At 38.4% G+C, this 69,617-nt stretch overlaps 9 protein-coding genes across 10 annotated transcripts in view; 1 reads left to right on the top strand and 8 right to left on the bottom strand.

Annotated features, from left to right (window-relative positions):
- Positions 1–527: 527 nt before the first annotated feature.
- Positions 528–4,092, top strand: LOC131021870 (elongator complex protein 4). The gene is made up of 9 exons (XM_057951193.1): positions 528–839; positions 998–1,165; positions 1,251–1,477; positions 1,570–1,639; positions 2,307–2,463; positions 2,670–2,745; positions 3,037–3,196; positions 3,286–3,377; positions 3,560–4,092. The coding sequence occupies exons 2-9, from the start codon at positions 1,021–1,023 to the stop codon at positions 3,725–3,727; spliced, it is 1,095 nt and encodes a 364-aa protein (XP_057807176.1). The 5' UTR covers positions 528–839; positions 998–1,020; the 3' UTR covers positions 3,728–4,092.
- Positions 4,093–4,504: 412 nt separating this feature from the next.
- On the bottom strand, positions 4,505–6,268 carry LOC131021871 (8-hydroxygeraniol dehydrogenase-like). Its single transcript, XM_057951194.1, has 4 exons — positions 5,941–6,268; positions 5,741–5,854; positions 5,141–5,654; positions 4,505–5,053 (listed from the first exon to the last, which is right to left on the bottom strand). Exons 1-4 carry the CDS (start codon positions 6,036–6,038, stop codon positions 4,697–4,699), a joined length of 1,083 nt encoding a protein of 360 aa, XP_057807177.1. The 5' UTR covers positions 6,039–6,268; the 3' UTR covers positions 4,505–4,696.
- Positions 6,269–15,069: 8,801 nt separating this feature from the next.
- LOC131021873 (proteasome subunit beta type-1-like) lies at positions 15,070–16,092 on the bottom strand. The gene is made up of 4 exons (XM_057951197.1): positions 15,942–16,092; positions 15,709–15,851; positions 15,543–15,629; positions 15,070–15,295 (listed from the first exon to the last, which is right to left on the bottom strand). The coding sequence occupies exons 1-4, from the start codon at positions 16,042–16,044 to the stop codon at positions 15,221–15,223; spliced, it is 408 nt and encodes a 135-aa protein (XP_057807180.1). The 5' UTR covers positions 16,045–16,092; the 3' UTR covers positions 15,070–15,220.
- A 6,277-nt stretch (positions 16,093–22,369) lies between these two features.
- Positions 22,370–24,295, bottom strand: LOC131021872 (8-hydroxygeraniol dehydrogenase-like). Its single transcript, XM_057951195.1, has 4 exons — positions 23,933–24,295; positions 23,621–23,734; positions 23,018–23,531; positions 22,370–22,930 (listed from the first exon to the last, which is right to left on the bottom strand). Exons 1-4 carry the CDS (start codon positions 24,028–24,030, stop codon positions 22,574–22,576), a joined length of 1,083 nt encoding a protein of 360 aa, XP_057807178.1. The 5' UTR covers positions 24,031–24,295; the 3' UTR covers positions 22,370–22,573.
- Positions 24,296–27,781: 3,486 nt separating this feature from the next.
- On the bottom strand, positions 27,782–29,684 carry LOC131021875 (probable mannitol dehydrogenase). Its single transcript, XM_057951199.1, has 5 exons — positions 29,494–29,684; positions 29,136–29,249; positions 28,457–28,970; positions 28,220–28,373; positions 27,782–28,131 (listed from the first exon to the last, which is right to left on the bottom strand). The coding sequence occupies exons 1-5, from the start codon at positions 29,589–29,591 to the stop codon at positions 27,929–27,931; spliced, it is 1,083 nt and encodes a 360-aa protein (XP_057807182.1). The 5' UTR covers positions 29,592–29,684; the 3' UTR covers positions 27,782–27,928.
- Positions 29,685–37,449: 7,765 nt separating this feature from the next.
- LOC131021874 (8-hydroxygeraniol dehydrogenase-like) lies at positions 37,450–39,226 on the bottom strand. Its single transcript, XM_057951198.1, has 4 exons — positions 38,839–39,226; positions 38,639–38,752; positions 38,039–38,552; positions 37,450–37,950 (listed from the first exon to the last, which is right to left on the bottom strand). Exons 1-4 carry the CDS (start codon positions 38,934–38,936, stop codon positions 37,594–37,596), a joined length of 1,083 nt encoding a protein of 360 aa, XP_057807181.1. The 5' UTR covers positions 38,937–39,226; the 3' UTR covers positions 37,450–37,593.
- Positions 39,227–53,750: 14,524 nt separating this feature from the next.
- On the bottom strand, positions 53,751–55,427 carry LOC131021878 (8-hydroxygeraniol dehydrogenase-like). Its single transcript, XM_057951203.1, has 4 exons — positions 55,254–55,427; positions 55,054–55,167; positions 54,454–54,967; positions 53,751–54,366 (listed from the first exon to the last, which is right to left on the bottom strand). Exons 1-4 carry the CDS (start codon positions 55,349–55,351, stop codon positions 54,010–54,012), a joined length of 1,083 nt encoding a protein of 360 aa, XP_057807186.1. The 5' UTR covers positions 55,352–55,427; the 3' UTR covers positions 53,751–54,009.
- A 9,926-nt stretch (positions 55,428–65,353) lies between these two features.
- LOC131021877 (8-hydroxygeraniol dehydrogenase-like) lies at positions 65,354–67,010 on the bottom strand. Its single transcript, XM_057951202.1, has 4 exons — positions 66,793–67,010; positions 66,548–66,661; positions 65,945–66,458; positions 65,354–65,856 (listed from the first exon to the last, which is right to left on the bottom strand). The coding sequence occupies exons 1-4, from the start codon at positions 66,888–66,890 to the stop codon at positions 65,500–65,502; spliced, it is 1,083 nt and encodes a 360-aa protein (XP_057807185.1). The 5' UTR covers positions 66,891–67,010; the 3' UTR covers positions 65,354–65,499.
- A 1,628-nt stretch (positions 67,011–68,638) lies between these two features.
- The window catches only part of LOC131021876 (mannan endo-1,4-beta-mannosidase 4-like), a 3,597-nt gene continuing 2,618 nt past the window's right edge, over positions 68,639–69,617 (bottom strand). For both annotated transcript variants that reach the window (XM_057951200.1, XM_057951201.1), the window contains 2 exons: positions 69,340–69,536; positions 68,639–69,269 (listed from right to left, as the gene is read on the bottom strand). In XM_057951200.1, the coding sequence (XP_057807183.1) occupies positions 68,906–69,269; positions 69,340–69,536 (561 nt within the window). In that variant the 3' untranslated portion in view covers positions 68,639–68,905. The remainder of the gene's footprint in view (positions 69,270–69,339; positions 69,537–69,617) is intronic.

Consider the following 69,617-nt stretch of genomic DNA (forward strand, 5'->3'; position numbering starts at 1 on the left):
CAAATGAATACTAAAGACGGATAGAGTATTTTTCCTCACTTTTTCATAAAAAAGAATGCACATATGAGACAAACAAATTGTTTGTCGGGTTAATAGTGTTTTATGTCACGAACTTTTATTTTCTCCCAAAAAACCCTTAACTTTCAATTTTTTTCATAAAATGTCTCACTATACAAAATTTGATGACAAAAAGATGAATTATCTCGCTGAAAGAAATATTTTAGGGACCACTATTGTTGGAAAACCATACTGAGAACCACCATTGTTGGAAAATGGTGAAAGTTTGGGGTTTTGTTTATCATCTTTCCGTCATTGAATTTTGTATAGCAGAACATTTTATGGGAAAAATTAAAAATTTAGAATTTTTTAGGATAAAATAATAATTGAGGACATTTGTGGAAAATGATGAAAGTTTGGGACATAAAATACTATTAACCCTACTTTGTCAATGTCAACCCCCCCCCCCTCAAAAAAAAAAAAAAAAAAAAAGAAGTGGGCTGCCCAGAATGAAAACAATAGATTGCTGCCCACGGTTAGAATACATAGCTCAGCCCAGTACCATAAGCGTTGGCTCTTGTTCTTCTCAAAAACTCTGAATATGATTTTCATATTTTAACGAATGATTTCAGTTTAACTGTTCGCACACTCTTGTTCTTGTAAGGCTGAAACTAGATTAAAATATCATTGGATGATTTTTGGACTCTCAATTCTTTTTATTCCTTATACGTTTGTGTTTGAGCGCGACCTAACGAGGTTAACCAAACTTCAATTCCAAAGTTGCTTAAACACCTGTGTCGCGAACTGAAGTGGGAATCGCAGGACTCATTACAGATTGAAAGGTTTTCTTCGATTCTCAAAATATTCTCTGTTTTGATTAAACCCGACTCTGCAGTATAGATGCACAGCATGTGTTCGAAGAAATACCCAAGGCTTTCTGCTTCTGGAAATTGACTTGGTTCAATTCATTTGATTTGATTTTAGATTCTTTCTGTTGTAGTTGTGGTGGTATCAGTTTCAGTTATGGCAATGACTGCTAATAAACCTCGGAGCACCAGTTTCTCACGGAATTTCGGTGCAGCATCAAGTTCTGTTCCCAGCATTCCTGGGCTTAAGCATGGTCCAAACGGGACCATGTTACTTTCATCTGGCATTCCTGACCTCGATAGTAATTCCAAATAACCTTTTGCTCACCTATGTTTGTTTTTTATGAGATTTTCGATATAAACTATTTGAGATTTTGATCATGACAGAGATTCTGGGAGGTGGGCTTGCATTGGGAAGTCTAGTGATGGTGATGGAAGATCCGGAGGCGCCGCATCATATGTTATTGTTGAGAAATTTTATGTCTCAGGGCTTGGTTCATCATCAACCTCTAATATATGCAAGTCCTGCAAGTGATCCCAGAGGGTTTCTTGGCACCTTGCCTAGTCCCATGGTGTCCAAGGATGAGAAATCGCGTGTCCATGAGACGGAGCAGGTACCTTTCTAGTTACTGAACGCGAGTGCATTCTGTAGTTTTTCACTTAGCGTTTGTGGATTTTGAAAGAATGAGTATATTCTGAATTACAGGAGAAAGGGCTGAGAATCGCATGGCAATACAAGAAGTATTTTGGGGAGCATAGTTCAGAGTCTCATAGAGGTGAAGTTACTAATGCTTGTCCGTTTTACGACTTTGTTACTGCTTTTCTTTCTTGTTTGCAACTGCTGTAATCATCAGTTGGTAAAGATGGATGTCCACTACTTGCATTAGGGAAGCACTTTGAAGCAGTATTAGATAGAGATTGTATTGTGGATCTATATAAACTGGCTCAAGAGACATTTCCTTCAAGCAAGAAGAATTGTTGGCAACACTTTTTTTTATTTTTTTTATTTGTGGTAAAAGGTCTTGTTAGAAGTAACTTATGAAAATGTTTTCTGAGAAAGGAAGTAAAATCTTGATATATGCAAATAAAACAATCTGATTATTGTTTTACACTTTTACTTGCATAATTGACTTTCCTTGTATAACAATAATGTGACAAAACATAAAACGAGATTAAGGATGTGCGTGAAGTCGAGTCACACATAGATGTCAATGCTTGTGAGATCAGGTGGGAGATTCTTATCACTCATTATTTCGTGATGCAATAGCAAAATTATTGCTTCCTATAAATGTGACTTATTTGTGCACTAGATTTTTCCTATCCCTCACATTTGCTCTTCCAATTGACCCTAGCCTGGCATGTTTCACCCGTTTCTTGTTTCTTGCTAGCAGTTACATCTTAATATTTCCTGTCTGAAAATGGTATCATGTGCTTGATAAACAGATGGGAAGTCTGAGTATTGCAATGACTTTGATTTGCGGAAGCCCCTGGAGAGGCACTTCTTTAGTGGAAAACAGATCGATTGTGTTAGCCTAAAAGAATCTGCTGATCTTGGAGCATTTCATGAACGTTGTTTGAGCTTCTTATCACAATCAAATCAGTAATTCATCTTGCATTCATGCCTTCAACTAAAGCCCTAGCCCAAAAAAATTCTTATGTATGAGTATATTAGTAGGTCAAGATTCGAGATATATTACTAAATAATTAACATGATGTTTGATCGAGTCATGACGACGTATGCAAATGAGCCAATAATTTGTTCGTTCCTAAAAATTGTATAATCTAATTTGTCCTATCTGTTTTTAGGAACAATGGAAACATAACAGGGGGTCGTATTGCTATTCAGTCACTGTGTTCGCCGCAGTGTGAATATTCCAACAGAGTAAGTATCTATTTCATTTTAAATCTCTTATTTTAGCATTTTTTTAATCCTTTACTATTGCTAATTTTTAAGATGGTGTTTGGCTGAGCTTATAAGCTCCTTATAACAATCTATAAGCTGTTTAAGAACTTATTTTGCCCAACACTTCTCAAGAGCTTATAAGCTCTTAAACAACTTATAACTTGTTTTCAGAAGCTTATAAGCTCAGCCAAACAAACACCCTCTTAAGTCTAGCTGGTCTATTTTTTAATTGTGAAATATAACTGCTGATTGATCCCTACACTTGTGTAGGAATGGGAAATGCTTTCTTTTGTTAGATCCTTGAAAAGTGTTGTAAGATTGTCAAATGCAGTAGCTGTAGTGACATTTTCACCTTCTCTCGTTTCAACAACCTTCTCAATAAGGCTGCAACATTTGGCTGACACCTTAGTTTCTGTGAAAGCTATTCCAGGTGTTTACTGTTCTTTTCTGCTTTCATGCATCATGCCCACACACAATGCTTATGAAGAAACGCAACTTATAATTTTACGCTTCAATTAGATGAAGACAAGGAACTGGCTAAGCTTCTCACAGGATACCAGGATATGGTTGGACTTCTTAGTGTGCACAAAGTTGCACGTTTTAACACACAGGTACGTGTGGTTTGCTACTATAGCTTGATGCTGTTTGTTATGTTTTCTTTATATGAACACTACCGTGTAAAACTTGAATTGACATATTTGAGCTCCACCTAGTGAATTCCATGTCACATTCACCCCTCGACACCTCAAAAAGAAAAGAAAGGTGCATCATATACTAAGCTTTTGAAAAACAGGTCCCTGCAATTCTGGAGGCAACCACATTCTCAATGAAACTGCAGAAGCGAAGATCCTTAATTTTGGAATGTATAAACCAAGCTCCTGTAGATGGTGCAACTGGAAGTTCTTATGCCTCTTCTGGTAGTTGTTCTGGGTCTTCTAAAACAGGTTCTCTCGACTTTTAGTTGAATGTAGCTGTTTGAAGCACTTAAGCTCGTTGAATGTCTGGTGTCAGCTGATCTCTTGGAAAGGCTTTGCTAGAGCACCGGCTTTTACTTTGGTGCTTTTGGTCACTGTAACTGTGAAGCTTTGTTGTGGCTGTTGCCAGCAAGCATTCTTGATACCGGATTCCATTTTTGCAACGTCTGATTGTATTTATCAATTGTGTTGCGACGACTGATTATGGTTTTGTAAATTTTCTCTTTTGTGGTAGATGTCAAGTCAAGATAGCTCGCGCCATTAACATTTTCGTACGTGCCAATATGTTGGAAGGCTACATCTTTTAACTTCATTATTCTTTTCCCCTTGTTAGGAATGTTTGTTTCTGTCCTGTTTATTGGTTCAGTTATCTAATGTTGTGTTTGGTTCTTTGATTTTTGTAAAGGAAATGTCCTTCACAACTGTGCAGCTCCTCTATCTCTCTCCACCATTATTTTTTGTTATTTATTCTAACGTGATAAACTTTTGTTACAATAGAGTATTATACATAAATACTGCACGACAAAAACATATAAAGGTATCATTAAATAATACGTGAATTTGTTAGATGAATTAAAAAGTAAGCAAAGACTGAAAAATACTTGTCACGAGTGCTTTGCGAAGTATGCGTTTCAACTAACAATAATATGTATTTCAACTGACAATAGTATTAGTATGTATTTTATAGTAATGTGTATACTATACATGTTTATAAAATTTGAAGACAAGCAACACCAGTCAAAATCTGAACGAAGGAGCTACGCGAAGGTGGCTTATATTTGTAAAATATAAATTAAGTGGATATTTAACAAGTGACGTGCATCACTTATTGAAAATAAAAGCAGATTACACTCTTCCATCCAAAACCACAGCTTAAGACAAACCAACTGTAAGTTTATGTAAACTTAAATAAACTGGACAACAGAAGAACACACTCTTCCATCCAAAAGCTCAAGTTAAGATTGCTGGAGGGTGTTGGCTACGTCTATCACGAAGCGGTACTTCACATCTGCTTTAGCCAGACGCTCTAGCGCAGTGTTAACGTAATCTGCTGAAATTAATTCAATATCTGCCTTTATATTGTGCTTGGCCGCGAAATCAATCATTTCCTGCGTCTCTTTCATTCCTCCAATCCCACTCCCAGATATCATCTTTCTCCCTGCAAGTAGAGGAAACACTGGTAGCTCAAGAGGCTTGTCCGGGGCACCAAGCATCACCAGCTTTCCATGAGCTTTCAATAGCCCAATGAGTGGCATCAAAGGGTGATAAGCTGATACTGTATCAATAATACCATCCATTGTTCCCATAGCAGCCTATGAGTAATAAAGTCAACATTAATTAATTTAGTGCTGATGAATTGATAATGGTAATGAAACAGAGCTGAGGATGAAGAATTTTACCTGCATTTCATCTGCATCTTTACTGATCAAGAATGAATCTGCGCCCAAATTTGACAGTGCTTCATCCTTCTTGTTAGGGGAGGTGCTAATAACTGTGACCTTAGAACCAAAAGCCTTGGCAAATTTAACGGCAACGTGGCCTAGTCCGCCCAAACCCACAACTCCGATGTGCATGCCGGGTTTGTCTAATCCAAAGTATCTCATGGGGCTGTAGGTGGTGATGCCTGCACATAGAAGAGGAGCAGCAGAATCCAAGGGCATGTTGTCGGGGATACGCACGATGAAATGCTCTTCGGCAACCATGATGTCAGAGTAACCACCATATGTGATGCTTCCATCATGGTAATTGGCACTGTAAGTGGGGATGATCTTGGGGCAGTAATTCTCAAGATCCTCTTTGCAGCTCTCACATGATCCACATGAGCCCACCATGCATCCCACACCAACTTTGTCTCCAACTTTCACCTTCTTCACCTTCTTTCCCACCTCTGTTACCACTCCCACAATCTCATGCCTGCATTAGCATTGCAGATCAATTATTGTAATTAATTTTGTTGGTTTGTAAAATGATAAACAAGTAGAAAGCAGAAAGAAACGCACCCTGGAACCAGAGGATACTGAGAGATGCCCCATTCGTTCTTGAGGTAATGAAGATCCGAGTGGCAGATCCCACAATACAACACTTTCAGCTGCACGTCTTCATCACCAGTAGCCCTGCATGCACATATAAATTTTAGTATTTGTTTATAAATTTAAGTTCTTTGATAGCATTATATACAATAATGAGAGTGGAAAAACACCTTCTTGAAAATTTGAATGGGGAGAGATGACCAGATGTGTCAGTGGCAGCCAATCCGTAGGCCTTGACAGGGTGCTCTGTTTCCGGTGATTTCGCCATTTAACAAAATGTATATATTATTTGGTAATTAGAAATATGTAAGCAAGCAATATAGAAAATGTAGAGAATGCAAATGAAAGAGTGATGATTTGGGAGAATGTTAAAGTGTGGTATTTATAGGAAAGAGTCTATCAAATATGTGTTGGTGATGGTATTTTCATAGCGCTGACCTCCACGCCGCCGGTGTGTGAATACCCATTAACCAATGCGATAAGCGCAGTCAACTTTTTAGTATATTAAGAAATAGTTGAAGAAGATGGGCTGTCTATTATTGGCATTCTTCGGAACTCTCTCGAAGTCTTCAACTTATTCTCATTTTCTTTTCTTTTAGCTTTCAGAAAAGATTCTTCACTTTTTTCATCAACAAAGGTTGCTGTTTTAAATGTCACATTTCTACATCCTATTCATAATTGACTTGTTTATTTTATTTTCTTTTTCTAGACACATTTGAAGTTTGAATTTATATGCCACTTGAAGTATAAAATTCCCTAAGACTTTTTCGCGCATAACTAAGTTGAAAGACATGAAAGCTCTACAATGTTATTGTATTCATAATGAAGCATGTTTGAAAGTTATCATACAAGGTCTCCTTCCTCCTTTTCAAGAAAAAGTTATCACACAACAATAGTTTCTACTAGATCCCAGCTCTATGACATAATTAGGTGGAAGACATTTCTAAGATAGTATTCGGTCGGTCCACAAACAATAATCCATTTTTATCATTTTGGGACGTGTACAAAAATTAATCAGTTTTTATTTTTGGACATTTCTATTAAATGGTGGACTCATTTCTCCACTCACAATATAATTAATTATGAATATTAACTCTATCTTTTAAATTAGACTCTTTCTCCACTAACAATATATTCAACTATTTTATTAAAACTCATGTCGTCCCTTTTTAAGATTATTTTTTGTGAATGGAGATAATGTCTATTACCAATTCTATATCATAGATTAATCAATAATAGATGGATGTATAAATTTGAAGGGATGAGACTATGTCCTTTTTTATTAACTTGTTAATCATCTTTTAATAACCGATGGGTAATTAAGCAATTTATTTAACTGTAAATTTATAGTCGAACCTCTCCTATTTTATAGGGATAATGAAATTCTTAGTAATTAAGGTTATTTTTTATAAAACAATAAAGAAAGTTAATTAATACCCTTCGTTCGTCAAAAGTATAATACATTAGTCATTTTTAGTGTCCGATTAAAATACAACACTTTCCTTTTGAAGATATGAACACATCATCTAGCCTTATACTTTACTTTTACAAATTATAAAAAAAAACTAGGCATGTCTCATACTTAATTCAACCTCAATCACTCTGTTGTGAACAGCGTCGAGAAAATGGACGAGAAGAAGGGGAGTATGGAGAAATTGGGGATTTCTGTGGAGAACAATAAAGATGGAATTTTTATGTCTCTTTCGCTTGTTGACGAAGGCTGGGTCAAAGAGGAAGATAATGGAAATTAATTTAAGTCATTGTTGCTGTGAAAGAAGTTTAGCTATGATGTGAGAAGCGTTTTTGTGAGAAAACGCTGTTTATTATTGTTGCTTTTATTTTATAATTTTTCTATTCCAGTAGGGGACCACTATGACTTTTATATGAGCTTTGGTTGCTAGGTTTTGGAAAATCAATGAGAATTAACTTTATCTTCATCCGCCTCCCTCTAACTTCTCTCTCTCTTCCTATCTAATTCTTTCCTTTCTTCTCGGTTACTATGGAAAACCATTAAATATTACATATTCTAAGATTAAATCCGCTGGGAATACACGTGAACATAATAGTTGGTATCAGAGCCAGCTTTCCGGGCATCATGGCTGAAATGACTCGTTTTAAGGACCTACAGGAGGCGCAAAGACAGCTGGATCAGTTCGTTCAATCTGAGGCATTAAAAAGAGAATCAACAGAATTAAAGATGCAAGAGAAAATTGAAGACATGGCTGAAGAAATACAGAAACAATGGAAGGGAATGGAAGGTAAATTTGAACACCTCACAACAACTCTAGCTAATATCCAATTGCAGTTATTAAATGTGGGAAATGGGAAAGAGTCTGAATCAATCTTAGGGGGGCATGACTATACTTACATAGGGGAAGGCAGTAATAATAGAACACCATTTTCTGGAAGATATAGACGAGGGCATCAGGATGGTGAAGGATTCCCCATGGTTACCCCATTACCTAAGTTAGAATTTCCCAGATTTGATGGCACCCAACCCCGCGCTTGGATACTGAAGTGCCAAACTTATTTTAGCCTTATCCCTAACATCCCTGACCCACAAAAGGTGATGCTAGCAGCTATGCACTTTGATGGGAAGGCCTCACAGTGGCACCAAAATTTAGGGGTGAAACAGATTGAATTGAGCTGGAACCAATTCATTGAACTGGTCTCTGCCAGGTTTGAGGAGTTGAAGGAAACCAAAATAGTGGCTGAGTTCAACAAGTTGAGGATGACTGGGAACTATACTGACTATGTTGAGAGGTTTGAAGAACTAAGGGCTTGTCTATTGATGTTTAATAGAGGAGAATTCTCAGAGGACTACTTCATAGCAAGCTTTATTAGTGGGCTGGGTGATGAACTACAATCTTTCATAAGGATGTTCAATCCAGCTACTTTAAATCAGGCTGTGGAATTGGGAAAGAATCAGTTGCAGACACTAGAGGCTATCACTAAGAAGCTTAAGGGCACATACAGAAATTCAACCCCAGTTAACCAATTTTCAAAGAGGCCAGAGAACAACAACTTGAAATCTGGAAATTTTACTCCAAAGTCGCCATTCAAGTTACTCACTGCTGAAGAAATGGAGGCTAGAAGAAGCAAAAAACTCTGCTACAATTGCGATGAAACCTATGTCCCAGGGCATAGATGCAAACAGAGAATTTCCTACTTAATCATGACTGAAGAGGAGGAAGCTAAATTGTCCCATATCACTCTTGAAGAGACTGAGGAAGATAAGAATGAAACATTGGTGATGGAGGAAATTATTTTAGCCATCAGTGCTTTATCTGGGAATGATGGACCTACAACCATGAGAGTTTTGGGAGAAATTAACGGTCAGACGATTAACATCCTCATTGATTCAGGTAGCACATTAAGCTTCATTAATGAGGCTACTGTGAAGTCCCTAAATTGCAACCAAGAACCTGTTAAACCCCTGTTGGTCAGGGTAGCCAATGGAAACAAGATGGTCAGCTCCAAAATTGTTAAAGGGTTCAAGTGGAACATTCAACATCACAGTTTTACCTTCTCACCCAGGGTCTTAGCTACTGAAGGTTATGACCTGATTTTGGGGGGAGATTGGCTAAGAGCGTGCACCCCAGTTGAACTTGACTATGATAAAATGATTGTGGGGGTCACTCTAAAAGGAAAGAGGGTCAAAATACAAGCCATTAATGGGGGAATGCACTGTCAGATGATAACTGGACCTGCTCTCTTTCAAATGATGCATCAAGAGGGTGGTAGTGATGTTGAAGAGCTATATCAGATTGTGATTAAGGGAGATGGATCTGTGGAAGATCCAGCTTTGGATTATCTATTAGATCAATTTAAGATGATTTTTGAGGAACCAAGAGGGTTGCCACCAGAAAGGGGTATTGAGCATCACATTGTACTTAAGGAAGGAAGTGTACCCAAGTCACAATTTCCCTACAGAGTGTCCCATGAACAGAAAAATGAAATAGAAAAGATTGTTGCTGGGCTTTTGGAATCTGGGGAAATCCAACCAAGCAAGAGCCCTTATGCCTCACCCGTCCTATTGGTCAAGAAGAAGGATTCTACTTGGAGGCTTTGTGTTGACTACAGATATTTGAATAGCCTCACCGTTAAACACAATTATCCCATACCCGTTATTGAAGAGTTGCTTGATGAACTTGGGGGAAGCAGGTATTTTTCAAAAATTGACTTAAGGTCTGGTTATTTTCAAATATTATTAGCTCCTGAGCATAGACACTTGACTGCTTTTAGAACTCATAACGGTCATTATGAGTTCTTGGTGATGCCATTTGGCCTATGTAATGCCCCGGCTACATTTCAATCACTAATGAATCAGCTATTCAGAGGGCAACTGAGGAAAACTGTTCTAGTCTTTTTTGATGATATTTTGATTTTTAGTAAAAGGTGGGAGGAACACTTGTCACACTTGAAGAAAGTATTGCAGATACTTAAGGATAATCATCTATTTGCTAAGCGGAGTAAGTGCCAATTTGGGCAGACTGAGATAAGCTATCTGGGACACATTATCACCTCAGAGGGAGTATCCACTGACCCCGCTAAAATTGAAGGAGTGAAAGACTGGCCCCTGCCTAAGACATTGAAGCAGCTTCGAGGGTTTTTGGGCCTAACTGGTTATTATAGGCGTTTTGTACAAGGCTATGGCACCATAAGCAAACCCTTGACTTCTCTATTAAGGAAGGGTAATTTTAATTGGGACGAGGAAGCTACTCGAGCATTTCAGAAACTAAAAGAAGCCATGGTCAGTGCCCCAGTACTTGCTTTACCAAACTTTTCCTTACCATTCATAATCGAGACAGATGCTAGCGGGCATGGAATAGGAGCTGTGCTTATGCAGCAGGGGAGGCCCATAGCTTACCTCAGTAAGGCTTTGTGCCCTAAACATCAAGTCCTTTCAATCTATGAAAGGGAGTTCCTAGCAATACTTCTTGCTATTCAAAGATGGAGGCATTATTTACAGGGCCACAAATTTATCATTAGAACTGATCAGCAAGCACTGAAGCACTTGTTGGATCAAAAGATAGTTTCACCATTGCAACAGAAATGGGTTTGCAAATTGCTGGGATTCGACTATGAAATCCACTACAAGAAAGGCGCTGACAATAAGGCTGCCGATGCCTTATCCAGAAGGGTAGAAAGAATTAATGATTGTGCTGCCGTTGCAACAGTAATGCCTAATTGGACTAAACAGGTCATTGATAGCTATGAGGGCGATGAATTTATTCAAGACATCACGAGGAAATTAGCTTTGCAGCCAGGACTATTGCCTGATTGGGAGAGGATTGGTGACATCATCAGATTCAAGCAAAGGGTGGCAATTGGGTGCACTACTGATCTGAGGCAAATTTTGTTGAAGGAAATGCATGGAACAGCCATTGGTGGGCATTCTGGTATACATGGGACGTACCACCGACTTAAGAGGGTATTCTATTGGCCTAGACTTAAGGCTGATGTGGAAAAATGGGTCAAGGAATGTGAAGTATGTGAGAGGAATAAATCTACTTCAGGACTTTACCCGGGCCTCCTACAGCCCTTGCCCATTCCTGATCAATCCTGGACTCACATTACTATGGATTTTATAGAGGGGCTACCTAAGTCAAGGGGAAAGGATGTAATTCTAGTTGTTATTGATAGATTTACCAAATTTGCTCATTTTCTACCCTTGTCTCACCCTTTTACAGCTCAAAAGGTTGCTTGTGAGTTCCTCGATAACATCTACAAGCTACATGGAATGCCTATAAGCATTGTCACTGATAGGGACAAGATATTTACGAGCATCTTTTGGAAGGAGCTTTTCAAAGGTATGGGAACTCAGTTGGACTACACTTCAGCTTATCACCCACAATCAGATGGGCAATCTGAAAGGCTTAATCAATGTGTGGAAAATTATCTGAGGTGCATGGTCTATCAAAATCCTAAGTTGTGGATTAATTGGTTACCTCTTGCTGAATACTGGTACAACACAAACCATCATACAGGGTTAAAGGCTACACCATGGGAAGCTCTCTATGGTATTCCACCCCCAACACATTCACTAACACCATTCCTGACAACACACGATACTGATGCCAAGGATATGATTCTCACCAGACAGAAGCTCATACAAGACCTGAAGGAGAACTTACATCTCGCACAGCAGCGTATGAAGGTGTATGCTGATAAGAAACGTGTGGAAAGGGAATTTGAGGTTGGAGATTTTGTTTACTTGAAGCTGCAGCCATACCGCCAGCAGACAGTTGCTCTCCGACGCCACCTGAAACTGTCTGCGCGTTACTACGGGCCTTATCAAGTGATTGAGCGCATAGGAAAGGTGGCTTACCGTCTACAGCTGCCCCCCGGGGCTCGTATCCACCCCGTCTTCCATGTTTCGTTACTGAAGAAGGTCCTCAGCCCCACTATCTCAACCACTCCGGATCTGCCCGTCGTTGACCAAGACGGCGCCTTTGTGGTGGCGCCAGTAGCGGTGCTCCAAGAACGTAAGATCCAGCGCGGTACTAGTCAAGTAACTCAGGTTTTGATTTCGTGGGATGAAAATGAGGGATCTTGCACTTCGTGGGAAGATCTTAAATTCATTCGCCGCAAATTTCCTCACTTTGATCCTTGGGGACAAGGATCTCAAGAGCGGCGCGGTATTGTTGTGAACAGCGTCGAGAAAATGGACGAGAAGAAGGGGAGTATGGAGAAATTGGGGATTTCTGTGGAGAACAATAAAGATGGAATTTTTATGTCTCTTTCGCTTGTTGACGAAGGCTGGGTCAAAGAGGAAGATAATGGAAATTAATTTAAGTCATTGTTGCTGTGAAAGAAGTTTAGCTATGATGTGAGAAGCGTTTTTGTGAGAAAACGCTGTTTATTATTGTTGCTTTTATTTTATAATTTTTCTATTCCAGTAGGGGACCACTATGACTTTTATATGAGCTTTGGTTGCTAGGTTTTGGAAAATCAATGAGAATTAACTTTATCTTCATCCGCCTCCCTCTAACTTCTCTCTCTCTTCCTATCTAATTCTTTCCTTTCTTCTCGGTTACTATGGAAAACCATTAAATATTACATATTCTAAGATTAAATCCGCTGGGAATACACGTGAACATAATACACTCATTATATATACGGTGAGACATTTTATCTACTAATAAAAATACATCCATTAACTATTTTATTAGAACATATGTCCAGCCAAAATGTTATACTTATGACATAGGAATAAAATAGTATATTAAATAGTATTGTTCTTGTAGGGACAGATCCAGATTTTTTTTACAGTGGGGGCACAAGATAATTATAAGTATAAAATACGTTAAAAAAATTATTCTATTTGTCCATAAAAAAAGAGTCTCATTGTATGCTATTTAAGTTGTTAAAGTTATTGTGTAGAAATGTAAAATGAATGAACTGTTTGTAAGGGTAGTGTTAATTAAAAAAAAAGTGAAATAAATGTATGTTATTCGTTAAAAATTGAAATAAAGTTACAATTTATAGGTAAATAAGATGTAATAGTTCATAAAGTGAAGTGATTTTTTTTCCGTTGATAAATAAAAATTGGTAAGTAGAACTCTTACATGGACGTAGGGAATACTATATAATGCATAATGTATTGATGATTGAGAGTTTAAAAAATTGCTTATTTATTATATTTTAATTAAATATATATTTTTTATATAATATATATAATTAGTAAAAAAAGTAAAAAAAATTGTGGAGGCACGTGCCGCCACGATGGGGTACGTCTTGGTTGCGTTTTAACACAATATCCATAATCTGATAATGCATATTTATACAATATAATTATGGGTTAATGGTCACTTATTATGATGTGAATTTTGATTGTACGATGCATTTTTGATGGCTCGTTAATAGAACATAGGCAAATTTAGCCCGATCTTTGCTACGTCATTACAAATATAACCTTGTTAATATATAATAAAATGTCGTCTTATTTATGGTTAATAACAATTAAATGTAAAAACTATATGTCTAATTATAAAAATGCTTTGGATTATTGATAATATTAATAATTGACACAAACTATTAAGGTTGTAACAAAAACGTTTCAAATTACAGCTAATATCAATTAAATGCCTAAATTATTGAGGTTATAACAAGTATCTTCAATAACAATTTTCATCGACGGAACATCAACGTGTATCTTCAATCACTACAAAAAATCTGCCGATTAGCGATGGAATTTTCCGTCGCTAAAAATGAAAATTCTGTCGCTAATCGCGGCTAATGACAGAATAACGATAGATTTTTTCCGAATCTAGAATCGTGGTCGCTAGCAAAATTAGCGACGGAAATGCATTATGTCGCTAGTTTTATCGACGGACTAGCGACGGAAATTTCTGTAGCTAAGAAAGTAGTTGTTGTTTGGTTGTTTTTTTTAACTACGGATTAGCGACGAAAAATTTCGTCGCTAGTAGCGACAGAATAGATTCCGTCGCAAATTTGGTTTGAAGATTTCTGTCGCTATTCCGTCGCTGAAGACAACAAATCTTATAAAATATTTTTTGTATTATTTATATAATAGTATTTAACCTATTAACACAATATTAATGCAACTTATTAAACAAAATATAAACAACAAAAAGTCTTATATCACATTAATTCATAGAAATCCAATATAACAAAAGATTATATGTTCAATCTCCAACATAACAAAAGTTAAAATCAAATTGTTCAAAATAGTTTCAAACCAACATCTAAAGATAAAAAGATCAAGAGGAAGATGATAGACGTCCGCTACCATCTAGCTTCGATAGAGCTTGCTCAAACGCCTCATGCTGAGCTCGTAGTTGAGCCTGAATTTGTGCTTGCATCTGTGCTTGTGCCTCGTCTCGCGCCCTCAGCTCAGCTTGCATTTTTTCCTCATTTTGATGGCGCTCTTGTCTCTCTAACTCTAACAGTTCCTGCACCTCCACCTTCTACTGAGCAGTGGAATCAAGCTGGGAGGTCGCTGCAGAATCAGTACTCAATGAACCACCACTTACATGGCTGAGAAGTGAAACCTTTCGAACACATCGAGCTGGACCTCTTCTACGATGACTCCTTTCTCTTTTGCCCATGCATTTAGAAACATAAAGTTAAAAATTTAATTAAGTGAAGTTTATTAAAATAGAAGTAATTACCATTTCCATGGCGTAATCCAAAGTACATCTTGAGCCACCTCTATGCTTTATGATCTTGTTCCTACTCCATCTGGTTCAGAAATCCTATTCTTACGAGCCTTTTCTTCTTTTGCTTTCACATCATCCCGACCCCAATACTCTTTCCAACTTGCCCAATCTCTTCCAGGAATACATGCAGAGAGACTCGATGTGAATGGTGAGGAAACTGAAGTGCCCCAGGAAAATTATGTGCTGAATGAGCCCAAATGAGCGTTCATCGACACTATCTATCTCGTTTCTGGGAAAGCTGGAGCACAAGAAACAGGGAATGGGTCTAATCTTTCCTGAGATCCATGAACTCACGACGGAGACCACTAGCATTCAATACGAGCATCTCCACCTTGTCTCCCTGCAATCGCAAAAAGATTGAGGAAATGAGAATGATTCTTGGTGGGTAATCAAATATCTAAGACGGTTGATCCCTGAATCTCATAGAAGAGTGATCAGAACACTAGTTACTCATAAAAATATATGGTAAACATGGTCAATTTATGAGAGCTTATCTCATGATGTTATAGGGCATGAGTAAACCAAAGAAAAATCATTACACTTGGTCTTACTAACTGGATTGCTTGAGTGAGTGAACACAAACTTACTGTGTAAATATCCCTTTCAGTTGCTGAAACGAAACAGGTTTTGACCAAGTCGATGGCTTCTACCTCTGAAAGTGGAGTCACTGCGTCCTGCAGTTATCATCGTTCATTCAGATATTTAAGGTGGAGGCACAAATGAGTCACAAGACAAGGAAATTCAAAAGCAAACCTTTGCAGGCAACAAAAGAGGACTTGGAGATTTCAGTTGGTTGTCCAAGAAGGGTGTGATAAGAGTTGCACCAGAACCTTGGGCACTGTATCCCACCCGTTCGTAAGATCTGACAGCATCATATGTGAACACACAGCCCTTTCCTTCAATAAATTTCAGAAGGCAGGAAAAGATCAACAAACTAGCAGAAAAGATTTGGGATAATATCCAACTGAAGTAACCTTTACACTTACCCTCACTGTCAAGGCCCCCCAAGACATTGAAAGCATAGTATGGGAAGAAACGTTTGAAGTAGAGGGTATTAGAAAGCAACTGAGCCATTGCAGGGCAGCTCATTTGCTTGTTATGCTGGTGTTGATAAAGCTATAGCAAAGGAAAAAATAAATCGATAAACTTTTTCATCTGTTATAGCTAGATGCAACATATATTGAAGATCCATTCATAAGAAAGCTGTGCATAAGATATTTTTCAAATTATCATTGCTTCTATTAATCATACTCCAGCACAATATATTGAAGATCCATTCATAAGAAAGTTGTGCATAAGGAAAAAATTCATTTGCTCTCTGCATAAAAGAAAAGCATTCAATTCATAATCAATGCATACTAAACAAAAAAGATGGATATAAAAGAGAATCATTGAAGTCATAACCAAGCTAAACTACAAGAGGCGTTGCTATAACTATCAACTCAAGAGATACAAAGTAGTGAATATACAAGCCTTCACCTTAGTTTGCCTACTGAGCATTGGTTAACAATAACTATCATCTCATTCTACAAACTATGACCTGCACATGTTTATATCAGAGCAATGAACAAACTTAAAAAGCTAGCACTCAAGTCTTTGCAATAATAAGGATTTGGTAAGGTAGTACTTCACTAGAACCATATATTGAATGCAACTTCTATTTAAGCACCTAAAATCATGTATCAAAATCTTCCATGCTAATAGAGTACATCTCCATGAACTCGACAACTTTCTCAACAGCTTCATCCTAGCAAATACTCCATAAAATTATGCAAGTTCAGAGCAAAAAAGGAAGGTCAACCTTGAACAGATAACAAAGGGGGATTAAAAGATCAACTTTCCGGTAGCTTTTTCAAGGTTCAGTCAACCGTTTCGAAAGATGAGTTAGGTAGTCAAGTCACAATGTCGACCTATAATGGGGAACGAAGCAGATAGGAAGGAGCATAGATAGACAACCCATGAGAGCTAGTTTCACTAAAAAGGACTACAGGGGAGCCACAAATTGATAAAAGCTATAGTCAAAGAACGACAAGAATTAAGAAATGAACCTTCCTAAGTTCGATTCGCGAGAAGCAGGAAGATGAACATGAAGGTCCTCCAAAAGTCTGTTATTCTTCCTGTAGTAGAATTCTTCCCTAGCCATCCACCAAATCTATTGAAATTGCGTTCCCCCTGCAAAAGTTAAAAAACGAGTACTGATAAAGTTATTTTAATATTAACTAGCCACAAATTTTATGCTTTTAGATACCAAATTAAGACCTATATTCCAGCAAGCATTGCGTATATGTTGCACAATTTATGAATCGATCACAATTGTTAGTGAAATGTTATCAAAGTTGAGCCTTTCCACTTCAAATCCAAACACAATTTATGAATCGATCAGAATTTGACAAGGCATTAGCAAATAGCAAGCACATAAATTCCATAAGCATTGGTTAAGAAGAATGAAAGAAGTAGAAGAGCAACAAACGATAGAAAATTCAAAACGGCCACGGTGAAATCGGAAACGAAATAGGAAATGGCACATTGAGATTTACCTTAATCTTCGGCGAAACAAGCAATAGAACGAATTGTGAGCTTACTTCATGGCTTTTCGCCCATGGAACTTGGCGGAGTGTCAGACGGAGACTTGAGGCGGCGGAGTGGCGGAGTCAGGCGGCGTCCCCATCGAGGTGTTAGGCGGCGGAGTAGTGTAGTCGGCGGCAGCAAATAATTTTTTATTAGGGTAGAGTAGATTGGCGCGGGAGGAAGAAAATAAGAAGGAATTATTAAGAAATTTAACGACAGAATTTATTCCGTAGTTAGATTTAAATTATTTAAATAATTAATATTTAATAATTTTAACTACGGAATTATTCTGTCATTAATTTTAAATTATTTAAATGATATATATTTTTTATTTTTAACTACGGAATTATTCCGTCGTTAATTTTTAATTATTTAAATAATTAAATATTCCTTACTTTTAACTACGGAATAATTCCGTAGTAAACTCTTATGACGGAAATTCCGTCGCTAATTCCGTAGTTAAAATATTTCCGTAGCAAATTTGATGTAGATTCCGTAGTTAATTTTTGAAATTGAAAGTCGTCGTTGATCTGTCGTTATTCCGTCATAATTTTATGATGGAATCCTTTTCCGTCGCTAATTCCGTCGTAGTTTAGCTGTTTTTTTGTAGTGAATATTTTATGATAAATAATGATTTAACAAAAAGACGCAATTTTGCACTATTTTTTAAAAGGTGATGCAATTTTATAATTTTATAAACATTCTTCCTATTATTTTTATTGGTATTTTTGTACAAATATTTATTATTGTTGATTTCGTACAACAAGTTGTTATTGGTTCGTCTACGATAGTGTCAGCTAGAAATTGTAGATTTATGGCGATTTCATCCTTTTTGGATTTGGGATTCGTTCATTATTGATTATGGTTCTCCAATAATTCCTAGATTGTACGAAATCATTTACTATGTCTTCATTCAATAAATCATGTTTTCTTATTTGAAATGCACACTTCTTAAAATGAAAAATCAATACATAACAAATACCTCATATAACTAATTATTTATACAAATGTCATTGATGAGGATGGTATTTGGACATCCGTATTTTCAAGATGAAGGTGGTCCAAATACTCGAATTAATGAACAAGGGAAATTATCTTCAGAGGAGAAAATGAGGAGTAACGGCAGCTTTGCAGAGCTGAGCTGACCAGAAGAGAGTAATTCGAGTCAAGAACGTGTAGAGGTGTCAATCGGCAGAGGAGGAGTATTTCCATGGTCAGAGAAGGAGCATATCCGAGCTTATGGTGAAGGACCATCGGTTACATAGAAGAGAGAAAACAATCTTGAGGGGCGGCAAATTTGAAGAATAAGGACGAAGTGTACTTTTGCGCCTGCAAAAGAGTGCACCAAGGAAATGGTTGTTGTAATCGAATGGCAGGTAGTCCATTTCCACCTTTTTGCAGGAGCCGCTGTCTCTAACCCTCAACTTGTCGGCTGACGTGGAAGATACCTTAAAGTCGATAAGACAATTCTACCCTTGAGTAGAAAGAAGGAAGGAATTGAAAATGACGGAAGTACCCTCCCGTAATCAGAGCGGGAATTACTAAAATAACCCTTATGTAGTATAATCTATAAATAGCTAGAAATCCACGTTGTAACGCACGATTGTTTTTGAAATATACCTGATTTAATGTCTTTACCATTTACTGCTTTTAAAAAGATCCTTCATTCAAAAAGACTGCCGCTAAGACAGTGAACAAAAAAAAGAGAAATAAGAGCATGCGTAGGAGGAGGAAGGGTCGATTCTCAAGCAACTAACACTTAAGGACCATCAACGTTCCCAACTCATGTAAGATTATAAGATTTAAGGTAATAATATTAGTGTTGGTAAGAATCGCCTTCACCAGTCATTGTGACCCACAAATAATTATATCTCTTTACACTTAAAAAAGAATATCTTCATTTTTCTCTCTTTTACTTTGTTAACAAATATTCCTAAAAAAGATTAATTTCTCTCTCATGTTTTATAATGAACTATTCATTTCTTAATATCTGTGTTCATGTGGCCTGTTAATTTGGGACGGGGGGATTATCATTTATTAGCTCTTTCTTTTTTTCTGAACTTGTGTTTATTAAATTATCATTCTTTAATATACGTTATCCATGACATTTTTGTTACAACTTCAAGAATTTGGACCATTTATTGATATTATTGATAGTTTAAGATATTTTTGCTATACCCTAAATAATCTGGGCCTTGAATTGATATTATCAATAGTTGAGTACATTTTTAGACTAGGCGTATAGCTTCAGCCATTGATTGTAATGCGGATGATATTATGTCATTCCTATTGGGCTAGGCCCAAAGATCGAGATTAGACCTGGAAAGTCCAAATTAATTCATGAACTTTGAAAGTTGTCAAAAAATACACGAACTTCAACTTATTTTGTTTTATCTCACGAATTTTGAGAATTGTCAAAAAATACACAATGTTTAGCTCATTTTATTTTTCGACGAAATATATTGTTATAAAAAATGATTCAAATGATAAATGAGGTAGTCAACATAAGAGAAGTCAAAGCAGCAATATCAATCTTTACCAGGATTCGATGGTACCAGCCCTGATGAAATATAGAAATCCTGGTATAATATTACAACGCTGCCAGCCTGCCATAAAAAGATAAGGGAGGTCATTGGTACAGAGATCTCCAAGATACAAATTTAGTTGATGTAACCATTCAATTCTCTACACATGAACTAGTAAAAGACAGAGGAATCCTCGATGCCAATGCATGACAGGCCTGAAAAGATGATTCTATCCTCGACTTAGATTTGTCTATAAATAGATGAAATATTCGTTTTCCATATACGCATGCTATGAATTCACTTTCAAGCAATACAAGTTTTTTGCATTTCTTAATATCAATAGTTGTTTTCTCTTATTTTTTTCATATACAACGTACCGCCTAAGTTGTTTGCCATCATTATTGAAGTCATCATTTTCATTTAGGGTGTGTTTACTTTAGTTGTAAAATTTTTATTGAAAAATAATGAATAAGAAAAAATGAAAAATTATTACATTTTTCTTATTTTTTATTATATGTTTACTAGAAATGAGCAAATGCTGGAAAATATTTTCACAGAACTACTCAAAGATAATACTCCCTCCGTCCGTCCGTCAAAAGTAGACCATTTTGGTTGGGCACGGGATTTAATAAAATTGGTGATGATTTTGATTTAGTGGAGAAAGGGTCCCACCACTTTATAAGATGTGTGGTTGAGATTGAATTTGTAGTGGTTTTTTTGTAAATAAAGAGTGTTTGTAAGGATAAAAGATTAAATTGGGTGGTGGGACCATTTCCATAAGAGGAAAGTGGTCTACTCTTTGCGGACGCCCAATATAGTAAAAGTGGTCTACTTTTGGCGGACAGATGAAGTATTATTCAACACTAAAGAGAAAATGAGTACAAAGGAATTGCCCGAGAAAATATTTCCTACCTGAAAAATGTTCTATCATAAAGTATATCTCGTGGGTTTTAGATATACTTGCTTCCTGAGTCCAGAGCATGCACGTCTCCTTGGTTATTCGAAGATAAGGAGTTATCTACAAGAGTCCTTGGTTCAGCATATCTCTTCTAGGATTTTCTACTGCCTACATCTATAAAAGACCGAAGAGATCATCACATGAATGCTACTGCGTTTTATTACTCTTCTTCAGTTCATAAAGAGTGTTTTGTTGAGTGCTTAGTTCGTTTTTTATGTGGGTAGATGAACTAGTTTGTGTTTGCTGAGTGTGTTTATTGAATTCTTAGTTTGTTCAGCTCGTGTGAGAACAAACTAGTGTGTTATCTTGCTGTTGTTATCTCAAGCAAGGTTGTGGGTGTTCGAATTCTTTTGTTCTTCCTTTACCAGGCTGTTGGTAAAGCTTATTTTCGTGGATGTTGGTGGTGAGTGAGGTTCATTCACACTTAGAGGGTTGATTGTTATTCATATCTCAATTATTCACAGTTGTGAGGGTTTGGAAAGTTATAGAGGCGAGAAAGCTTGAGAGTTTGTCGTGCAAGTCCTTTGTATAACTTATCTTCGCTAGTGAGTAATTTACCTTGGGCGTGATCCCCCAGACATAGGTGTTTTATCACCGAATTGGGTGAACAATTCTTGTGTCAGTGTTGTTACTTTCTGCGATACTTTTACTGTTACTTTGTGTTGCATGTTTTCTGCTACTCTGTGTGTGCAAGGTATATGCAATTGGATAAATAACACTATTTCAGTAAACATGTGAAAACGACGAAAAAATAGTGAAAATATTCCATCAAAATAAATGCACCGTTAGACTTCATCTACAGCTGTATTTTCAACCAGGTAACCTAGACCTCATTATTTTCCTCATATACTACTTCTTTCCTGGCTAGATTTTCGAATTCTACGTGCAAGTTTTCATTATTTTCCCGTTAAATTTAGTACTTCTTTTTGTTGTGGTTAAAGCCCACAACAACAATCGGCGTCGTTGATGGGAATTATTTTGAGTTAAGGTGTTGATGTTCTATCTCTTCTCAGTTTAATTTCGATGTATTTTTATTTATTCGGTTTTGGCTGTTTTGTTCCTGTTGGGTCGATTAATAGCAAATATGCACCGTTTTAGTCTCTTTATTTGTATTTTTAATGTTCGTTAAATTAGGTGTTTAATAGCAAATATGTATGGTCCCCAAGGGAACATCAAGTGGTGCGACATCCTGTGTGTGAACAGTGAGGTCCCGGGTTCAAACCCCACTGCTCCCCCTCCCCAACTTCCCCAAGTCAAAAAAAAAAAAAAATAGCAAATATGTATGACTATACAACGAACAAATGTATTAAATTTGAAGACAAGCCAAACAAGTCGAAAATTTTAAATGAAGGAGCTAGCGAGCGAATATGAAGGCGGCTTATATTTGTAAAATGTAAATAAAGTGGATATTTAACAAGTGACGTGCATCACTTATTGAAAACAAAAGCATATTACACTCTTCCATCCAAAACCACAGCTTAAGACAAACCAACAGCGAAAATATTTAAAAAAATTAAATAAACTGGACAACAGAAGAACAACACACTCTTCCATCAGAAAGCTCAGCTTAAGATTGCTGGAAGGTGTTGGCTACGTCTATCACGAAGCGGTACTTCACATCTGCTTTAGCCAGACGCTCTAGCGCAGTGTTAACGTAATCTGCTGAAATTAATTCAATATCTGCCTTTATATTGTGCTTGGCCGCGAAATCAATCATTTCCTGCGTCTCTTTCATTCCTCCAATCCCACTCCCAGATATCATCTTTCTCCCTGCAAGTAGAGGAAACACTGGTAGCTCAAGAGGCTTGTCCGGGGCACCAAGCATCACCAGCTTTCCATGAGCTTTCAATAGCCCAATGAGTGGCATCAAAGGGTGATAAGCTGATACTGTATCAATAATACCATCCATTGTTCCCATAGCAGCCTATGAGTAATAAAGTCAACATTAATTAATTTAGTGCTGATGAATTGATAATGGTAATGAAACAGAGCTGAGGATGAAGAATTTTACCTGCATTTCATCTGCATCTTTACTGATCAAGAATGAATCTGCGCCCAAATTTGACAGTGCTTCATCCTTCTTGTTAGGGGAGGTGCTGATGACTGTGACCTTAGAACCAAAAGCCTTGGCAAATTTAACGGCAACGTGGCCTAGTCCGCCCAAACCTACAACTCCGATGTGCATGCCGGGTTTGTCTAGTCCAAAGTATCTCATGGGGCTGTAGGTGGTGATGCCTGCACATAGAAGAGGAGCAGCAGAATCCAAGGGCATGTTGTCGGGGATACGCACGATGAAATGCTCTTCGGCAACCATGATATCAGAGTAACCACCATATGTGATGCTTCCATCATGGTAATTGGCACTGTAAGTGGGGATGATTTTGGGGCAGTAATTCTCAAGATCCTCTTTGCAGCTCTCACATGATCCACATGAGCCCACCATGCATCCCACACCAACTTTGTCTCCAACTTTCACCTTCTTCACCTTCTTTCCCACCTCTGTTACCACTCCCACAATCTCATGCCTGCATTAGCATTGCAGATCATCAATTATAGTAAATAATTTTGTTGGTTTGTAAAATGATTAACAAGTAGAAAGCAGAAAGAAACGCACCCTGGAACCAGAGGATACTGAGAGATGCCCCATTCGTTCTTGAGGTAATGAAGATCCGAGTGGCAGATCCCACAATACAACACTTTCAGCTGCACGTCTTCATCACCAGTGGCCCTGCAGATACGCCATCAAATATTAAGTATTAATTTCTACCAATTGCTAAATTTAATCAATCTACGATCATAAGCTTAAAAACACTAGACCAAAAAGATTGAGATAATCAAGGTCTTTTCATACTTTTTAATTGGGACTCCTCATAGAAACTTGTTAGCACTAATCTGATTGTTAATGAGAGAGAGAGAGGAAAAGCACCTTCTGGAAAATTTGAAAGGAGAGAGATGGCCAGATGAGTCTGCGGCAGCCAATCCGAAGGCCTTGACGGGGTGCTCTGTTTCGGGTGATTTCGCCATTTAAGAATATGAAATTAGTAATAAGAAAGCAAAGAGTATAGAAAATTGAGAGATTGGAAATGAGTTAGGTGATGTTTGGCAGAAGGTGTAAGAGTGGTATTTATAGGGAAGAGTAGTGACGTTCGTCCCGGCTGCCGTGGTGTGAATACTCAAAGCGATAAGCGTAGACTGTTACAGTTGAGTCAAGAAAGCCAACTCAATTTTTTTTTGCAATATTTTATCAACTAGTAGGAGAAGGAGGGGTGTCACAATTCGAACCTTCTTCAAAACTCATTCTAGATTCTAATATGTTTTAATCAATTCCACCGCACACTTAACCGTTCAACATCAATTGCTCCGATAAATGTCACATTTTTACTTTCTGTTTAGACTTGAAAATCTATTTATTCTAGACACCTTGAAGTTTCAATTCAGGTGGAGTATAAAATTCCAAATATTCCACCCGTGTATTAATATGTGTTCCATTTCACCTTTTTTCTTGTTTTGTTTAATAAATGTTTCATTTTAAAAATTTAGAGTAAACTGTTCATATTCTTTCTAATATAACTCTATTCAATACTTTTTTGTAATTTAACTATAACAATCTTCTATATAATAAGAAAATAGGGTCTACCTATGTGGCAGCCTAAAATCACATAATTTGAATTCTACTTCATTCTAATTATCATGACAAATAATTCCACATCATCTCTGAATTGCATTCCACATATTGTAGAATCTAAATAAATTATAAATATTATACTTCCTCCGTCCCGCTGATTTTGAGGTGTTTCTTTTGGACAAGGGAAATAAGGAGCTATTGTTTAATTATTTAAGTATGTTTGTGAATTTATAGTTGAGTAGTTATTTATATAATTAATTATTTTAAATTATTTTTAATATAAAATATAAATTAATCAAATATGAATTAATCTATAGTTATTTTTATATATAAATTAATTATTTATATAATTAATTTAATCATAAATTATTCAGTTTGTCCAATTAATAGTTATAATTTTATTTGAAACTTTAATTTGGTAACTTTTTGTTATTGAGAAATTAAATTTGGCCTTTATAATTGAGAGAAAAATATTCTTAATACAAAGACATTGTTTATATATTGTTACAACTAAAAATATATTACATATATTCTTATTAAAACAATCGATATATATTACATAATTACATGCTATTAATACATATTGCACAAATTCTTCTATCAAAATGCATGTATGTATCAGACGGGTTCTATCCGCTCCGACCCGACCCATTCATCGAACCGGCCCTGACCCAATTTTAAATATATATAAATTAATTTTTTCATTTTCCTTTATCGATTTTTCACTATTTTTTCTCTCTTCTCTCTCTACCAGATCTGCTTGACCTCCAGCGCAACGACCTTCAGCACGACAAACTCTAGCAGAAGGTCGCCAACGACCAGAGACAAACCTACATGTCGCGGTGTGGGGGCACGTGCCCCCATAACTTTTTTATTAAATATATACATATTTACATATCTGTATAGATATTTAATTAAAAATATATAATAAATAAGCAACCTTTAAGCCTCCCAATCCTTAATACATTACATATTATGCACATAAGAGTTTCATTTACCCATTTTTATTTATCTACAAAAAACAAACAAACAAGTGTTAATACTCCTAAATAAACAACCACTTCACTTTTTAAACTATTATATCTTATTTATCTATAAATTGTACTTTTATTTCAATTTTTAACTAATAATATACATTTATTTCATTTGTTTGTATTAATACTATCTAAAAGAATTTAGTGCCCCAAATTAACACAAGTAATACTGTGAATTCGTAAGAGTAATGTTAGCAGGAATGTTGATAACAGAATATTAATAACATTTAAGCTAACATACATCGAAAAATAAAGAACACACATGAATATTTTTTTCACGGATTATATAACTATAACCCGTGAGTGCTTCAAGGCTAAATTCACTATGATCATCAACAATATACAATACACATTTAGATATCTCTAGTAATCTATCTTTACATATTAGCTGCCTAAAATAAATCTATCTATCTACTATCTGTACTAAAATATTGAATCAACACAAAAAACCAAAATAGCCGAATAACAAATGTTACTCGGACAAAGATTAGTTTGCTACGCTCCAATGTCCTCGATCTTCAATCTTTGCCCTTGACCTCCTGTCAATACAGAGTAAGTCTTTATAGATTGGCTGCCTAAGACTCCTCCGTCAAAGCAAGACTTGAAGAACTAGTGTCATGTTTGCAGCAAGACAAATGACGAGTTGGTTGTGAGCAAATGTTAGGTCGGTGAAAATGCACCCCCAAAACATAAGAAGGACAGAGACTTCTTACTGCTTTTATAGACCTCCGAGTCGTGGTTAGTTTGCCCCACTTCCCACTTTCAGAAGCTTCATATAACTGCTGCAATACACCTTTGAAAACTGCCACTCGACAAGCCACGAATGTTGGTTGAAAAGATCATGAGTCCTGAAAAATAGGAACAAACTGCCCAGTACTTATGACCATGATTAACCACCATTCCACTTATTAAAAACGTGGTCAACTACCACAAAACCTTTATTCCACAACCAAAGACTAATAAACCGTGAAAGGAAGGTAAAGATCAATTTACTTGGTTAAATAAGAAATTAAATTAATTTAATTTAACAAATAAATAATTTTAAGTAAATAAATTATTTCTTTAATTTGATTTGGCCATAAAAGAAAATATTTTCTTTTACAAATTTTTGATATAAAATTTAGATTTCATATTGACTTTTATGAAATTTTACCAATTGAAATATTAAAAAAAATGATATAATTTAAATTCCCATTAATTTATTACGATACATTACCAATTGAAATACTCCACCGGTCTCAACTTTTAGCATCCAATTGAAAGTGACACGAGTTTTAATAAAGTGATTGAGTGTATTGTGGGTGGGATAAGGATCCCACTTTTTATGTGAGTATTAAAATAAATAAAGTAGAGTAAGAGTCTCACCTTCTCTTACTAAAAGTAAAAATGAATATTAAAATGTGGAACATACAAAAAACATAAATATGAATACTAAAAACTAAGACGGATGAAGTACTAAATAAAGCTGTAATTACCATCACAGAAGAACTAATTAGCGATTGTAGATCACATAGATAGTTCCTTAAGCGTAGTGTCATTTTTGAAATCCAATAATTTTAACCCCATAGCTTAAATTAACAATTCAACTAAAATTAAATAAATGGATTGTTTAATATTATAAGATGACTTATTTTCTTGTGATGTAATTTGTACATAAGAATTTTTATTGCTTAGCGTAATTCATCTATTTTCTTTTATCCCTTTTTTTTTTATAAAGTAGAGTATAATTTTATTGAATCTCTTATCAAATAGTAATCACCACCATCATATATAATAGGCATACAGCATAGTCTATATAACATCACCATATTTTTATATATATTTTTTATTTTAATTCTCCAAGTATTTATTTAAATTATCTCATCACACATTGATTTTTATGAGATATCACCAAATGAGAACTTATATAAAAATAGCACAAAATCTTGGATACATCCAGGTGTACCGTACAACCGGATTGATCCGTACCCAAAATAGTGTTATTTATATGATTTGGGTCAGAATATGGGTTCAAGTCAGGTTACGAGTCTAAGTCTAAGTGAAGGTGCAACCCAGTTATACAGTACACTTGGGTGTACTAAGACCACCTCTATAAATATTGTTTGAGGGTGTTCGCTGCACCAAATGAAATTTCCGAGTATCACCCCTTTATTGAAATATATGAGTAGCCATGTATAAAATCTGAAAGAAAATCTAAAGGAAGGAGCGAATATGAAACCTATACATATTAGGATATTCTCTTCAATGGAAAACCAAGAGTAGCTCAATATTGTTTGAGGGTGTTGCCTACATCAATCACAAACCGATACTTCACATCAGCTTTGGCAAGCCGCTCCATCGCAGTGCTAATGTAGTCTGTCGAAATCAATTCAATATCTGCCTTTATATTGTGCTTCGCCGCAAACTCAATCATTTCCTGCGTTTCTTTCATCCCTCCATTCCCACTTCCACATATCATCTTTCTCCCTACACAATATCATCAATATAAACAAATAACCCATTTTAATGGATATATTGAAGAATTAATTATATACTATATGAATGAGTTTTGCACCTGCAAGTAGAGGAAAGACTGGTAGCTCCAGAGGCTTTGCTGGTGCTCCAACTAGGATAAGCTTTCCGTGAGCCTTCAATAGCCCAATAAGCGGCATCAAAGGGTGCGCTGCTGATACTGTATCAATAATGCCATCCATTGTTCCCACACCACCCTATTTTCACAAAACACTCCACTTTAACTTAGTCTTGATCAATTGACTCACAAATTTGCATTTTTACTGAACAAGAAAACTACCTGCATTTCATCTGCATCTTTACTGATCAAGAAAGAATCCGCGCCCAAATGAGAAAGTGCTTCCTCCTTTTTGTCAGGGGAGGTGCTAATGACTGTGACCTTAGAACCAAAAGCCTTGGCAAATTTAACGGCAACATGACCTAGTCCACCCAAACCCACAACTCCGATGTGCATCCCGGGTTTGTCTAGTCCAAAGTATCTCATGGGGCTGTAAGTGGTGATCCCTGCACATAGAAGAGGAGCAGCAGCATCCAAGGGGATGTTGTCGGGGATACGCACAATAAAATGCTCTTCGGCAACCATGATATCAGAGTAACCACCATATGTGATGCTTCCATCACGGTAATTGGCACTGTAAGTGGGGATGATCTTGGGGCAGTAATTCTCAAGATCCTCTTTGCAGCTCTCACATGATCCACATGATCCCACCATGCATCCCACGCCAACTCTGTCTCCTACTCTCACCTTCTCGACCTTCTTCCCTACTTCTGTTACCACTCCTACCATCTCATGCCTGCAACTCAACAGAGTAGATAAGATTTCATTAGTCAGACTGTAACACCACAAATGTGAAGTAACGGTGTTCATTTCTTGGATATATATTCCAGCAAGTATTCTAGAATTTGTTGGAAAGTCAGAAAAGTGTAAGAAAATTAAAAAGAAGAGGGCAGAAACGCACCCTGGAACAAGAGGATACTGAGAGAATCCCCATTCGTTCTTGATGTGATGAAGATCGGAGTGGCAGATTCCACAGTACAACACTTTGAATTGCACGTCTTCATCACCAGTAGCCCTGCAAATAAGCCGTCAAATATTAAGTAATTGCAAACATTATCAATATACGATCAAAAGTATTTCTCTAAAAAAAATAAAAATGTACGATGAATAGCTTTAGTAGAGTAGGCGAAAAAGATTGAATTACTGAAGATTGCCATACTTGTAGTTGAGACTCCGAAAATAATCGATTACAAGAATAAAGTGCAATATATACAATATTTAGATTCTTAATGAGAGAGAGAGGGAGAGAGGAAGAGCACCTTCTGGAAAATTTGAAAGGGGAGAGATGGCCAGATGAGTCAGTGGCAGCCAATCCAAAGGCCTTGACAGGGTGCTCTGTTTCCGGTGATTTCGCCATTTAACAAAATGTATATATGTTTTGGTAATTAGAAATATGAAAGCAAACAATATAGAAAAAGAGAGAATGCAAATGAATGTGTGATTCTTTGGCAGAAGGTTTAAGAGTTGTATTTATAGGAAAGAGTGTAGCCATATTTGTGTGATGATGCATCTGCTTAGCGCTGCAGGTGTGTGAATACTCAGGGCTACCTTCTCGAAACTTTTTCTCCAACATATAGTTTTTTTTTCTGGAGCATATACACTTTCAACTCTTCAACACCAACTGCTGTTGTAAATTGACTGTGAATAAAAGTATACGACTACTACAAATATTAGTTTCACAGAAGGCCTTCATGGTGCTCCTCCTCTTGCGACTTTGCGTCTCTACTTGTGATCAACTTTTCTATTTCATTTTTTTTCCGAGGGAATTCTTTTAATTAGTTTTGTGCACTGAATCCATATTATATAACTATCAGGGTCGTTGTATAGCATTATATAGTAATCCATCCGTCGCCCATAAATATACATAATTGATCATGACACTTATTTTAATAGAAAATTATTTTAAGTATTGATAGTGGAGAAAAGATCTCACACTAAAGATATTGTCAAATAAATTGTGGGTAAATATGTATAAATTATAAGGGTAAAATTATAAAAATTATGTGTAGGATAATGTCTAAAAATATAATGTGCATAAATTTGGAAGACATATCAAAAATGCAAGATATACATAAATATGGGATACAGAGAGAGTATTATTTATAAGAAATCTAGAATTAAATTCTCAAAAAAAAAAAACAAAGAAAAAAAAGAAACGAGAATTAATGCTCTTTATCTACACAGCCACACTCATGAATAATAATATACACAAAAACTTTGGTACAATCGGATGTACGTACAATTGGGTTGACCCATACCTAAATCATGACCCACATCTTTATCTAAACCTACATCCTAATTCAAATCGTGTAAATGACACTATTCAGTTATACAAATGACACTGCCTATAATTGACACTACTCGGTTATATAAATGACATTGTAACATTTTAAATGTTATAGTGTCATTTTCATTCTTATAGTATTATTTTAAAAATTATAATGTCAATTACAGAAAGTGTCATTTATATTTCTAATAGTGCCAAATATATACAGTGTTATTTATAATGTTATAGTGTCATTTATACACAGTGTCATTTGTATAATCGAATGGTGTTATTTACACGATTTGCATCAGGATGCGAGTTTGGATCAAGATGCGGGTCAGGGTGTGGTTACGACTTACAGTCAATCCGTTTGTACAATACACCCAATTGTACCCAAAACCACCTCATTAATATATGTAAACTGATGAATAATAGTGGGGTCAATATATAGCAACGTACATGTAATTAAAACAAAACTAATTATAAAGATGATTATTTGTATGTACAAGAAGTTATAACAAAAATAAAAGTTATTGTAAAAATTAGGAATAAGAACTAATTTCAATCTTTTATTTATTTTAAAAATACTATTATGATATGAAGTTATCATTCACCATTTTTTATTCACTTTGTGTGTTAGAGGATAACAAAATAATTTTCGCGAATTATCCTGTGCGACGGTTCGACCCGGCTCCAAACCCGCGCTCCTGATTCGGAACCCTGACCCGCTTGGATTTGACCCGTGCTCCCAATTATTACATTTGTTTATAATATCTGTTACTTTTAATAAGCATAATATATACATTTGTTCGCATAAATATATATTTATATTAATATAAGTAGTTAACTTCAATAATGTGAAAATTGTAATATTTTAAAAATATTATCTTTTTTTATAATAATAATAATTAATTTTTATTACAACAATAATTACAATTAATATAATATTTTTGAAAAATGGTTAATTGCCACTAAATTCAAAAGCTTTTTGAGAATTCGCGATATTCTCACCAACTTCAAAATAGGCGTATAAATACATGAATTGAAAATCCGTTCTTAATGTTCCCAAACTAAGAAAAAAACCCCAAATTGAAGGTGACGTGGACTACCGTAAATACAGCGTGGCATAGTTGGCGGTGCAAGAAAACGACGTCGTTTTTTTTAAAACAATACGACGTCGTTTTGATTTCCAACGACAATTAAAAAAGAAAAAGAAAAATTGGGGCTGTGATTTCCAGGTCGCCGGCGAGAGCTTCAAGCTCGGATGGCGGAGCCGCCACTGCCTTGAATCGCGGCCTCCCTCCTTGAGTTGTGCTCTAGGCCCCAAATCGCAGCCTCCCTCGTCTCTGGTCTCCCTCTCCTTTCTATTCTCTTCCCTCTCCCCTCTCTCGATCTAAGCTTCCCAGCTAGACCAGAACACCCCCGCTGCCGTTGCTCACGATTCGAGCAACAACAATGGAAAATCAAGGATTCGAGCAACAAGAAGAAGGGGGGAGCGACTCGCCCCTCCCCTCCACGCGGCGTGGCCTCCCTCCTCGCGGCCTCCTCGCCGCTGTTGCTCCTCCTAAAACCGGGCCGCTCATCACCCCTCGTGCCCTAGGCCCCAAATTGCAGTTTTAGAAAACGCACCCTAGCCACCATCATCTCCACCCCTGCCTTTTTCCGACCTAGTGAAGAAGGCCCAAGATTCCGGCTTCAAAATCAAGCTCATCACAATCGAATTCCCACAGAGATTTCGGCCTCCCCGACCACCTCCAAGCGCCACCTCACCCTCCTGGTCTCCTCTTTCTCCTGCCGTCACCGAGCCCTTCCATCCCACGAAAACGATGCCGCATCCACGAACGACGGCGGCGCGGTGGCGTTTGCCTGGGCAGACGAACGACGGCACAACGCGGTGGTAGCGTTTGTCGCCTTGTTCCGACAGATCGAGGAGAGGGATGAGAGAGGGGAGAGGGGGATTAGGTGGTCGAAGGGTTGGGGAAGGGGGTAGGTTTGGGGGGTGTTTGGGGATGGGGGTAGGATTTTTTTATTTTTTTTGTAAATTAATTTATTTATAAATTATTATATTTTATTAAAATAAGATTATTAAAAAAAATGAAAAAATGACATGTAATACCTAATTGCCATGTATTTGACACATATTCAGTGATTGCCACATCATTTCGCCGGAGTTCATAATTTTAGGAACATTAAGAACGAATTCTCAATTCTTGTATTTATACACCTATTTTGAAGTTGGTGAGAATATCGCGAATTCTCCAAAAGCTTTTGAATTTAGCGGCAATTAACCCTTTAAAAAATTACATTTCTCCATATCAAATATTACTTTTTATTATAACAATGATTATTTTTAATAAGCATAAATAATTACATTATTATTTGATCAAATAATTATTATCGTAAGAAAAAGTAATTATTGATATGTATAATGTTTTATATTAAATGAAGGTAAATATTTATATTAATATAAGTATACATTTGTGCGACCAAATGTATATCTTATGCTTATTAAAAATAAATACTCCTATTAGGGTTTAGTGTTCAGGTTTACGATTTAGGGTTTACTTTATAGAATTTAGGGTTTAGAAAATATAATACTTTATATTAAATGGAGGTAAATACTAATTATAACATATTTTTCTCCATTATCAATACACTTTACCACTTTTTCTTAAAACTCGTGCCGTCCCCAAAGAGGAACTTATTTTGGGGACGGAGGGAGTATATTTTATTTAAGGGTTAAAGTACAGATTAGCCCCTAAAGTGGACACCCCTATAGCGTTGGGCTCCCCAGACTCGACCGAGGCCCAAATAACTCCCCATAGCCCGTAGAAATACTACACTTAAGCCCATACCTCAAACGGCCCACTTAACGCCGTTTTCTTCGATTTTTAATTTATTTTTTTATTTTTGCGTGGGCCCACCTAATGTTTACGCGGGTTACTCTACCAAGAATATGAATACGAAGAGTCTTCTTCCATTTTGCAAACCTACATTCTTCAGACTTCCTCTTGGTGATCTGGCGATTTGTTCGTTCGATTTCTTCAAATCAGTGGAGTGCTCCGGCGACGAAGATAATCAAATACTTCAAATATGTAAGTATTGCTTAAACTTGAGTGTTGTGAACAGTGTTTTCAGAGCATGCAAACCGTTGCAAATCATGTATTGAATGTTTACTTTGTGTTATTGTCGTGTTTTGGTTGTGCAGAATGATGCCTGGTTCGAAAGTGAATTTTGTTTTCAATTACTGGGGTTTTTGGAAGAAAGATGCTAAAACTGGTAAATTGTTATATGATGGTTGGAATTCGGAGAATATAGAAGATACTTTGGAAAATATGACTTTGGATAGAATTGTGAATGTATTCGAATCTTGCCTAAAGTGGGGAGGCCGAAGAAAAATAGAGTTAGAGCCCCTACAGAGCCAAAATTGAAGCACAAACTTTCAAGAGTTGGAAAGGTGCAACACTGCAGCCTCTGTGGAAGTAAAACCCACAAGAAGGACAGATGCTCCAAAAGGCCATCAAAGGTGAGTATTTCAGTTTATATGCACATGTTTTTTTCCATGAAAACTGACTTCATGTATTTTTCCATGTAGTTGGTTCAAGAGTCACAGGCCTCCACATCCTCCAATCAAAGAAAGAAGAATACAAGAGGAGCTTTGTTGAGTATCGACCCTCGTCGTCGTTGTTGAAGGCTTCCTTCGACTTTGGGCAGCCACAGCGCAGCTACAAAGCCGCAAAACAGCAGCTGCACAGCGGTGCAGCAACGAGGTAGCAGCAGCCTCGACAACCTGCAAGGAAAAACACACAAAGAGAGGAACAAGGGGCGTCGATCTTCTCGGCTCAGGTACAGCTCTCTTCCTCTCGATCACGCACACACTAAGCCACGAAGAATCACAAAGGGGACGTTGCTCTCGCCGGCACCACAATCAGCCAACAAGCCTTACACCTTCACCGGTAGCACCTCCACACAAAGGAAGAACACTAAGCAATTTTCATCCGCTCTACAGCCACAGACCAAGGGCTCTTTAAATAGCCTACCATAGAAGGATCTAGAGAAGGAAGGTGAAGAGGTTCATGGGGGAGAAGAAGCGCAGGGGTCACAGCCCCAAAAGGGCACTAATTTTCGACTGGAAGGGGGAAATGGGAGGGCTGCCAAAATAAGGAGGATAGGGCATGGGCTTGTTGGGCCAAATTTGGGCCAACTAACAACATCTCCACCTTTGGCCCAATCACGGTATTGTGTGCATCAAAGAGGAAGCTGTACCATAATCATCATCGCCGAGCCCCCTGTTAAATCACAAAGAAATAACAGGGAAACACAAGACCACAAAGGTCAACGGGTAAACTAACCAAGTCAATTCCTGCAAAACACAAACAAGAGAAAGACAACCACCAAACACGAAGCACACTAACACAAAGTTAGTCTAGCACAAAGGGCCACAAAGAGCTAGCACAGATCACAAAGTACACATGATCACGAAGATAACATGCGACACAAACGGTCATCACAAAGTAAAACTCACAAAGCCACATAGACACAAAGCTACTAATCAATCACAAAGACACTAAGCCACAAAGACTCACATAGTCATTAAGGCAATAACCAACGAAGTCTCACAAAGCCACAAAGCCTAAACAATCACAAAGAACAACACTAAGGCATTAAGAAAGAGCTCCACCTTAGAACACATTACTATTGGTTTCATTACCAATTACATTAGCATGCTCTACATCTTGTTTTTTCTTAGGGTGAGGACAATTCTTAATATAGTGACCAGTTTCACCACAGTTATAGCACTTCCTAGGCTTATATCTATGATTAGACTTATCATTAAATCTCTTTTCACCCCTAACATGCATGACTTTGTCCGGTTCTTGAACACAAATATTAGAATTTAAATCTAATTCCTTATTCTTTAAAGCACTCACAACAGTGTCAAGCGTCACATTATCTCTACCATACTTAATAGCAGATTTAACATCACTGTAAGAGTCAGGAATAGCATTTAAAAGAGCATACGGAGCATACTCATCAATATGTTTATCACCCGCCAGTTTTATATCTTGAACTAACTTAGTGAATTCATCAACATTTTCATCAATTTTCTTATTCAAATCAAGTTTGAAACGGAAAAATCTTTCAATCAAAAATTTCTTAGACGGCAACGAGGTTCCAGTGTACAACTCCTCTAACTTAGACCATAGTTCTTTAGCAGAAGTCATTCTCCCTACTTTTCTAAGAACACACTCAGACAAGTTGAGAACAATAGCAGACAAGGCAAGACGATTCAATTGAGTTTTCTTTTTCTCATCAACATCTTCATCATACGAATCATCAATTACTTGATAAATATTTTGTTGAATTAAAATACATTCCATTTTCTGCTGCCAAAAACCGAAGTCCGTTTTACCATTAAAAGGAGCTAAACCATAATTTGCCAAAGAAGACATCGCAACACGAAGCAAATAATCACAAAGACTCACAAAGATTGACAACCACAGAGTTTACAGCGGAAGTAAAAATAAGAGACCAAAAACACTATTGAGTATCGACCCTCGTCGTCGACCAAAATAGTAACAGCGAAAAAATAATTAAATCAGAAAACAGAATTCGACACACGAATCCTAGATATCTACCAGCAGATAAGCACCAAGCCTAAACTGCACCAGATGGCAGCAACTAGAAATTGAAAAATAAGAGAGGTTTAAGCCGCTTTACCAGAGCGGGATCCTAAGGTCAGGACCCCGACTTACCAATGCGACGACGAGGTCAACCGTGGCTCTGATACCACTGTTGAGTATCGACCCTCGTCGTCGTTGTTGGAGGCTTCCTTCGACTTTGGGCAGCCACAGCGCAGCTACAAAGCCGCAAAACAGCAGCTGCACAGCGGTGCAGCAACGAGGTAGCAGCAGCCTCGACAACCTGCAAGGAAAAACACACAAAGAGAGGAACAAGGGGCGTCGATCTTCTCGGCTCAGGTACAGCTCTCTTCCTCTCGATCACGCACACACTAAGCCACGAAGAATCACAAAGGGGACGTTGCTCTCGCCGGCACCACAATCAGCCAACAAGCCTTACACCTTCACCGGTAGCACCTCCACACAAAGGAAGAACACTAAGCAATTTTCATCCGCTCTACAGCCACAGACCAAGGGCTCTTTAAATAGCCTACCATAGAAGGATCTAGAGAAGGAAGGTGAAGAGGTTCATGGGGGAGAAGAAGCGCAAGGGTCACAGCCCCAAAAGGGCACTAATTTTCGACTGGAAGGGGGAAATGGGAGGGCTGCCAAAATAAGGAGGATAGGGCATGGGCTTGTTGGGCCAAATTTGGGCCAACTAACAACAAGCTTCACATGCTGGACTAGGGTTGTATACCAATATTGAGACTGGAAAGCAGGTTCTCAATGTAAGTGCTCAACATTTATGATACTCTCAATTTCGCATGCAATAAGCTATAAATCTGATCTGCTATTGTTTTCATTACACAGCCTGGGGGATCTTCATCTATTGTTTTCATTACACAGCCCGTTGCAGGTGGGCCCACGCAAAAATAAAAAAAAATTAAAAATCGAAGAAAACGGCGTTAAGTGGGCCGTTTGAGGTATGGGCTTAAGTGTAGTATTTCTACGGGCTATGGGGAGTTATTTGGGCCTCGGTCGAGTCTGGGGAGCCCAACGCTATAGGGGTGTCCACTTTAGGGGCTAATCTGTACTTTAACCCTTTATTTAATAATTATGATATTTTAGAAATTTTATTACATAGTTTATTTATTTATGTACACAATACTAGTTAAAATACATAATGTAGAAAATCACCACTTTCATGTTTCATAAACAAATACAAGTGTATATTCAATAAATTCAAAAGTATGCCGGAACCAGGAACCAAACCGGAGGTCAGTTTTACATGCTTATGAGTAAAGTGTGGAAAGTGGGAACAATATGCATTTCAACTAACAAAATTTTATTATAATACGTGTGCAAACAATACAGAAGTACAAAATTTAAAGACAAATCAACAGCGAAAATATTTAAAAAAATTAAATAAACTGGACAACAGAAGAACACACTCTTCCATCCAAAAGCTCAAGTTAAGATTGCTGGAGGGTGTTGGCTACGTCTATCACGAAGCGGTACTTCACATCTGCTTTAGCCAGACGCTCTAGCGCAGTGTTAACGTAATCTGCTGAAATTAATTCAATATCTGCCTTTATATTGTGCTTGGCCGCGAAATCAATCATTTCCTGCGTCTCTTTCATTCCTCCAATCCCACTCCCAGATATCATCTTTCTCCCTGCAAGTAGAGGAAACACTGGTAGCTCAAGAGGCTTGTCCGGGGCACCAAGCATCACCAGCTTTCCATGAGCTTTCAATAGCCCAATGAGTGGCATCAAAGGGTGATAAGCTGATACTGTATCAATAATACCATCCATTGTTCCCATAGCAGCCTATGAGTGATAAAGTCCACATTAATTAATTTAGTGATTGATGAATTGATAATGGTAATGAAACAGAGCTGAGGATGAAGAATTTTACCTGCATTTCATCAGCATTTTTGCTGATCAAGAATGAATCTGCGCCCAAATTTGAAAGTGCTTCATCCTTCTTGTTAGGGGAGGTGCTGATGACTGTGACCTTAGAACCAAAAGCCTTGGCAAATTTAACGGCAACGTGGCCTAGTCCGCCCAAACCCACAACTCCGATGTGCATGCCGGGTTTGTCTAATCCAAAGTATCTCATGGGGCTGTAGGTGGTGATGCCTGCACATAGAAGAGGAGCAGCAGAATCCAAGGGCATGTTGTCGGGGATACGCACGATGAAATGCTCTTCGGCAACCATGATGTCAGAGTAACCACCATATGTGATGCTTCCATCATGGTAATTGGCACTGTAAGTGGGGATGATCTTGGGGCAGTAATTCTCAAGATCCTCTTTGCAGCTCTCACATGATCCACATGAGCCCACCATGCATCCCACACCAACTTTGTCTCCAACTTTCACCTTCTTCACCTTCTTTCCCACCTCTGTTACCACTCCCACAATCTCATGCCTGCATTAGCATTGCAGATCAATTATTGTAATTAATTTTGTTGGTTTGTAAAATGATAAACAAGTAGAAAGCAGAAAGAAACGCACCCTGGAACCAGAGGATACTGAGAGATGCCCCATTCGTTCTTGAGGTAATGAAGATCCGAGTGGCAGATCCCACAATACAACACTTTCAGCTGCACGTCTTCATCACCAGTAGCCCTGCATGCACATATAAATTTTAGTATTTGTTTATAAATTTAAGTTCTTTGATAGCATTCTATACAATAATGAGAGTGGAAAAACACCTTCTTGAAAATTTGAATGGGGAGAGATGACCAGATGTGTCAGTGGCAGCCAATCCGTAGGCCTTAACAGGGTGCTCCGTTTCTGGTGATTTCGCCATTTAACAAAATGTATATATAATTTGGTGATTAGAAATATGTAAGCAAGCAATATAGAAAATGGAGAGAATGCAAATGGAAGAGTGATGAATTGGGAGAATGTTAAAGAGAGGTATTTATAGGAAAGAGTCTACCAAATATGTGTTGGTGTGGTATTTTCATAGCGCTGACCTCGACGCCTCCGGTGTGTGAAAACCCATAGCGCTGTCAACTTTTTAGTATATTAAGAAATAGTTAAAGAAGAAGGGCTGTCAATTATTGACATTCTTCGGAACTCTCTCGAAGCCTTCACCTTATACGTGAACCGACGACAAAATTGAAATATCAAACGCAGTTGAATTGACAATTCAAAGCATAGGGATGCAGGAAAGCAGTCTAATTTATAAGAAAAAAATATATATATTTACATCCGTGCGAAATGTTTTAATTTTTTTAATACATGTATAAAATTAATAACAACACACTTAATATATTTATAAATATAATTAAATTATAATTTTAACTAAGTATAATTAAGCTGAATATAGAAAAAATAAAGAAGTATATACAATAATAAAAAAAACTTATATTATGAATAAGAAAAAAAAATAGAAAATAAAAAAAAATAAAACAAAAATAAAAAAGAATAGAAAAATAGATTCATTCGAAAACAATGTTAATAAATAAATTTCATAAAATATGCTCTACATTATTCCAAAACAAACATTTAAACATATTTAATAAAGTATAGGATATGTAATTCATCGTCTGACTCTGTCGAGATGATTTAAATAAGTACCAGACAAAATAAAAAAAATAATGACATGGATGATAAATTAAAATATGTAACTAATCCTCATATATGTTGGCTATTTAATTTATTAAAAAAAATATACTAATTTAAAATATATTAATGAGGCTTAGTTTAAGTGGCAAAACTGAGGCACTTAAATACTCTTATATTTTTCTCATCTTTGTATGGGTAGTGGTCCCGCATACGTGCGATTATTTTCTCACAATTGTCTGGTGTAAAGGTCTCGCCTCTGTGCAGATTGGTTATTTGATTATATATTAAATACCTTTTGAAATCTAAAAAAATAATACTGTAAATAACATTTTAAAATACATGCATGTCTCAGGCGTTCCAACTCAGCTGAAATAGAAATTTTATTAAAAGAGAAAGAAACCTAAACTCAAAAGAGCACAGGCGCAACTGAGGGTCGGGATTAATAAACCTCAAAAAGAAGAAAAAAAGAGAACCCGTCTAAGAAAACAAGAGACAAACAAAAAACCAAAGTCCGTGAGCAGAAAAAGGCTCACACAAACCAGAAACAGGAACCAAACTAGAGAAGTCCAGAGCAAAGCAAACCAACAAAAAGCCAACCAGAGAAAGTCCGGTTGAGCACCACAGAAAACAAAGCGAAGACAGCGCAAAAACCACCAGGCAGGCAAACCAACGAACCACCGAAAAGACCCATCAACCACAAACCGCAGAAGTAGCAGGAAAGGAAACCAACAAAACAAAAAGCAAGCACAACCACACACCAAAAGCAACAAAGACAGGGGAAGTAGACCGCCCAAACTCGAACAGATGCTAGTTCCCAAGCAGCCACCCCAACCACCAAGAATCACAAGTGAATTCACTCACCAAACAACACCAACCCATCCAAATCTCTCAAGATAAAACATTCTTCGGGAGGCGTAAAAGTTAAGATTTTAAGAAGCAACAACAGACTGAAACAATTCAAACCGATTAGACCCAATTCTCCGCTATGAGTGAATTTCCTAATGCAATTGCCTTTACAATCAATTCTCACCCTTCTTTAAAAGGTCAAATTATTTTGCTCTCAAGAGAGGCCAACTTCACTCTCACCCGTGAATAAATTTTGCTCTCAAAAGGCCAACTTCACGAGATAAGCACTTTTGGGGTGACCCAAAATGTTCCCGCGCGGTTTTCCCATGCTCATGAAGTACAAAACATCAGCGGAACAGAGACCCAGAGCGATCAAAATCAACACCAGAGAAAGATATTAGGCTAAAGCAATGAAAACACTCCTCATAGCATCTACCAGACAAATCACGACGAAAATTGTTTACTACGGTGTTGCATCCAAAACATTAAGCAAAAACACAACCCGGACAACACCATACCAAGAGAGAGACGGACAATAGCTCAAAACCAATACAAACTTAAGAGACAACAAGCAAACCGTCCTTAACAGTAGAGGAGCACCCAGAAACAGCATCCGAACAAGAAAGGATCCTCTCCGCAGCCAAACAAGCAAGCAAAAAACCAAAATAAAAACCAAAAGGGAAAGATGAAGAGGAAGAGAACAACCAAGAGGATCGCTGAAGAGAAGAAGACGCCTAAGACACAATCCGCACGTAGGGGATACATCTCTTATCATCACGAACCAGCTGCTGAATATTAGGGATAACAAACGACCAAAAACCCTCCTCAGACACCGAAGAGGCCAAGAAATCAGCCACCCTATTCCCTTATCTTAAGATATGAGATATCGTAATGTGTAAGACAGAGATCTCCTGAAGGACCTTTCTCTACTTGCTGAAGAACCGCCAGGGAACAGTAAAAGAACGAGCACGGAAGAGGTCAACCAAATAAGTGCAGTCCGTCTCAATCCAAATGTAGTCCCAACCCTGAGAAACGACATGCTCCAAAGCAATGATAAGAGCGAGAAGCTCAGCCTCGAAAGCCCAACCAAAACCAGCAGAGAAATGAAAGCACCCAACCACCAAACTGGAGCCGCGAAAAATACCACCCGCATGAATACAAGAAGTCGAGCCGTGAACAGAACCATCAACATTGACCTTACGCCAAGGAAGAGGAGAAGGCAGCCAGAAAGCATAAATGTAAGAAATAGGGCGACGAGGCTTGCCCAGAACCCCAAGGTCATGCTGCACAAGCAACTCCTCAACTGAATTCACCATCTCGCCAAGGCTGAAACGGGAAGCCTCCAGGATAAACGCCTTAATCTGAACCGTCAAAGAAATAGCGGAAATCGAAGTATCCTCAAACACAGCCTTATTTCGGAGGTTCCAGATGCTCCAAATAGTAGACATGACACCAACCCGCCACAGATTAGCCACCTGGTGGCTGGACGGAACACGCATCGCCCAAATGATATGACTTCCAATATCCCTGATGGAGGAGCCATCAAAATGGAACCAAGCTAAAAGGGAACCCTAGACCTGCCTGGTGTAGTGGGCAAAATTCGTCAACTTGGCTCAAGCCCAATTAACCTTCCAAGCTGGACCAATGAGCTAAACAGCCCGGTAAGTCCAGCCCGACAAACCTCGGACCAACTTGGATCATTAACAAGGTTGGCCCAATTACTTAAGAAAACTTGTCGTCTAGCCCGATAAGTCAAGTTATACTTATCATAGGATCAACCTGGACAGACCCAGGTTGACTATCCACTTTAGGTCTAAATTGCCTAAACAGTCGGGCTGCACTCGGCCTAATCCTACCAAGCTAGTTTACCAGTTTGGCACAATCTTAAAAAGTCCAACTAGTCAAACGGACTGGTCCGTCTAGCCCGAAAAGCTATAGATCGACTTAAATCCACAACCAAGCTGGATATATCGCATACGGCCCAAGGGTTATAGCCGACCTAGATTGACGAAGTTATAAAGCCTAGCCGTCAAAACCCAAAAAAAGGTCTCCAGCCGTCAAACCCTAAAAAGACGTCTTCCTCCAAGCTGACGCAGTCAGAGGGTAATCTTCATGATCCCGTCCAAATCGCAACAACCGGAGAGATGGGGGTTTTGACGGGGCCAGGCTGCAAAAACCCTAGCGACCGAATGACTCCTATATAAACAACCCGACTAGGTCATCAAAAGGGGACACGAGAAAATCTTACTTGCTATCGACTACTTGAAATCTCTCTACTTCGCCGCCTAGCCAACTTGGCCTATCTCCGCCTCCCATATTCCATTATCACAACACACTGTCACCGTTTCCACCCTCTGACGCCTCTTACAGCCTGGAATAATCGCACATTCCAGCCTGCCTTTCTCTCTTATTTCAATTTGCTTATCATTCTATTTTGCTATTCCGTTACTAACTTGAGCGTCGGAGGCTCTACGGTCGACATCCCCACCCGGTGCTCAACCTAGGGCTCTTACGTGTTCTTATGTTGACAGGTTGCTAGTGCCCGATCTATCCGGACATGCAGACGTCAACTTCAATTGTAGATTTTAGCCTCTACAATTTGGCGCCCACCGTGGGGCCCTAGCAATCAAGCGAATCAACGCACTTTCCTTAGATCTCTACGAGCATCAATCATGACTGACGGTTGTGACGAATCTGAAACTCTTGATGCACCCCACGTGGCTACTCAGGCTGACCTAGCCGCCCGGATCGCCACCAAGACGGAACTACATCACTCTTGATCCCGTCAAAGGGTACGTAGGCAACTCTACGGAGCATGGCTCTACGGAGCACAATCTGGCCCAAGAACTACATTTGGTTTGATCCTCACCAGATGTAGGTAGAAAATTCTCCGGAGTGCAGCCACCAACCTCAAATCGACATGTCTCAGCCTGTCCCGCGACGTTAGCACCTTGCGAGATACAAGTCGCCAATGATGACTCCTCTACACGGACAAGATCAACCTGTATCATTAAGGAAAGAAGCATCATCACAACATGAAATTCAAGACCATTGGTCTCTAATCATCCAGTTGAACGAACCACCCAGCTTGGAGCAATCAACGAGATAGTCAAAAAGTTTGTAAATATTTATCTTTTTTAAAGCTAGAATTAGCCACTTGTTCAAATGTCCACATGGTACTAGCCACAGTTGGTCGAAGTCAATACGACCCAAATATAATGAATTCCAACTTGCTTCAATTTCAAATACTTGACTTGGACAATTTAGAGCCAACAACTCTACGATTCCATATTTTGCTGCATGAAAGCATTAAATCAGCTAACACACCAAGATGGGACACAATTCACCAAAGTCAAATCACAAGTTGGCCAACGTCAGCCAGTTCCAATTTGGATCACCAAACAAAATCAAAGTGTCATTTCGATTCTCAGAGATTATCTCACTGCCCGTACGGCAATTCATTCCAGCTTGGCAAGATAAATAAAAATGTTAGAACCACATACGAGACGGCACATACGAATCCAGACTGGCTTTGCCTAGATGCAATAAATTCTCCAACATCAATTCCAGGCTGGAAAATTCGAAATGAAAAATAAGAGGACAAGCTGTGTCGATGCGTCTCTTTGACATATTGTTATTCTTTCGATATACAAGCTGCAATATGCTGCACCAATCCGTACGTTAAGGAAACCATGATAATCAAGGTATTTACTTCATCAAATGAGATATTCAAACATATGCACATATATGCTCGAAACGAATTCATATGCAAAATGGTAATACAAGATATCAGCAAACTACATCAACTTATATAAAACAAGGTCAATCTCACAGATATTTAGCAATGTCGACTTTCCAAGAGTTCAAAAATGAAACATCCTAATATAATAAGATAGATAGCTCAAATCGACCCAATGGTCTAAAGGACAAGCTGGGAAGTCAGCTTGGAAGTCAAGTCTTAAACGACGCAATGCAAAGAAAAAATAACAAGCAAACAATAACAAAGTCTGTTTTTCGCCTCAAAGAGTCACTCTCCCATCTAAGGACGGTCATCTCCGGTGGTCATCCCGGCAAAGTTGCTAGCAAGCTGCTCATGCTCCTTCTTATCAGTCTTTCACTCATTAAATTCATCTATGTATTGTTGGACATCCCAAGTCTTGGGGGGCTGATTTTCGAGATATGCCAAGGCAATCTCGCCCCAAACTCGAACCTCCGTCTCACAGCTTGCATAAAAGATTTGTCGCTCCAACGCACAACCTTATCTTCAAAATCTTTGCAGTCCGATGCAGCTCACTCCAGCCGACGAGCGTCTTCCAACTTGGCAGACTCCAATTTCTTGACGATTCTATCGGCCTTATCATGTGACTTATTGACGGCTGTCATCTTGTCTTGCCAATTAGCTTGTTCAACCCTCAACTCATCAATAGCAAGAGTTCTCTCCATGAGGAAGGTAACTTTCTGCATACACTACAACAAACACAAAAATGCAACAAGTTGAAAATTAAAAAATTCATGTCAACAAATCTACACTTGAAAATACTTACCAAAAAGGTTTGATCGAAGAGTTCACTAGCAACGCCTCCATCACCCTTCTTTTTCAAGTAATCCCTATCACTTGGGAGTAGTAACTGTTCGGCTACCCCACGGATAGGTCCAGGATGGGAATGTGCAGGCACGTTTGAAAATGACAAGTTGATGAAATCGTCCGCCTGATCAGATAAGGTAAGGTCGACTTCAGCAGACCTCATCTTGCAAGCTGGAGCACGAGATGAGTGCGGAACACACGTAGCAACATCATCCGTAACCACGCCACCTGAGCTGGCAGCCTTCTTCCTACTCTTGCGGATCACGTCCATGGCAGCGCCCTTTCCAAGTAATGGAGGAACATATAGCTTCGACATCATGTGATCTACATCAAAATAAAAATATTTAGTTATATTGACGACAAGTTGGAATAATGTAAAATTATTGAATAAGCAATACCTGGAGGAACGCGGCTCCACAAAGAGCTAGCTCATAAGTTCGCGTCGGTCAAAATATTACAGCAATGACACTCCTCTTCGCTAAAACATAAAACCAATTAGGCTTTCCGAATCAGATGGAGCGCAGCCAGATTGGCGCAAGAAAGAATAGCATAAGCAACACGAATTTCATCCAACTTGTCAAATGTGATAACAGATTTCAGACTCCTATCTCCAAGCTTGTACGCGGGAATACTACCTTCAAGCGGTCCGGAACGATTTTCACCAATTCCAGATTAAAACACAATCATACCACGCCTGGCACATGACCTATTCCTTGTCACGCCATTCACATTATTTACACAGCTTGTGTCATCATCCGATGATTTATAATTTTCACTACTCGACACAAAAGAGGCAGACATGTCATAAAGAATTAAGCGCTTTCATGTCATAAACGACACACGACCATTGAGCTATCTCTCAAACAACATGAGCATTAAGCCATAAGTGTAACATTAATACATAAGCATTAATGCTTATCAAATGGCAATCATATCTCTCACAGATTCCAAATCAATGATAAACAATTGAATACCATATGTTGCAAGTGAAGAAACTTTCGCAAATCATTTCCAAAAGATAAATACTAAGTAGAGCAAGCACCACAAAGTCTAAATAAGCATTCTTCAAGCAACCTGCTTATAAGTATACTTTGCATTACTAACAAAGTTGATTACACCCAAAATCAGACGGAAGAGGGCATTACTGCATATAGACACCAACAAATATGATACGCAATCATAACTTTTCATCTCAATATCTTCACAGTTCCAGATAACACAAGTTCATATTTATATTATATTCTTATCTTTCAATACAAGTTCTATGTTACCATCTTAAAACTCTACCCTACATACGAGCATGGCACCAAAAAACATTGTATCTTCAAAAGACCAATAGATAAATTTATTTGTTGTACATAATTTATAGAATAATAGCACATCTCCAAGGAAGAGCTAGCAATTTTACTTCTCAACAGATAAAGGGAAGGTTGTACTTCATTACAGACAGAAGGAGAAAGAAAATGGCTACTGACTCTAACATATCGCTAGCCTCACATGCAGCTCAAATTTGCTCACCAATTCAGAATCCAAATTTGCCATCCCAAACCTCCAATGTTCAGCTCAAAATCAAAATTCAACACATGATGTTTGATTTTCTGTATCTGCAAAAAAAAAAAAAAAAAAAAAAAAAATAATAATAATAATAATATCTGAGGCACACAGTCGGATTCAATTCCTCAGCTGTTGCCTATGAAAATTCCGACAGAAGGCAAAAATTCGATTGGACCTCCGCCGCTGCCTCAGCTCGTCTCTATCACCTTGTAAATCAGCGACGACGGCACCACATCGTCGTCGCCGCCCGACTCACCCTCAACCCACAACTACACAACGCCGCGTCGAACTTGTTAAGAAATCTAGATCCGATGACACTCACCTCAAATTTCTCGAAAAAATGGTCAGGAATATGAGGGAACCGATTTGGGGGCACCACGCTTGAACCCCAGATTATAAGCAGTTAAACATAAGGGGACGATGTCGATTATGTGAGCAACCAAAACTAAACAGGGAAGAAACCTGTCACCTGTTCATGAATACAGCGCTGCAGGCAAAAGAGTAATTGAGAGACACAATATTTGGGCTTTCCCACTCAAGTAAAAGCCAATTTTCCATATTACAAATTTTGACATGATTCAGGATAACATATTTGCGAAACAGAAGCTTCCATTTCTAAAATTGTTCAACAAATTCTATTGACGAAGAATAATGCACACAAATACAACGAGCCTGCCTGCTACTATATACAAGTAACTCTCATAGGTACAAGCAATTTCATCTCAATCCAAACCAAAATCAAAATCAAGACATGGACACAAGATTCGACAAATCAAAGCTACATGGTAGCTTCAACAAGAAATATAATACCAGCAAAGGCACTTAACCATCAGCGGTCTAAAAAAGTAAAGATAGGAAAAGATTGAATATTTACTAAGTTTAAGCAGACTCTCAAACTGCAGAGACTCGAAACAGACTATTCTACTAGTCCACTTCATTTCTCCACATAAAGAATCGTACTTCATCACCAGCAAAAGAGGAAAAAATAGCTGCAATTCTACTCATTTAAAATTAAACAATTTCAGCTGCTACACAATCGTCAAGTATGCCATCGACAACACAATTCAAATTTTAAACAATTACTCTACTCAGCTTCAAGAACACCGTAGGAGATGCGGTAGCGTCGACAAGCTAGAATGAATTCAATCGAACAAAAATTAAAATTTTCGAACCACATATAGCTGTACCAATTTAATCCGGCAGCAAAGCTCAATCGATTCTAGATACCGGCATGGGCTCAGGGAAAACAAGTCAACGAAAACTCGATGAACCCACCTAATCGCCTCTGCCGTTGCCTCAAAAATTTTCGATGGAAAGCCACGACTCCCTTAATCTGTATCTCTCATTTCACTGATCAGCTGCGGCCGTCGGCGATGCCACGCAACCGTCGTACGCCTCGCTTCTCCGGCCACCAACTCTCGAAGCCCGTCAGACCCTCAAACCAGCAACCACAGATTCAAACCAGATGGCTGCTCAACTCCATCAAGCCAGCAAATCTCCCTCAAGTAAACATCCACAGATGGCCGCCGGCGACCTTGCGCCGTCGCCGCACGCGCCTCAAATCAAATGCTCAGTTATACAACATACTCCCTATCCACCGAACCTCCAGGATTCCACCGCCACCGTCCGTTCTTGGCAACAACCAGAGGAACCACCGCCCAAAAAATAAAATAGAAAATCGAGCCCTCGTTCAAGGCCTTGCTGTCACAGCCCGTCAATCTCGCCGCCTCCATTATTCTTTTCTCTAATTGACCAGTGAATTCCAGCGACATCCCATGAAAAATCGAGATACATCGAGATAAGATAATACTCAAAGAGAGAGAGACCCCTTCCAATTTTGACTTTCGACGAAGTCGCCGCCCGGTCTCACCTCTCCCTCTCGACTCCCTTTTCAATCCCAATTACCGCCGCCGTCAACTAAGTGGCGGCGCCGCCTGGCACCCCAGATCTCCTGCTTCGATCGGCGAAGGGCGGCGCCTCCGACAGCCTCTCACCCAACAGCCGCGCTCGATTTTGCCCTAGGCACCGTCACCTCCGACGAACAGAGGTAGCTACCGCCCACTTCGATCGACGGAAGGGGCAAGAGAGAAGAGAGATGTTTCTCCCCCTTTCCTTTTTCGTTTTGGACCAGGCTGGAAAAACCAAGGGAGATATCCCCTTCTATTTTCGAATCAGGCTGCTGAAGGAGTTATTTGTTTTGACAGACGAGCCAGGCTGTAAAAATCATCAAACTCGCCTATTTCGAAATACCAAGCTGGGAATTAATTTGCAAAATGAGAAAGACGCAAGAGGGAGAGAGTGAGACGAGAAGGAGAGACGGGATACCCTTCTTCAATTTTCGAACCAGGCTGGAGTTAGTAAAAAAAAAAAAAAAATCCAGCTTGCCAACGGAAAATTTCAAGCCTCTAAACAGCCTGGCTGTGTTATTATAATTAGAGAAAAACAAATCCAACTTAGGAAAATTTTCGAACCAGGCTGAAAAAAATCGCGATTGAACCAAGTAACAAATCCGACTTACAGGAAGGTCGAACCAGGCTGGATACACCGGATATATTTACCTTATTTCCCTTCTTTAATTTTTGAACCAAGCTGAAGATTAGTCAATTTGAAGAATTAACTATTCAAATGGATTCAACATGTGGCATACAAGCTGGAGTAAGGAATTGCTTCAAAAGATGAGTCAGGCTAGAGTAGCTCAAAAATTTCGAAATATTTGCCTATTTCAGTTGGTCAAGCTCAAATATCCAAGCTGCAAATTTCAATCACGATTATTTGCCAAATTCTCCAAATGGATGAAGCACTCGAAGCTTTACAAATTGTATTATTTCCTCTAACTCCAAGCTGATAATTCATATCGACAACAATTACAAGCTGTATTTCGACAAATAAAGTTAGCTGGAGTAGTTATAAAGATTCGCCACTTCAAGTTTCCAAACTGAGAGATATCCGTCAATCTCAACTTGCCTATTTCAAAATTTCAAGCGGCAAATCCCGACAAAACAAGGGAAAATAAATTCCAAGCTGATGATGCAACCCAAACGTTACAAGCTGAACGTTTTCTTCGAAAAAATTTCAACCTGACAAAACAATTAAACAGATTCATCATGTACGGACTGTCATTCAATTCCAAATAGGCTCGCGTCATCTACGTCGTAACAAATCTCAGGATGCTTGGCCCACATATTTACAGGCTGACACTTTCATCCCACGTTGGCAGACAAGTCCAGCCTGGCTTACTTATTTATAAGCTGACACTTTCCCATGTTGACAAACGGGTCCAGTGTGGCTCACATATTTACAGGCTGATGTTTAAATCTAAATTGGTCCACACCATGTACCTTCACGATAATCTCCAGGCTGGCAAGACAATTTATATATATATATATATATATAGGGTTGAGTTCAACAGAGAATTATCTTTTTCGAGAGAACGAACAAATCTATATATTTTACGAACAGATCAACATAAGTAATGAACAGACGTATTTAGTAAAAATATAGAAAAACTCGCCACCAGCAGGATTCGAACCCGGGGCAAATTGTTGTTCATGCGGTACATTGATCTGTTCATTAAAATTATAGATCTGTTCGTTTTTATTTTACGAATTCTCTATTCTCCACAATATTTAGCTTCTCTGTTGAACCCTTCTCTATATATATATATGCATATGTGTGCTAAGCGCAATGCCCAAAAAAAAAAAATCAGAAAGGGAGTGGGAGAAAATACCACGATTGGCACACAACCTGTTATTTCTCTTTGGAACAACTCCAAGCTGGTAAAATACCACGATCCATGTTGGCAAACAACTACAAGTTATATTATTTCTTTGAAAAATCTCAAGCTGATAAAGCACCAAAATCCATGTTGGTAAACGAATTCAACTTGGCTCACATATACTGGCTGTCATTTGATTTCAAATAGGTTCACACCATATATCGTCGCAACAATTTAAGACGACACAATTCGATTATACATTTCTTAACTCGACAAAACGATTAATGTATGTCCAAATTGCAGATATACTAGTTTCACGCCAAGCTAAGAAGAATTTGCCTCCGACTTTCAATCAAATTTTGCAGTCTCTTTCTGCTTGGCAATATAGTAATCAATCAATGCAAACGATTGGTTTTTTACAACCGATTGGCTACACTAACTGAAACAGTTCGATATTCCGAGAAGTTCGCCTTTACGGAATACCTATAATCAAATTAAACTCTTCAATTAGAAAATTCTAATTGTGGAGTGGGGGGCTAACTGTAGTGGGCAAAATTCGTCAACTTGGCTCAAGCCCAATTAACCTTCCAAGCTGGACCAATGAGCTAAACAGCCCGGTCAGTCCAGCCCGACAAACCTCGGACCAACTTGGATCATTAACAAGGTTGGCCCAATTACTTAAGAAAACTTGTCGTCTAGCCCGATAAGTCAAGTTATACTTATCACAGGATCAACCTGGACAGACCCAGGTTGACTATCCACTTTAGGTCTAAATTGTCTAAACAGTCGGGCTGCACTCGGCCTAAGCCCACCAAGCTAGTTTACCAGTTTGGCACAATCTTAAAAAGTCCAACTAGTCAAACGGACTGGTCCGTCTAGCCCGAAAAGCTATAGATCGACTTAAATCCACAACCAAGCTGGATATATCGCATACGGCCCAAGGGTTATAGCCGACCTGGATTGACAAAGTTATAAAGCCTAGCCGTCAAAACCCTAAAAAAGGTCTCCAGCCGTCAAACCCTAAAAAGACGTCTTCCTCCAAGCTGACGCAGTCAGAGGGTAATCTTCATGATCCCGTCCAAATCGCAACAACCAGAGAGATGGGGGTTTTGACGGGGCCAGGCTGCAAAAACCCTAGCGACCGAATGACTCCTATATAAACAACCCGACTAGGTCATCAAAAGGGGACACGAGAAAATCTTACTTGCTATCGACTACTTGAAATCTCTCTACTTCGCCGCCTAACCAACTTGGCCTATCTCCGCCTCCCATATTCCATTATCACAACACACTGTCACCGTTTCCATCCTCTGACGCCGCTTACAGCCTAGAATAATCGCACATTCCAGCCTGTCTTTCTCTCTTATTTCAATTTGCTTATCATTCTATTTTGCTATTCCGTTACTAACTTGAGCGTCGGAGGCTCTACGGTCGACACCCCCACCCGGTGCTCAACCTAGGGCTCTTACGTGTTCTTGTGTTGACAGGTTGCTAGTGCCCGATCTATCCGGACGTGCAGACGTCAACTTCAATTGTAGATTTTAGCCTCTACACCTGGCAACAGAGCAATCCCAGAAAAGATGATCAATGTCCTCGCCAGCAGCCCTACAAAGAGGACACCAGCCAGGCCCCTAAAAGCCTTGACGACACAGAAGACTGGCCGTCGGAAGACGACCCAAAATTACAAGCCAAGTGGTAATGGACCTGCGAACCGGAATGAAAGGAGCCCAGATCCACTTACCCCAGTCCACCGCAGGAAAACTGGGACGCAGATGATCCAAAGCAAGAGACGAGGTAACCTCACTGAAGTATCTGTAAATTTGTTCATGTGCCACATTTGAATATTCACTCAAAGGTCGCAAGGGCATAAAATATAATTAAACCTATTTCGTTAGTATGTCTATAAGATGAATATTCAGAAATATCAAATATTCAAATTTTATGATTGATATTAATTTATTTAAATTTATCGTGTAAAAGAAAATTAACGAATAAATCAATATAAATATTTGAATAAACCGCTTGTAATGCATAAATTATATCTGGTTATCTGTTTCTCAGAAGCGGGGAAATGATATTGTGGCCGTCGAAAATGACAATTGAACAAAAAAAATGATATTTAGACTAAAAAATATATTGTAAAAAGGATAAAATAAAAAATAAAATCCCCCGTCCACCTCCCTGTCGTTTCCTTACCCCTCTCCTAAACTCTAATTTCATCTTCCTCCACCCACCGCCACCGCTCTCCCTACCGACATCCATACACCGCCTCGCTGCCGTGGACTTTGAGATCCACGACCTCATCGAGAAGGAGAAGCACCGCTAGTGCCACAGGATCACACTCATCGCCTCCGAGAACTTCACTTCATTTGCCATGATCGAAGCCCTCGGTAGGACGCTCACAAACAAGTACTTCGAGGGCATGCCGGGAAATCGCTGCTACGGCGACAATGAGCTCATGAATATTAATATACACAAAATTTTTGGTATAATTGGGTTGACCCGCACCTAGATTCTGACCCGCATCCAGATTCAAACCTACATCCTAACTCAATTCGTGTAAATGACACTATTCGATTATATAAATGACACTACCTATAATTGACACTATTCGGTATTATAAATGATACCGTAACATTTTAAATGTTATAGTGTCATTTCCAATCTTATAGTATTATTTAAAATATTATAGTGTCATTTATAATTTTATAGTTTCAATTACAGAAAATGTCATTTATATTTTTGAATAGTGTCAATTATACACAATGTCATTTATATAATTTTTTATTCTAATTTTAATTTAATAAAACAAAACTAAAGATGATTATTTGTATGTAGAAGAAGTTAAAATAAAAATAAAATTATTGTGAAAAATGAGAAATAATCTCAATCTTTTATTTTTGTTAATTTACTATTATGATTTGAAGTTATCATTCACCATTTTTTATTCACCTTATGCGTTAGAGGATAACAAAGTAATTTTAGTGTTTCTCAATTTGTTAGTGGCCAATAATTATGGGATTTTCTATATATCAATTTTTAATTATTCCATTCACTTTTTGTGTCTGTTCTTTTTTCTTTTGTTTATTAACTCTTGGTTTTTTTTATTAATTCCATTCCATTCATTCTTTTTTCATTATAATTCTCAATTCATTCAACAACCTCATCTGAAAATCCGTATAACTCATTCCTACAAAATTTTATCATGGATGAACATATAATATTTTTTCTGATCATAAATATATTTTATTTAATAATTATGATATTTTAGAAATTATATTACATAGTTTATTTATTTATGTACACAATACTAGTTAAAATACATAATGTAGAAAATAACCACATTCATGTTTCATAAGAAAATACAAGTGTATATTCAATAAAATCAAAAGTATGCAAGAACCAAACCAGAAGTCAGTTTTACATACACATGAGTACAGTGGGGAAAGTGGGAACAATATGCATTTCAATTAACAAAATTATAATAATACATGTGTATAGAATAAAGATGTACAAAACTTAAAGACAAACCAACAGCGAAAATATTTAAAAAAATTAAATAAACTGGACAACAGAAGAACAACACACTCTTCCATCAGAAAGCTCAGCTTAAGATTGCTGGAAGGTGTTGGCTACGTCTATCACGAAGCGGTACTTCACATCTGCTTTAGCCAGACGCTCTAGCGCAGTGTTAACGTAATCTGCTGAAATTAATTCAATATCTGCCTTTATATTGTGCTTGGCCGCGAAATCAATCATTTCCTGCGTCTCTTTCATTCCTCCAATCCCACTCCCAGATATCATCTTTCTCCCTGCAAGTAGAGGAAACACTGGTAGCTCAAGAGGCTTGTCCGGGGCACCAAGCATCACCAGCTTTCCATGAGCTTTCAATAGCCCAATGAGTGGCATCAAAGGGTGATAAGCTGATACTGTATCAATAATACCATCCATTGTTCCCATAGCAGCCTATGAGTAATAAAGTCAACATTAATTAATTTAGTGCTGATGAATTGATAATGGTAATGAAACAGAGCTGAGGATGAAGAATTTTACCTGCATTTCATCTGCATCTTTACTGATCAAGAATGAATCTGCGCCCAAATTTGACAGTGCTTCATCCTTCTTGTTAGGGGAGGTGCTAATAACTGTGACCTTAGAACCAAAAGCCTTGGCAAATTTAACGGCAACGTGGCCTAGTCCGCCCAAACCCACAACTCCGATGTGCATGCCGGGTTTGTCTAATCCAAAGTATCTCATGGGGCTGTAGGTGGTGATGCCTGCACATAGAAGAGGAGCAGCAGAATCCAAGGGCATGTTGTCGGGGATACGCACGATGAAATGCTCTTCGGCAACCATGATGTCAGAGTAACCACCATATGTGATGCTTCCATCATGGTAATTGGCACTGTAAGTGGGGATGATCTTGGGGCAGTAATTCTCAAGATCCTCTTTGCAGCTCTCACATGATCCACATGAGCCCACCATGCATCCCACACCAACTTTGTCTCCAACTTTCACCTTCTTCACCTTCTTTCCCACCTCTGTTACCACTCCCACAATCTCATGCCTGCATTAGCATTGGAGATCAATTATTGTAATTAATTTTGTTGGTTTGTAAAATGATAAACAAGTAGAAAGCAGAAAGAAACGCACCCTGGAACCAGAGGATACTGAGAGATGCCCCATTCGTTCTTGAGGTAATGAAGATCCGAGTGGCAGATCCCACAATACAACACTTTCAGCTGCACGTCTTCATCACCAGTAGCCCTGCATGCACATATAAATTTTAGTATTTGTTTATAAATTTAAGTTCTTTGATAGCATTATATACAATAATGAGAGTGGAAAAACACCTTCTTGAAAATTTGAATGGGGAGAGATGACCAGATGTGTCAGTGGCAGCCAATCCGTAGGCCTTGACAGGGTGCTCTGTTTCCGGTGATTTCGCCATTTAACAAAATGTATATATTATTTGGTAGTTTTGAAATATGTAAGCAATAGAAAATGGAGAGAATGCAAATGAAAGAGTGATGATTTGGGAGAATGTTAAAGAGTGGTATTTATAGGAAAGAGTTGAAGAGATGATGACGTATCTGGTGAGCGTAGGGCGGCTACCGTTGTGGCGTTGACTGTTAGAGACAATTCGTTAAACTCAACCTAGCTAAGTTTTCTCAATTGGTTTAGAAGGGGAGTAGGAGAACAAGGGCTGTCAATTACGGGCCTTCTAAGAAACTCATTCTAGAATCTTCACATTTTCTGTTCTTTTAGCTTTCAGAAAAGAATCTTCACTTTTTTCGTCAACTCTAAATGTCACATGACATGTCTACATCCTATTCATAATTGACTTGTTTATTTATTTTTCTTTTTCTAGACACATTTGAAGTTTGAATTTATATGCCACTTGAAGTATAAAACTCCCTACCTACGACTTTTTCGCGCATAATTATGTTGAATGATTTACTTTCACTTGACAGACATGAAAGCTCTACAAATGTTATTGTATTCATAACGAAGCACATATATTTTAAAGTTATTTGATTATATAATGGGAGTAATAATGGAGAGAGGAAAAGTGAGTGGAGAGAGGAAAAGTGAGTGGAGAGAGGTGAGGTCGAGAAGGACAGGTCATCCCCATCATGAGAGTTTCCCGGTGAGGCATTCATCTTCTCCAAACACTAGGACCTACCCAAAGCCCCAGTTTGCTGGTAAGAGGTATGGTATTAACCGGAACCAAGGAGGTGTTACTTTCTTTTTCAATAATTTTCCAGATGGTATCTGGTTGGAGACTCTGGCAAATAAGTTCAACAAGATTGGTAAAGTCATTGATATTTTTTGTCCGAAGAAAAGAGACTTGAAAGGAAAACATTTTGGTTTCGTCCGGTTCGAGAGAGAAGAAGATGATTCAAAGTTACTAGCAGAACTGAATAATGTCTGGTTTGGTAGTTTTAAACTGAGAGCGTTTGTACCAAAATTTGAGAGACGGTATGCCCACGTCCCAAGTAGAGACGAGGAGGCGCTACAGAGTGGAGGAGGCCGGAGTAAACAATCGAAAGAGGTTAAGAACAGACAAATTCTTCCTTCTTCAGGGAACATGAGACAGCAAGGGAAGTCTTTTGCTGAAGTCGTAGGAGGAAAAAGTAAGGTAGCATCTCCTGCTGATGAGATTATCGGTTTTTCAACTACGAAAGAGGAGACTAATTGGTTACAAGAAGCTTTCACAGGATATCTCAAAATGGAGTACATCTGGGAAGACTTTGGTGAAGAGATCAATAGTGAAAGTGCTTCCTTGCTTAAGATATCCTCTCTTGGAGGCAACCTAGTTCTGCTACAAAGTCTCAACCATCGGCCGGTGAAACAGATTTTGCAGGATCTAGATGAATGGTCGAGCTTTTGGTTTGAATGGTTACGGCCGTGGTCCTATGTTGATGTTGTCACGCAAAGAACGGTGTGGACTAAGTGGTTCGGAGTTCCTTTACAAGCTTGGAATTCAAGGTTCTTCCATGTGGCAGGAGCAAGGTTGGGCAGGGTCCTCAAAATACATAACGAGACTTCGGATAAATCTCGCCTAGACGTGGCCATGATTCAAATATCAACTGGTCTTGCATCCATTGATAACTTAATAGAATGTAATATTGACGGGGCTCATTTCAAGATTCGAGTGGAAGAGATCTGGGAGCAGATGATTCAAGGAAATCCTCCAAAAACGGATGAAGAATCGGGTGCTGAAACAGATTCAGATTTTGCGGAGGAGATTGAGTGGGAAGATTCTCTGTCGCCGGCGAAGGCCCAGATTGGTGGCTCCTCCGATGCTTTCCAAGGAAAGAAAAAATCCGGTTCAGAACAGAATAAACCGGACGACCCCTCGGTCACTGTTCAATCCACAGCCGCATTCCCGGGTCTCGAGGAAGATTGTTCGCACGCCACAAAGACACAATCTTCTGAGAGGCAGGCTCGAGAATTCCAATCTCAAAAATTCATTAATTCTGGGGACCCACATAAAGGGGCTGCGAAAAGCATTGGAATTTCTTCAGATTATATTGGCCCTGTCAGCACAAATTGCCTTCAAATTCAAACTGATGACTTGGGCCGCCCTACCCAAAACTCAAGCCCATCGGGCCCCCCTTTTGATCCAGACATTAGAGAAGTAGGGGATAACAGCAATAAGTCACGGTTAGTGGATGGGCCCACTTCCCCAGGTAATTCTAAGGCCTTTTATGAGAACTCGCAACCCATTAACACTTCAGTGAGTTCGGATACAGATATAGAGATTCAAAGGCAAGAGGATCAGCAACAGAATATTACAAACAACAAAAGTTCTATGAGAAGGAAAGTCGGGGGTGATGGCGCCATCAAATTGGGGCTCTCTCGATTCTTACAGCCGAGGAGCAAAAAACACAAGACGCAGACTAGAAGAAAGTTTCAGAGCTCTTATTCCGTTTCAGTCGCCCCAACACAACTTGAAGATGGGGGTTTGGGGCTGGGCGAAAAAGGTCAGTTCAATGTAGCAAGAGAGGAAATCTCCAACAATGATTGTGGAGAAGGTCTGAAAATTTGGACATTTGGAAAAGAAATTGGGCTTTATAGCACCCATGGAGATTTGGAGATGGCAAACCAATTTACTGGGGTCAGAGGACCCAAAGAGAGCGAGGCGAACCAAAATTTTTGTGATCAATGAAGGTCCTTTCCTATAACATTCGCGGCTTGGGGAGCAAAATAAAGAGAAGAGAAGTGAGAGAGCTCATTCAGAAACAGGAAATCGATATCTGCTTTATCCAGGAAACGAAATCTGATTATCTTGAGGAATTGACTATTAAATCAATTTGGGGCGGCGATGGAATTGGTTTTGCACAACGCCCTGCCGATGGAAGGTCCGGTGGTATTCTCACAGTCTGGAATGAAAAAGTTTTCTCTGCATGCAGCCATTGGGATTCTCCAGGAGCTTTGATTGTAAATGGCATTTGGTCTCCAGGTAATGTTTCTGTTTGCTTAGTTAATGTTTATGCTATGCAAAATCTGAATGAAAGAGAGCTACTTTGGGACAGAATTGGTCTTGTTGTTGATCAAAACAGAGGCTCTTGCATTTGTGTAGCGGGTGATTTCAATTCTGTTAGAATTGGCTCTGAAAGAGCTGGTCGTGGGTCTCAATATTCGTCGCGTGAGATGCAAATGTTCAATAGTTTCATTACTGATAATGTGTTGGAGGAAATCAGACTGCAAGGTAGGCAGTACACTTGGTACCAGCCACAGGGTACTTGCAAATCAAAACTCGATAGGTTCTTAGTCAATGAGAAGTGGCTCCAAACCTGGGAACATTCGAAAGGCAGAGGCCTCCAGAGATCGGTCTCTGATCACTGTCCTATTCTTCTAGAGACTAAATATGTCGATTGGGGGCCCAAACCCTTTCGATTTCTTAATGCCTGGACAAGCCATCCAGACTTCCAAACGGTGGTTAAAGAATCTTGGAGTAAAGGAGGCATCACAGGATGGAGTTGCTTTGTTTTCAAAGAAAAGTTGAAGCGGCTGAAAGAAGACCTTAAGATCTGGAATAGAATTTCATTTGGGAGAATTGAAGATAATATTTCAAGGCTGAAAGATGAGATAAACGTTTGGGACGTGATTGATGATGTTTTGGGGCTCGAGGAGGATGAAGTGGTTAAGAGGAGCGAAGCCGAAGCCAACCTTCTGCTCCAGTTAAAGAATAAAGACAGTATTCTGGCCCAAAAAGCTAGAATTAGTTGGACAAGGGAAGGAGACCTGAATAGCAAATTCTTCCACAGGGCAATTAAAGGTAGAAGGAGCAAAAATGTGATGTCTGGTCTGACAGTCGAAGACTCCTGGTTTGATGAACCAACGGTGGTTAAAAGAATTGTTAAAGATCACTTTCATGCTCAGTTCAGCCGATCCAACCGACTTAAACCAGATCTTCCGGTGGACTTCGTGGAAAAAACAATTTCAAATGCCAATAGAGACAGCCTTGATCAACCTTTCACTGAAACTGAGGTTAAGGCCGCGATTTGGAACTGTGATAGTGGAAAGAGCCCGGGGCCGGACGGCTTTAATTTTCACTTTTTGAAGAATTGTTGGGAAATTTTAAAAGAGGACATTCTCAAGGCAATGATGGAGTTCCACTCACATGGCAAATTGGCCAGAGGGTGTAATACTTCCTTTGTTACTTTGATCCCGAAGAAAGAGGGGGCTGCGGAGCTTAAGGACTTTAGGCCGATTTCCCTTATTAATTGCCTTTACAAGGTGATTGCCAAGATCCTTGCAGCTAGGTTGAAACCTGTGATGTGCTCCATTATCTCAGAGTGCCAAAGTGCCTTCATCGAAGGTAGATACATTCTCGATGGTGTGGTTGCCCTTAATGAGATTATAGAGGTAGTTAAGAGGAAGAAAAAAGACACTCTACTATTCAAAGTTGATTTTGCAAAAGCCTATGATACGGTCGATTGGAATTTCTTGGATATCATGCTCGAGAAGATGAATTTCAGCGTCACTTGGAGAAAGTGGATTAGTGGATGTCTCAGTTCAGCATCAACAAACATCCTGGTCAATGGCAGTCCTTCTGGAGAATTCCAACTTGAAAGAGGCCTTAGACAAGGCGACCCTCTCTCACCGTTCCTCTTTCTTATCGTGGCTGAAGGTTTGAATCTCCTTATTGAAAGATCAATCCGGGCAAGTTTGTTGATACCTCTCGAGCTTGGGCAAAGTGGATTCAGAATTTCGCATTTTCAATATGCGGATGATACGATGTTTGTGGCTCCGGGTACGAAAGAGAATGCGTGGGCCTTTAAATGTATCCTTAGACTCTTTGAGGCGTTGTCGGGTCTATCTGTTAACTTCGAAAAAAGTCGTCTTATTGGTGTCGGGATTGAGGAAGCTCTCTGCATGGAAATGGCTGATATCATTAAATGTAGTGTCGGTGAATTACCTACTAAATACCTTGGCATTAAAATTGGGATGCGTCTTTCTTGGTCTTCGGAGTGGAAATATCTTGTTGATAAAGTCAAGAGTAAGATTGATGGGTGGAAGAAACGCAAGTTTTCCTTTGCAGGAAGACTAACCTTGCTTCGTTCTGTTTTGTCCTCAATTCCGATTTACCAGTTCTCATTCTCAAAAATTCCCAATTGTGTGTTGTCAGATATCCGGACTACGTTTTGCAGGTTTCTCTGGGGGGGAGGACCGGAAGCAAGGAGAATACATTGGGTAAAATGGGAAGACATGTGCGTCGACAAGAATCTGGGAGGTCTTAATATTAAAAATCTTTCTTGGTTTAATTTGGCTCTTATGGCTAAGTGGATTTGGAGGTTTCTTTTGGAAAAGGATCTTCTTTGGACTAAAGTTATTAAGACTTGTCAGGGGGATCTCACTTGGGATGGGGGAGGGTTTCGGGTGACTGGGAATAAGGCAGCTAGACATGGGTGGTGGAAGAAAGTGGTAGAGATGAGTCGTGGAGAGGGCGGGAAGTGGTTTAGAGACAATATGGAGGTGAAAGTTGGGGAGGGGGATGGTTTTCTTTTTTGGCATCATTGTTGGGCAGGAAATATTAGGTTGTCTGAACTATTTCCTCGGTTATTCCATCTTAGCAACAACAAGGGGGGAGCAATTAGTAGTATGGGAACTTGGATTGAGGGGGAGTGGAGATGGGACTTGAAGTGGAATCGTGAACTTCGACAGAGAGAGCTTGATCAAGTTCAACAGCTTACTTCATCCATTTCTAATGTTCGTCTGATTGCAGGATCGAAAGATAGCTGGTGCTGGAAAGCTAGCAAAAATGGAGTTTTCTCGGTTCAATCGGCCTATAATGCTCTTGGCCTGGAGGCTCGACCAATGGATGAACGTAGGGTCGAGACCGAAATGGCATTGATTTGGAAAGCTCCGGCTCCGGCAAAGGCGATTATCACAGCCTGGAAAGTACTTAGAGGAAGGCTTCCTACTTTCGATAATCTCATGAGGAGGCAGGTGAACTTACAGTCAGGGAACCTGTGTGTGCTGTGTAACTCTTGCGAGGAGTCGATTAATCATCTCTTCTTTTCTTGTCACAAAACTGATGCTATTTGGAAGGATATTATCTCATGGCTTGGCAAGCAAACAGCATCCCAGACACAGGTGAAAGCACACTTCAACGCCTTCATTAATTTGGGAAATAAAGATGACGTTAAGCTGCTTCTTAGTGTGTGGATCTGCACGATTTGGTGCTTTTGGAGGAAGAGGAATGAGTGCATTTTCAAACAAGGTGTGTGGAATAAGGAAAGGATTTTTTCTGAAATCAAGTCCACCCTTTGGGGCTGGAAAATGGCGTTCAACCTGGTGACGCCATACTCGGAGTTTAGAAGGTGGTTCTCAGCTGAAGGGTTGATTACTTGACCTCCTGATTTGGTTTTTTGGTTTTCCTTGTTTTTCTGCTTACTCATGCTTCCTTTCTGTTTTTATTGGTACCTCTGGTACCAGCTATATTTTTAATAAAATTTATTAATTTTCTGATCAAAAAAAAATTTGATTATATAATAGAGGTCTCGTCTGTCTACGGATGACTTATTTGATTATATAATAGATATCTTTTATAATTATATAAAATAAAAGAGTTATCACACAAGATCTCCTTCCTCCTCTTTTTCCTTTTAGGGTGCGTTCTCTTTGGTTGTAAATTTATCATGGGAAAAGGAAGGATAAACAAAATTTCACCCTTTAAATTCTTCCTTTCTTTTCCCACATTTTCTACTTGACCATTACTCATTCCTCATTTACACTACAAATGAGGGATAATATTATCCCTCCAAAAATAGTGTGATAATATTATCCCTCCTTTGTAGTGTAAATGAAAAATGAGTAAGGGTCAAGTAGGAAATGTGAGAAAAGAAAAGAAGAATTTAAATGGTGAAATTTTGTTTATCCTTCCTTGTCACATGATAAATTTACAACCAAAGAGAACGCACCCTTAAGAAAAAGTTATCACACAAGTAATGGTTTATACTAGATCCCAGCTCTATGATATGATTAGGTGGAAGACATTTCTAAGATAGTATTACCTTGATGCACAAATAATAATCTATTTTTATTGTTTTAGGAATTGTTTTAGGACGTTCACAAAAATTAATCAGTTTTTATTTTTGGACATTTCTATTAAATAATAGACTCATTTCTTCACTCACAATACGATTAATTATAATTATTAACACTATATTTTAAATGAGATCATTTCTCCATCCACAATATATTCAACTGTTTTTATTAAAACACATGTCGTCCCCTTCTACAACTATTTTTTGTGGGCGAAGGGAATGTGTACAACAGATTAATTAATAATAGATGGATGTGTAAATTTGAAGGGATGGATTATATATTTCCCTTTTTTTATGAACTTGTTAATCAATCTTTTAATAATAGATGGGTGATTAAGCAATTTAATATTTGATGTAAACTTATAATAAGAGCTTATACTATTTTACAGGGATCATGAAATTCTTAATAATTACGGTTAATTTTTAAAAAAATTATAAAGAATGTTAATTAATATCCCTTCGTTCGTCAAAAATACAATACTTGTGTCATTTTTTATGTCTGGCAAAAGTATGGGATTTTTTTTTTCATGACATAAACACACCATCTAGCCTTATACTTTACTCTTACAAATACTCTTATTTACAAAAAATAAACCAGTCATGTCTCACAATTCAACCTCAACCACTCATTACATACATGATGATATATTTTCTCTGTTAATGAAAATACATCCATTAATTCAACCAAAGTGTTATACTTATTGCAAATCGGAATTCGGACGAGGAAGATATGACCGAAACAAAAATATCGTGCGCAGCATTCCAAACTCGGCGACCTACTGGAGTTGGTCGCCGGAATCGGTGATTTTGAAGGTGTAACTCGGCGACCGCCGAGTTGCCCGCCGATATCCCTGTTTCTGTTTTACACTACGAGTTTCAGGTTCGGCGAGCGCCGATTTGAGTGATTTTGAGGGCACAAAACGGCCGCCGAGTTGGTCGTTGTTACGTCCGTATTTCCAAGTTGTTACGTTTTTTAGAGTTGTTTGCGAGTTCGAACACTGTATTTTACCCTGACACTATATATAGGTCTTTATTTGACCTATCTAGGGTTCCCAACTTTAGTTTTCAGTTCTTTAGCTTTCAGTTTTCATTGCTTTCAAGTTTTTAGAGTTTGGATTGGATATCTGCAAGGATTAAAGATTCAAGATTGTTCTTTCAGTTTTATTCAGAGTTTTTATTTAATTCAGTTTTTATTATTGCTTTCTTATTAATTATGTTTATGTTTTCTTTTACTATGTCTGATTAAGTTTTTAATCTGATTTTAGGGTTTGTAAATACTTAATTGAATTCATGTGATTAATTTGTTAATACCTTTTTGCCTTCCAGTTTATGATTCATAATTCATGGTTCTTGAATTCTTGTGAATTATCTAATCAATAGTTTGCATGTGTAGCTATTCGGTTTGAGACCTGACGGAGATAACTGTTTAGTGGATTCAGGAATATATGATATGATTTTAACCTTGAGACCTATCGGAGATAGGTGAATCATATGGAGCTATTGGGAGTTAGTAGATTGTCTTGAGACGTGACGGGGATAGATAATTTATTAATTTACGATCTTTGTTGTTCTGACGAAAGTATTTGATTAATTGAGTGATCTCTCATCAAAGTTGGATTAAATTGGTAAATATGATTAATAGATTGATTATGTGAATTTGGTTAAGGGTTTTACTTCCTTAGGATCAGTCGTTTTATTATTTGATTTTTCTACCTGAGCTTTATTTGTTGTGTTCTAAGTTTAGTTTTTTTATTAAAACCTTTTATTTGTTTACTTTGCCTGAATATTACTATAGTTTACTTAGGATTACTTAAAGTGATTCATTATAATAGTCCATGTGGATATGATTAGGGGTGTAAGTGAGTCGAGCTAGCTCGCGAGCTACTCGGGATCGGCTTGAAAATTACTCGAAATCGACTCGATGTTAGTCGAGTCGAGCTCGAGCTCGAGCTACTTGAGTTGGTACCGAGCCTGAGTTCGAGTTTCGTGATACTCGACTCGTTAGGCTCGCGAGCCTAATCGAGCCCAAGAATTTTTACAAAATATATTATATATTGGCCCAAAATTAAATATATTTAAAATTCACAAAATGACCCAAACCCTAAGCGTATTCTAACAAAATCTGAATTTGAATTACACACTTGAATTTGAAATGAGTTCGAGCTCAACGAGCTTAAACGAGCTCGATCTCGAGCTCCAACTCGAGTAAGACTCCACAATCGAGCTGAACCGAGTCGAGCTCGAGCTCAACGAGTATGGCATCGAGTCGAGCTCAAGCTCAAAAATATCAAGCTCGGCCGAGTCGAGCTCGAGCTCGAGCTTCAAGAAAATGATCGAGCTCGAGTCTGAGCAAGGCAAAACTCGACTCGACTCGGCTCATTTACACCCTTAGATATGATACTCTGCTTTCTGTTTTCGTGTTACAATTACACTGTTTAGTTACAGTTTTATCGCTAGCTAAAATAGTGATCAGGCACCATCATTAGTGCCAAGGTCATGCCAAAGAGGCTGCTTTAGCGCACCATTAAGCGCCGGTTCGGTCTGGCACTATCGTGCCAAAGAGGCTGCTCCAGCGCACCATTAGCGCTGGCTCGGTCTGGCACTATCTTCTAGTGGTGGAGATGCTCCAATGTACTATAGAATAATACTAGTATTTTTTTTTCCTTTCCATTTCCTTTTTATTTGTAATTATGATATTTTAGAAATTTTATTACATAGTGAATTTATTAATGTACACGATATTAGTTAAAATACGTAGTAAATAACCACATTCTCATACCAAAACACAAGTGTATATTCAATAAATTTAAAAGTATCCTGGAACCGAACTAGAAGTCAGTTTTACATGCCTATGAGCACAGTGTGTACAGTGGAAAGGGGAACAAAATGCATTTCACATAACAAAATTATATTTTATTAAAATACATGTGTATAAAATACAGATGCACAAAATTTAAAGACAAACCAACACTAAGTTTATGTAAACTTAAATAAACAGGACAACAGAAGAACACGCTCTTCCATCCAAAAGCTCAACTTAAGATTGCTGGAGGGTGTTGGCTACGTCTATCACGAAGCGGTACTTCACATCTGCTTTAGCCAGACGCTCTAGCGCAGTGTTAACGTAATCTGCTGAAATTAATTCAATATCTGCCTTTATATTGTGCTTGGCCGCGAAATCAATCATTTCCTGCGTCTCTTTCATTCCTCCAATCCCACTCCCAGATATCATCTTTCTCCCTGCAAGTAGAGGAAACACTGGTAGCTCAAGAGGCTTGTCCGGGGCACCAAGCATCACCAGCTTTCCATGAGCTTTCAATAGCCCAATGAGTGGCATCAAAGGGTGATAAGCTGATACTGTATCAATAATACCATCCATTGTTCCCATAGCAGCCTATGAGTGATAAAGTCCACATTAATTAATTTAGTGATTGATGAATTGATAATGGTAATGAAACAGAGCTGAGGATGAAGAATTTTACCTGCATTTCATCTGCATCTTTACTGATCAAGAATGAATCTGCGCCCAAATTTGACAGTGCTTCATCCTTCTTGTTAGGGGAGGTGCTGATGACTGTGACCTTAGAACCAAAAGCCTTGGCAAATTTAACGGCAACGTGGCCTAGTCCGCCCAAACCCACAACTCCGATGTGCATGCCGGGTTTGTCTAATCCAAAGTATCTCATGGGGCTGTAGGTGGTGATGCCTGCACATAGAAGAGGAGCAGCAGAATCCAAGGGCATGTTGTCGGGGATACGCACGATGAAATGCTCTTCAGCAACCATGATATCAGAGTAACCACCATATGTGATGCTTCCATCATGGTAATTGGCACTGTAAGTGGGGATGATCTTGGGGCAGTAATTCTCAAGATCCTCTTTGCAGCTCTCACATGATCCACATGAGCCCACCATGCATCCCACACCAACTTTGTCTCCAACTTTCACCTTCTTCACCTTCTTTCCCACCTCTGTTACCACTCCCACAATCTCATGCCTGCATTAGCATTGCAGATCATCAATTATAGTAAATAATTTTGTTGGTTTGTAAAATGATAAACAAGTAGAAAGCAGAAAGTAACGCACCCTGGAACCAGAGGATACTGAGAGATGCCCCATTCGTTCTTGAGGTAATGAAGATCCGAGTGGCAGATCCCACAATACAACACTTTCAGCTGCACGTCTTCATCACCAGTAGCCCTGCATGCACATATACATTTTAGTATTTCTTTTATAGCTTCAATACACTAAACCAAAAGCTTTGAATGCAAACAAACGATTACAAGAATAAGTTCTTTTATAGCATTATATACAATAATGAGAGTGGAAACCTTCTTGAAAATTTGAATGGGGAGAGATGACCAGATGTGTCAGTGGCAGCCAATCCGTAGGCCTTAACAGGGTGCTCTGTTTCCGGTGATTTCGCCATTTAACAAAATGTATATATTATTTGGTAATTAGAAATATGTAAGCAAGCAATATAGAAAATGGAGAGAATGCAAATGAAAGAGTGATGATTTGGGAGAATGTTAAAGTGTGGTATTTATAGGAAAGTGTTGAAGAAATGATGATGTATATGGTGAGCGCAGCGTTGGGTAAGAGATTAGTCAATAAAGCCAGCTGAATTTTTTATCAGGTTTTTTCTTACGATTAGTAGGGAGCAGGAGAGATTCAGAGAACAGGACCTTCTTCGAAACTCATTCTAGAATCTTCTCTTTTCTAGAGGCGTTGAAGTTTGAATTATTAGCGAATAGTTATATAAAAACTAAAATACCAGTTTGACATATTATAATTTACAATATAATACAATTAACTTAAGTTTGTCGCGCATAATTGAATTGAATGATCATTAGTTTGATTAAAAAACTTGAAAAAGAAGCGGTATTAATTTCATCGTATGAAGAGAGAACCTTCTGGAGAAGCAGAAAGGGTTGAGGAGGGCGGATGAGTGTGTGCGTGTGTAATTGTGTGAGAGGGCGGCGGCGGCCGGTGGAAATAGTGGCGGCGGCAGGCGGTGGCGGCGGGTGGGGGAGAGGAGGGGAGGAAAAGTTAGGGAATTGGGGAAGATGATGATGTGGATGTTTTTTCGGCTGCCAACACATCAATTTTGGCTGCCACCGTGTAATTTCCGGTGCCGGATTAAGAAAAAATCGGTGACAGGAGAAAAACGAGACAAAATAAAAGATTATGTATTTAGGGGCCACATTTTTCAAAATATGAGCAAAAACCAATTCCGTGTAAACGTTATGGATTTACAGGCAATTACCCCTTTATAAAATATATAAATATATTCATTTAGGATATTTTTTATCCTTATATCGAGCATTAGTGTAATTTGCAATGATGCTTGACTTGTAATCAAGAAATGTCGAGCATTGGTGTTTTTTTAAGAATGCTCGATTGTGTGACTCGCAATAATTGAGCATGTCGAACATTGGTGTATTTACCACTATTGCTCAATTCGCAGAAGTCGGGCATTAAATATATTTATCACAAATACACTAATGCTTGATATACTCGACTCGCAATTGTCGAGCATTAGTGTGATTACCACTAATGCTCAACATGCATTAATCGAACACGTCGAGTAAAGTTCTCGATTTCAACAAATTTTGTGAATTAAGTAAGAGTAACTTTGTCGTGTCAAACTTAAAATGGATAATTTTATAGTGAATATATTTTATTTTTTGTCTTTGAGAATGGATAAAAACAACCATTAACCCTTTTAAATAAATGTGTGAGTGCTTATCGTTTTGACAGGACAATCAACAAATTAATATAGTACAAACTCATGTTATAATCAAAATTTTGAGAAATAGCCCCCGCACCTTCGAAGATGTGTTTTTATTTTAGACCTCCCTATATAGGGGGAGACTGAAATAGAAACATCTCTTAAAATTATTAAAAAATTAAGGTAATTGAAACATTATTATTTATGATTTACCTGTTAAATGGCAGAATAGAAATACCATTTTTATATAAGTTTCCATTTGATGATATTCCATAAAAAAATATTAGAGATTTGAGATATTACATACTTTTCGTGTACTTTGCTTGTTCCGCCTTTATGTAAATGTTTATCTAAATATTATATTCTTTTATCTCTTAATGAAAATAAGTCATTTATTTTTTTATCTCAAAATTATATTCTTTTATCATTTATTAAAAAAAATTAAATTAATAATTAATCAAATTAAAATTCTCAATAAAAAATAAAACTATATTTCATAGGGGAGGGGGTTTGAACTCGAAACCTCACTGTTTACACACAGGAGGTCGCACCGCTTGGTGTCCATTTGAGGACTCATACAGTTTGTTTGTTTTGATTTTATTTAATTTTTATCTCAAAATTACATTCTTTTCTTATTGAAAAGAAGTCAGGCCAAATATTGCGAGTCGGTTATAATAGAATTATGAATCGTATATTGAGGCCAAATAATTTGGCTATTCGTTTGAACGGAGGGACGAGATTCGACGTGACTGCTGAGAAATAAGAGCAGCCGTGGATGGACTATTTTGCAAGACGACTTCATAACCATCGCTCCAACTCTCCATGCCCGAAGCCATGAGTTGCCAAAACAATGCTCCACCGCAAGGCCCCCCACCCGCAGCGCACTTGTAAACGTCGTTATAAATTCCCCAAAAATATCCATCTCTTGACCCCACACTGAAGTTCGCCGACTTGGATGACTTGCCGAACTCCGCCACCACCAACGGCTTCCCCACCGCCGTTTGCGAGTCATCCACGTGCGATCGCATCCACTTGCGCACGAACTCCGCCTGCGCCTGCTCGTCGGCGCCGGGGAGCCTGCAGACATGCATCTCGTGATATGATATGATATGAAAATGGGTGAATTGATTCGAAGGTATGTCCGTACCATTGGTCGGGGTAAAGATGAATGGTGGCGAAGTCGACTTGAGGAATGCGGTTGTTGGAGATGAAGTCGGTGCCCAGTCGGACGCCGCCGGGATTGTTTTGCTTCTTCTCCTCGCCGTAGAATCCTTCCAATCCGATGTCCACCAGGTGCTTCTTGTCTATGGATTTCACATGAGCTGCCATTTCCACCACCCAATCCTGAATTCATCATCACCTCATTCTCACTAATCATCTCAGGTGCGTCTACTTTGATGCATAAATTTATCCATAGAAAATGAT

The sequence above is a fragment of the Salvia miltiorrhiza genome, chromosome 4 (assembly GCF_028751815.1).
Source record: "Salvia miltiorrhiza cultivar Shanhuang (shh) chromosome 4, IMPLAD_Smil_shh, whole genome shotgun sequence".
In the NCBI taxonomy this organism is placed as follows: Eukaryota; Viridiplantae; Streptophyta; class Magnoliopsida; order Lamiales; family Lamiaceae; genus Salvia; species Salvia miltiorrhiza.

Excerpts from the sequence above, each read along its gene's own strand:
- LOC131021870 (XM_057951193.1), top strand. The coding sequence starts at position 1,021 with ATGGCAATGACTGCTAATAAACCTCGGAGCACCAGTTTCTCACGGAAT. Across the intron at positions 1,166-1,250 it reads TGGCATTCCTGACCTCGATA|AGATTCTGGGAGGTGGGCTT; the intron begins GTAATTCCAAAT and ends TGATCATGACAG. Across the intron at positions 1,478-1,569 it reads GTGTCCATGAGACGGAGCAG|GAGAAAGGGCTGAGAATCGC; the intron begins GTACCTTTCTAG and ends TCTGAATTACAG.
- LOC131021871 (XM_057951194.1), bottom strand. The coding sequence starts at position 6,038 with ATGGCGAAATCACCGGAAACAGAGCACCCTGTCAAGGCCTACGGATTG. Across the intron at positions 5,855-5,940 it reads CCATTCAAATTTTCAAGAAG|GGCTACTGGTGATGAAGACG; the intron begins GTGTTTTTCCAC and ends ATGTGCATGCAG. Across the intron at positions 5,655-5,740 it reads CAGTATCCTCTGGTTCCAGG|GCATGAGATTGTGGGAGTGG; the intron begins GTGCGTTTCTTT and ends ATGCTAATGCAG.
- LOC131021873 (XM_057951197.1), bottom strand. The coding sequence starts at position 16,044 with ATGAGCTGCCCTGCAATGGCTCAGTTGCTTTCTAATACCCTCTACTTC. Across the intron at positions 15,852-15,941 it reads GGGGGGCCTTGACAGTGAGG|GAAAGGGCTGTGTGTTCACA; the intron begins GTAAGTGTAAAG and ends AATTTATTGAAG. Across the intron at positions 15,630-15,708 it reads CTCTTTTGTTGCCTGCAAAG|GACGCAGTGACTCCACTTTC; the intron begins GTTTGCTTTTGA and ends TGATAACTGCAG.
- LOC131021872 (XM_057951195.1), bottom strand. The coding sequence starts at position 24,030 with ATGGCGAAATCACCCGAAACAGAGCACCCCGTCAAGGCCTTCGGATTG. Across the intron at positions 23,532-23,620 it reads CAGTATCCTCTGGTTCCAGG|GCATGAGATTGTGGGAGTGG; the intron begins GTGCGTTTCTTT and ends ATGCTAATGCAG. Across the intron at positions 22,931-23,017 it reads AAGATGCAGATGAAATGCAG|GCTGCTATGGGAACAATGGA; the intron begins GTAAAATTCTTC and ends TATTACTCATAG.
- LOC131021875 (XM_057951199.1), bottom strand. The coding sequence starts at position 29,591 with ATGGCGAAATCACCGGAAACAGAGCACCCTGTCAAGGCCTTTGGATTG. Across the intron at positions 28,971-29,135 it reads CAGTATCCTCTTGTTCCAGG|GCATGAGATGGTAGGAGTGG; the intron begins GTGCGTTTCTGC and ends GTTGAGTTGCAG. Across the intron at positions 28,374-28,456 it reads AAGATGCAGATGAAATGCAG|GGTGGTGTGGGAACAATGGA; the intron begins GTAGTTTTCTTG and ends TTGTGAAAATAG.
- LOC131021874 (XM_057951198.1), bottom strand. The coding sequence starts at position 38,936 with ATGGCGAAATCACCAGAAACGGAGCACCCTGTTAAGGCCTACGGATTG. Across the intron at positions 38,753-38,838 it reads CCATTCAAATTTTCAAGAAG|GGCTACTGGTGATGAAGACG; the intron begins GTGTTTTTCCAC and ends ATGTGCATGCAG. Across the intron at positions 38,553-38,638 it reads CAGTATCCTCTGGTTCCAGG|GCATGAGATTGTGGGAGTGG; the intron begins GTGCGTTTCTTT and ends ATGCTAATGCAG.
- LOC131021878 (XM_057951203.1), bottom strand. The coding sequence starts at position 55,351 with ATGGCGAAATCACCGGAAACAGAGCACCCTGTCAAGGCCTACGGATTG. Across the intron at positions 55,168-55,253 it reads CCATTCAAATTTTCAAGAAG|GGCTACTGGTGATGAAGACG; the intron begins GTGTTTTTCCAC and ends ATGTGCATGCAG. Across the intron at positions 54,968-55,053 it reads CAGTATCCTCTGGTTCCAGG|GCATGAGATTGTGGGAGTGG; the intron begins GTGCGTTTCTTT and ends ATGCTAATGCAG.
- LOC131021877 (XM_057951202.1), bottom strand. The coding sequence starts at position 66,890 with ATGGCGAAATCACCGGAAACAGAGCACCCTGTTAAGGCCTACGGATTG. Across the intron at positions 66,662-66,792 it reads CCATTCAAATTTTCAAGAAG|GGCTACTGGTGATGAAGACG; the intron begins GTTTCCACTCTC and ends ATGTGCATGCAG. Across the intron at positions 66,459-66,547 it reads CAGTATCCTCTGGTTCCAGG|GCATGAGATTGTGGGAGTGG; the intron begins GTGCGTTACTTT and ends ATGCTAATGCAG.